This window comes from Homalodisca vitripennis, chromosome 5 (assembly GCF_021130785.1).
Source record: "Homalodisca vitripennis isolate AUS2020 chromosome 5, UT_GWSS_2.1, whole genome shotgun sequence".
Taxonomy (NCBI): Eukaryota; Metazoa; Arthropoda; class Insecta; order Hemiptera; family Cicadellidae; genus Homalodisca; species Homalodisca vitripennis.
Genome location: NC_060211.1, coordinates 9,899,847 through 9,954,213, shown reverse-complemented (window position 1 = coordinate 9,954,213; position 54,367 = coordinate 9,899,847). Strand labels below are relative to the sequence as shown.

General features: G+C 31.7%; 1 protein-coding gene across 1 annotated transcript; it reads right to left on the bottom strand.

The window, feature by feature from the left end:
• Nucleotides 1–1,758: 1,758 nt before the first annotated feature.
• LOC124361787 (choline transporter-like protein 1) lies at nucleotides 1,759–53,547 on the bottom strand. The gene is made up of 16 exons (XM_046815763.1): nucleotides 53,390–53,547; nucleotides 34,252–34,371; nucleotides 31,168–31,316; nucleotides 30,642–30,734; nucleotides 26,842–26,932; nucleotides 25,474–25,537; nucleotides 24,557–24,665; nucleotides 23,373–23,475; nucleotides 22,206–22,325; nucleotides 19,934–20,062; nucleotides 16,157–16,263; nucleotides 14,957–15,213; nucleotides 13,820–13,986; nucleotides 12,755–12,847; nucleotides 9,889–9,981; nucleotides 1,759–3,139 (listed from the first exon to the last, which is right to left on the bottom strand). Exons 1-16 carry the CDS (start codon nucleotides 53,438–53,440, stop codon nucleotides 3,047–3,049), a joined length of 1,839 nt encoding a protein of 612 aa, XP_046671719.1. The 5' UTR covers nucleotides 53,441–53,547; the 3' UTR covers nucleotides 1,759–3,046.
• Nucleotides 53,548–54,367: the final 820 nt, after the last annotated feature.

Here is a 54,367-nt window from a genome sequence, read left to right as displayed (position 1 = left end):
TGTGCAGAATCTTAACTGAATAAAAAAACTCAAGTTTTTTTTGGAAACTACTGCACTTATAATATTCTGTGAAAATAAACCAAAGAATACCTCAAAGGTATCCTCGGGCCCTTACTTTTGCTTTTATGTATCAGCATTTGTTATGAAAGTTAGAAAAATTATATAGCGAGCAATGTAATACATTACGCAAACGTTTATGTTTATATTTTAACTGATAATAAAAACATATTGGATTGTATAAAATAAATAAGATATTATTACATAATTTACTAGAAATATTCTTAGTTTACTGGTTACTACATTAGAACAAATTGAACAAAAATAAATATGCTTGATAATTCATTTATTTAATAACTTCCAGAAAAAGTTTTGAGGTATAAATTTAAGGAAGTTTTAGAAAAATGTTTTAAATCGTCTTCAACAACAACTTGACTTGTGATAGTATCTCTTCTAGTTTTCAAAATTTACATTTTGTTATCACTGTTGTTATTTTGTGTAAAATTTTAACATTATAATTATACTGAAATATTTCTTTTACAACTGATATTTAATTTATTTACTTAGATATGACAGTATGTAGTCTTGAATACACATTTATATATGTACCGTACGAAAATTTTGTGATTGCCTATCATACTATGTGTAAAATATTGAAGATGGAGCTTGTATTGGCTACTATTGACTTAATTACATTTAAAATGCACAAAACCAATACATAAAAACTTGTTTCTGTGAGGCCTTTCGATAGGCTATCTTTGTCAGACACATGGGCTGTATGTTTTTTATTGATATTTAACATGACACACAATAGACTACAATTTAACCTATTGCTTGAACATGACGTAGCATGCACATTGAGGCATTGTGGTTGGCTAGTGCTAATTGCAAGCATTTTATTTAAAAACAAGCTTAATTAATTATATAATAAAAAATCACACTAAAATACTAGAATAGAACTAAAATTAAGGAAAATTAACTAACATGGAGTGATGTATAAATAAAAAGCAGACATATTTTAAAATGTTTTATCTTCTCAAGAATAACAGTATAAAAATATGCAAGTAAAAAATATAACTAATTCTATAAACTAAATATAAATTGGTGGATGGTGGGAAAAATATAAAATACTGTACATGTAGATCTTCTACAACAAGACATAAACTGTAAATGTGTGTTTAGTTGAGAGTTTTTTTGAGAAGGTATTGTTTACTGTTGATAGTGACACATTAAAAGTGATGCTAGAATAACAAAAATGGCAGTGTCTGACAGATTAAGTAAGTAAATTCAAAGAAAATTAACAATTAATATTCTTTTTACAATTTTTTCAAACTCTGAACTAATAACGAATATTAAAATTAATATATAACTTTTAAACAAGTAATATTTAGTTTTTAAATTACACTGATATTCTACGCTAATGAGCTGTATTACAGAATAAAAACGGTTACACTCAACAAAAACACGCATGTTGTAGAAGTATAGGACTGTAGCTAAGAGTGACACAAAGCTTATATATTCAAAATAATAAATTTGTAGGAACATTTCTGTTTAACTATAGAGGTTATATGTGATCCTACACAACAGAGAAATATAATGTTGTCAGGTTGGCTCTGAAAGTTAACTTCAACTGTTATGGTAACCCTAACTTAGTAAATAAACTTCCCTATGCGTGTTTTATGGCTTTCTTCTTTTCGGATACCAGTGAAAAAGAGAAATTCATCGAACAAACAAGAAAGGTGGAATTAAACATGATACAAGTACAATATAAAATGTAATTTATCTGTAAGGTTTTAAAAACAATAAACTTGTAAGACAAATTATAAAATAAAATAACTTTGGTTTTGTGTAAAAAGAGTTTACAAGTAGAATATTTTGTTTAGTTAGAACTGCCATTCCATCATACCTTCTGCACATCCCCTAACCGTTACTACGAGTACAACTAATACTTAGAACATTCTTTACTGATTTAGAACTTAATTCCTTACTAACACTGCAATGATATTTTAAACTCTTATTGACTAATTCAGAAGAGATTTTCTGTCAATATGTTGAATGTTTGTGATCAAAACAGTAAGACACACATGTAGACTGAAAATCACACATTATTAGACTCAATTTCAACCGATGTTTATATAAAAGAATCACTTAGACCGATAAAATGTTGCACTGTTATGTATTTTACTAGAATCAACTACTGAAACTAATGAATTATTTTCAAGGTCACTTTGGTATTTTATTTGTGAGCTACAATATTGTCTCTGCCACAAAATAGTTAAATTAAATGTCTCAGTCTTAACAAACATTGAAGAGAAAAAGAAAATTATGTTTAACTAATTGTAGTCTATCTATAATAATACTGAAGTGTTTTTAGGTGATAAGAATATAAAATGTCAATACTTAAAATGAACTTATTTAAAAAAAAGATGATATGAAACATTGTACACTAATGGAGTAGATACAATAAAGCAGTGTAGGGGCGTGACCAGGAATTTATTTGTGGGGATCTAGGGGTTTTACAAGCGTATATACAATATTATACTAAGAATTGAAAAAATTAATGAAGAATATTCCTGATGTATATACATGGTTGTGTTGAAACATGATTAGAATTTATAATGGTTTTAACTGATTGTACTAAAAATATTCATAACTTAAAACAGAATTTTGGGTGGGAGGGAATTTATTTTCCATATTCTCTCTGAGTACAGCTCTGAAGCAGTAATAAAACTATTTGTGATTTAGCAAACTTTCAGACCGCTTTAGACAGACGTAGAAATTCTAGTTCTACAAAGTTGAAGTACTACAATCTCTAAATTCCATACTGTTTTATAAAAAATATAAAAATTAAGAAACCATACATACAGCACATTAAGACATTCAGATAATACAATAAAACATGGAAAAACCATAAGACTAACTTAATGTCAAGCTATAAATATTATATACAAAAATACTTGTCAAACTAAATGCATAAACCTAATTGAGGGACGGTTGCATGAACAGTTTTCCCATCCAATTATCTTGTCAAGTTTGCACAACCATCTCTTTAGGAGTTGACGGCTCTGTCAGTCGAACCACTCCAGTCACGGTTTGTACCATCTCCCACTGCTAACACCTTTTTGCTGTTTTCAACGTATTCCTGAAAAATATATTTTTTGTGATACATACGTTTAAATATTGTTTATTTGTTCTATTTATTCGTACAGTATATTTATTTTTTATTTTTATATTTTCCTGTGTACATTACCTAAGAGAAAATAAAGTGATGACACAGAAAATCAATTTTGCGATTTTAGTAGAAATATCCATTTTGGAATTTGATGAGTTGGAACAAATATTTGTTTTTGTCTATTCGTGTGTGTTCCATCCGTGATTACTTTCAGAGGCCATATATGTCATTTGATGCCATAAAATACACATAGAACATACACATAACTTTTTAAAATATTCTATCCATTTTTCAATTTTAAAAGTTTAACATTTTGAATTTGTCTCTATCACCATATTAATAAAAATATTAGTAAAAGAACGTACAACTTGTAAACAATATTGTTATTATGATTTTTATTAATTTCTACCGTTTATAGCTTGTTTGACGCTAACAGAATGCAACACATCTCATCTATAGAAAAACTTCCTACAGAAGGTATAACAAATAATATTTCAATTTTAGGATAAAGCTACAATTTAAACCACAAAACAAGATGTATGATTTTGGTTAGGTTTACCATACCTTTCAAACATCTCCTGACTACTTTTTCATAGTTTATTGCTTTATATTTTTAACTTGAATTCGTTATATAATATCCAACCAAAACTTACAGAAGACTTAAAATTCAATTATTTTACAACCCAAAACAGAACATTCTATCACAGACAATGGATACGTTTCTATACAGACATTTGGACTTTAGTTTCAGCGAGCTAGGTTCAGCGCCGTGTGGAGCGCTAGGTGTACCGCCACGAGTTCTCTTGTCCCACTGTTGCTAATTCAACGGCGCGGCGCGGCTCGCATCCCCTCCACTCACCCGCTGTGAACCAGACACACTCCTACTGATCACGTTCTACTGCTGGCGCGGCTCACTTCACTTCCCCACCTCTCACCCGCTCTGTACTGATACCCTCCCACTGACTCAAGTTCTGCTACTGCGTTGTATTTGTTAAGTTGAAAATGTCGGGTACTAGGTGTTCGTACAAAAACTGTTCTAACAGTAGGTTTAAAGTGAAAGGGTTAAAGATGTTTAGGTTTCCACGAGAAAATAGTGATATATGGATTCAGAAAACAGGTAAGAATTAAATTGTTATAACAGGATATTAGTCATTTATAATATATGCTTACACTATATTTGTGTGAACACGTGTGATGTTCAGTTAGTTATATTTGTTAGTTGAAAATGTCGGGTACTAGGTGTTCGTACAAAAACTGTTCTAACACTAGGTTTAAAGTGAAAGGGTTAAAGATGTTTAGGTTTCCACGAGAAAATAGTGATATATGGATTCAGAAAACAGGTAAGAATTAAATTGTTATAACAGGATATTAGTCATTTATAATATATGCTTACACTATATTTGTGTGAACACGTGTGATGTTCAGTTAGTTATATTTGTTAGTTGAAAATGTCGGGTACTAGGTGTTCGTACAAAAACTGTTCTAACACTAGGTTTAAAGTGAAAGGGTTAAAGATGTTTAGGTTTCCACGAGAAAATAGTGATATATGGATTCAGAAAACAGGTAAGAATTAAATTGTTATAACAGGATATTAGTCATTTATAATATATGCTTACACTATATTTGTGTGAACACGTGTGATGTTCAGAAGTTTAATTTTTCCATTAAGCGCCGGCTTTTATTCACAGATGAAATGAACACTGGAATTCCTTGACCTAACATCAAATTATAAGATTTATATTAAAAATTAATTTATTCTAGGAAATCCAGATCTTATTGGACTGTCGCCGTTATCGATGAAGAAGAAGCTGCTATGTGAGAGGCATTTCCGACAAGGTGACATTCTACCTAGTGGTCGACTCGTCCATAATGCTGTACCTATACAGTATTCTTCAGAGGAAAAAGAGCCAACTCCAGGTCCTTCACATCAAACTTCTCCTTCTCCTCGTGTGAAACGTACTGCAGAGTCACCTAGAAGATATCTCGGAAGGTCTCTAACAGAACATCCATCTCCGACCGTGAGCACCTCTTCAGCCAGCTTCAGTGTTGAAACTGTTTCGCCGTCTGTTCATGGATGGATAGAAAGTGCATCACCTGCAAGACAATGTCTTTCTAAGATTAAGAGAGCCTTATTTCAGTCACCAACTAAAAACAAGCTTCTGTCTAAAATAAACTCACAAACTAAAAACTTGGCATCTAAAAGAGCCAAGATTTCAAGATTAAAATGCCAATTATTAAAGTTCAGCAGGCTTGGAGGTTTGAAATTCAAATCCAAAGAAGCCGAAATATTGTTTAGAATGCAAATTCATAAAAAGAACATGCATTGGAGTTCCGACGAAAAAAAATTTGCTACCGCTTTGTTCCTGAGATCTCCATCTACGTATACCTATTTACGAAAGTGTTTGATTTTGCCAGCAGAATCAACAATAAGGATATGGATATCGACAAAAAAATGCTTCATGACAGGATTTAATAGAACACTAATGGAACAAATTAAATTAAAATCAAACAGTATGAATACTTTGGAAAAAGCATGTGTTTTGATGTTCGACGAAATGTCTATAAAGAAATGTTTAGAATATTCACCACAATACGACCTAATTGAAGGCTATGAAGACATAGGTAGTCTTGGTCGACACAAAAGGATTGCAAAGGAAGCAACTGTTTTTATGGTTAGGGGATTGTTTTATCAATGGAAACTCCCAATTGGTTACTTTGTTTCCGATAAAGGCCTGATGGGTAGTCAGACAAGGCTTATAATCGAAGAATGCATCAATAACATAACAGATGCAGGCCTCAATGTTAAAGCTATGGTATGTGACCAGTCAACAACAAATGTCAAAGCCTACAAGACTTTAGGTGTATTTGTTGACAAACCATATTTTTATACAAGTCGTGGACAAAAAGTTGTTGCACTTTTTGATCCACCTCATCTTTTGAAGTCCCTTAGGAACAATCTGTTGACCCACGACTTTGTCTATGATGGTCGGACCATTTCATTTTCCGATATAAGACAATTATTTGATATTGATAGCAAAAGTGAAAGTACAAGAGCAGCTCCTCAACTAACACCAGCACATATCTGGCCAAACCCCTTTCAAAAACTCTCTGTTTCTCTTGCAACTCAGATATTCAGCCACACGACAGCAGCGGCATTAAAAACTGTTACCGAAATTGGCCAGCTAAAAAGCGATACGGCTTTGGATACGTCCTCTTTTCTGAATCAAATAAATTCTTTATTTGATGCAATGAACAGCAGAACACACCATTCTAAAAATCCAGACTCTTGTGCATTAAGCTCAAGTAACAGCCATATAAATGCCCTTTTTGCCAACGCCTTGGACCTGTTTACCAACCTTAAGAAATTAAGTCCCAAAGTTTCAAGACCACCCTGTTTCGATGGCTTCATACTAACAATCCGCGCATACACTGAACTTTTATCATCAGAAGGCTGTAAATACATACTTACATCAAGACTAAACCAAGACCCACTTGAAAATTTATTTTCTTCAATCAGACAAAGGGGTGGGTGGAATCGAAATCCAAGTGTCCGAGTACTTAGAGGTACAATGCGTATACTCACTATTCAGCAATTCCTAGAACCACCCAAAACCACATCATATAATCCTGACTATGATGCACTTCTAGACCTAGGCAACAGGTGGGAAGACGTCACAGTCCAGAGTAAGGAAGCAACACCGCTTTCAGATTCATCAAATTCGTCTGAAGAAGACGAAGCATCAGCAAATGATTTCCAAAGTCAAATGATCCTCAATTCGGACGATTTCAGTATTGTTACCTTAGAAGAATGTTCTACAGTATATTTTGCAGGTTATTTGGCCCACACATATCATAGAAAGTTTAAATGTGAACAGTGTTTAAGCAAAATGTGCGACAAACAATCTAAGCTGTCAAATCACAAAGAACTTCTAATTCTGAACAGAACTTTTTCAAACGTGAAAGTGAGTGACTCAAGTGGACTTTTAGCTCCCTCAGTCAACTTAATGTATGTTGTTGAGATTGCCATCAAAACCTACAAAAAGTTATTTAAGAAAGTGGCTCATAAAGCAAATGTTGTGAAAAGACTCATGAAAGCAACTGACAAAGTCATCTCATGCGATGCCATTTCATGCGTACAGTGTAAAGAAAACTCAACATTTGTGCTTAAACATTTGTTCAAAGTTTTGCTGCATAAACAGTGTAAATGGATTTCAAGTCAAATGAAAAAAACTACTGAAGGAAAAATTAAAATCCTCGGACACGAGTAAAAATTATGTATGGGTGAAATGTGATTAAATACTGGTAGATAAAAAGGTTTCAGTGTTTTAAGACACACTATGAACACCTATGCCTTTTCTTGTCCCTTCCTTGCTTAAAAAGTGCAATTTAGTGTTACGTAATAATTAATTAATATATGTTATTAATTTAACAAGAATATTGTGCACTGTGATATCCGACTAAACCTGCTCTTGCTCGGACAGCTTAATTGCAATTAAGATACGTTCTGTTTTTTACATGTTGTAAATATTATTTTTGTTTCAAAAAAATTGTTTATTTATAGAATGAAATTTGTATCGATGTAAATACAGTGTAGTAATAACTTGTATCAGCTTTTGTAACTCAGGGTTTATTCCATTGTGTATTGTATGTCAGATTGCTCTACACTACAATTTATGGTTTATGTATTTTATAAATATTAATTACGAACTTGGTCTGCGTGTATTTAGAAATATAAAGTTTGTATTTTCTCAAAGTAAACATTTGTACTTAAGATAAATAAGGGATTTTTGCTGATCATTTTCACTTAATATTTGAGTGATTCATCAGATCTCATGTGAATGTAAGTCCTGCAGGGGCTTTACTGAAGAATATTTAATTTAATCTAGTATTTTTAACATTGTGTGCTACATAAATGATAAATTCTGCTTTTTAATTGTTTTCGTATTTCAGTGCTGATACTTATCTTTTGTTTAATTCTTAGAATAATATTTTCATCAATATATTTTAATGTACTGTTACTTATTATTGTTCAGCTGAAAATTATTTTAGAAGATTTGTTCTAAATAAAACTTTTCATTTTATTTCCACAATATTTGTTTTCTTTTTGCTCTAGTTGAATTTATTGTCATGATTAGAACTTAACGTCATCTGATTAACCTGATTTTTAAAATACAGACATTCGATTTTAGCATTCTAGTTACATTTAATATTTCTATGATTTTACTAACTGAGCAAAAAGTTAGGCTGATTGATTCATGTAGTATCATGGTTAGGATTTCATAAGATGCACGTATAAGGCTTTTTATACAATGAAGCTTATTTGATTGGTGTTTTTGTTGTTGTTGTTGTTGTTAATATCCTATATTATTGGAATATAACCTAATTAACAAGCTTAACGTTGTATAAGATTTCTCAATTTCAAAAATACAAGTTACATTGCGTACAGTATTGGGATTAAGACGTAGGTACTGTATAGTCTATAGACAAAACATGATTCAATGCATAGTTCAATTCAACGATTCAATATATATAATTTTATTAGTTACAAAATAAAAGAAATATTTATTTCTGTGTTTAGTAACGGGAACAACATTTTTAAAGAATTACTTTTAATACCTTTATGTTGTTTAACTTAATTTGCAATAGAGGAAAGATGGGAATTGAACGAGATTTTCCTGACCGCAGAATTATATTTTGAGGTATTGAAAACACTCAGGCAAAGACAGGAGTGTGTACTGTACGAGGCAGCAAGACTACTGAGCGAGCACTGAGCAAGAGCAGCGGTGAGGTGACGAGGAAGTGTATCTGCCGCGCCGCGCCAGTGCCAGCGCGTGTGTTTACTGCTGTTGCTATTGGCAACGGGAGTGAGGCCTAGCGCGACACTAGTGCTCTCTGATGCTGTCATCCACTAACTAAATTTTGCGCACGGTCGCTAACTGTCTGTATAGAAACGTATCCATTGTCTGTGATTCTATTGTAACCTCAAAACATAAAAAAACCTGTGTAAATGTTCATATTCAGTCTAAAAAATAAAATAGTATGAAAAACTTAACTTTTTTATTAAAAAACACAAACACAGCTCTTTCATTTTCTTGTTTTCTGTATATCAGAAATATTTACTGCCTCTATCAAATTGTTAAGTATTATTCAGGATTTTGGACTACTCTTCTTTAGATATTTGGGTAAGTAAAAAACAGTCAAATGTGTATTCAAATTATGTTGAGAGACATCTTCTTCAAACAAGGGGGACATTGTTAAAATTACTACTTATTTCGTAGAATTGAATTTGACTGGTTGTCATGTCAAATTATCATTATTTAGAAACAGAAAATGACATGACTTACTGTTTATTTCGATATACTGTGTTTTTGACCTACTTCAATCCAGAGGGTAATCATAATTATGTTATGACAACAATTATTGAATTTTAACAATGATACATAAGAATCACACTTAGTACGTTAAGGACTTTTAAGACGTTGAGGATTTAAATTTACACTTTTCGTCAGGCGTAAAGAAAACGAATACATACAATTTCTTTATACCTGATGAAGAGGGTAGATTTCAATCCTCGAAATGAAGTGTTACACATTTTGTAACATACAACAATGGCAAATGTCTAAAATCTCATTATTCTTTCAAACCTTCCATCGTTAATAACAACTTTAAACAAAGAATCACATTCACTAGATATAATTTATAGATACTTATTTACTCACCATTAAACCTTTGCTCATAAAGTAAGGTTTACTGATTCCATCGTTGAGTTCACAATCCTCACAGAAACATATAAATATTGTGTCTATCACCATCTGAAATCACACATCACACAGTCAATGTACTGCAAGTCAATAACATGAGGTCAATTCTTATCTATGGAACTTACAATAATTCCAAATCATTTTTTCACCATTATCAGTATAGTTAACACCTATATACACTCCCAAAAAACTTTTTAAAAACTACCTAAAATAAAAACTTATACAATATGGTATGTATCTTGAGTGAAAAAGTACAGGATAAAATATTAATTCTCACAGAGGAACAAAGTTACTTTCAGTTAGGGGCTGGGCCATGGAAACCAAAAACTAGATACCCTTGGCAAAATAGGTACAGAAACCCTTATAGTAGGGCCAGAGCCAGGCTGTGAAGTAGCTTTCTCTTACAACAAAGCTCTAGTAAAAGATAGGGAAAAGAGGATTAGATCCTTAAACTGGAGAAGAGCCTTGGAACTAAGACAATCTCAAAGGTTTATCTCATGCTAAAGGATGGTCAGCTCTCTTAGAACAAAGTAAGGAGGACATACAACTGGAATTAGGGATATTGAATCTAAAATGTTTATCTCTACTCATGCTAAAGGATGGTCAGCTCTCCTAGAACAAAGTAAGGATGTCATACAACTGGAATTAGGGATGTTGAAAGGACATCGTCTCCTTAGGAAGTATCTGAGGAAGGTGGGTCTTAGCCAGACTGGTGATGCACTCTGCAGAGAAACAGAAGAATCAGCAGAACACATGTTGCTAAACTGTCCTGTCATATGTAAAATTAAGACAAAATTCTTAGGGGCATATCTCCTCGGTCCCAAGAATATCAGAGAATAGCAGCCCTCAAATCTGATTGGCTTCTGTAAAAGTCGATTCTGAGGACCTAAACATGAAGTAAGTGAGGCGCAAAGGTCCTTTTATACTATTTATATAATTCCTAGTCTGAACCATGAAATATAGGATAGTATAAGATTTAATAGAATAAATAGTATTGAGATTTAAGTTTGTCATTGTGGAGAGAAGCCCAAGGTCGTTTCACTATAATCGCCTCTTACAACAGCTATTCTTATATGCCATAACAAGTGAATACAGAATTGCACTTTTAAACACACGTGTTTTTGTATGCATAAATACAGTCTTAAACACAATTCTAGTATTGACAGCTTTTTTTATCTAATTCAAAAAAATAAACCAACAGACGCTTACCATACTTTATGTTTATTTATAAAAACAAGATGGTGTTATAAAATCTTATAAACTTACTAGCTGTTTCCCGCGGCTTCGCACGCTTTTCGTAAGTTTTGCCCGCGTATGAGCATTTCTGGTTGAAGTAAATTATATTTCCAACCCCGATGTAGATTTTACCTTGATGTCACGATCAAGAAAATATGTCAAAAATGTATTGTACATGCATAATGTATTTTATTACAAAGTGGTCTACCACTCAACCTTTAAGTTCAACCAAAAATTTAGTTTAGACAATTATACATCATAACTTAGCGCCTTCAAATAGTGTTTCACTGTTTAACGTATCTATCTCGTAATTGCAGGTTATAATGTGCAGGCGCTTTGAAAACTTTTCTTCATTTTATTCGTTTATATTCATGACATAAGCGAATAATTCAGATAATAACTATCCTATCTTCTAAGTTAGACTAAATTACGGATACATGTGAAATTTGATTGAAATTGGTTCAGTCGTTTTGGAGTTTATTGGCAACATACATCGTGACTCAAGATTTTTATATATATAAGATAACAATAAAACTTCCCATTATAATATGTCTGTTGTTTTCACCTTTTTACCACTTATACCCTAGTTCTAAAATTATTGTTCTTAAACCTGAAATGCTTCCCTCATACTGAATTCTTTCTCTTAAAATTCCCTTCAGTGTTGGTTGGTCTTTCTTTTTCAGTGATTTGTAATTCATTTATTACTCTTCTGACAAGACATTTATTGAAATCATTAAGGTCAGTTTTTACCTTTTTCCACAGACTTTTATGTGGAGTGTTAAATCTTTTAACTTCCCTGGGAATCTTTACATTTTTTTATAAATCTTTAAACAGTATTTAGCGACTTTCCACAAGCTTCTGCTATTCCAAACTGGAGTTGTCAGCCGTGCTGGGGTACTGGTTTTCCATATATCTGTACACATTACATATTATTTCCTGTGCCTAGTCAGGCATAGTCATGTAGAACTGGTTTCTTGACAGATGTCACAGCCGAAACACCAGGGTTGTCTATTTTTAAGCTTTTCAGCAGTATTGCACAACGACAATGATGCGAGGTTGTTGTTTTTTGTGCACTAGTAGCAGTCTGGCCAGCACACAGTTAACCAAGAGACAGAAAAGCGGAGCGAGGCCGCGTCTGTACACTACAGCGTTTGTCCACTGCACATCCTGGCTACCGATTTACCGTAATGTAATTAAAATATAGTTTAAAATTTTCAATAATCAAACATAGAATCCTACTGAATGTGTTGTAATATATAAAGTGCCTCTACTACCCCCAGCCACCTCCCTGCGTGATCAGTTTCATGTCTTATAAATTACACTACCTTGTACTGTACGAACTTTGAACTGGTACCTGCATGAGAACCACTAAATAAATCCAGTTCTCACAGAACCATGACCTAGGAAATAATTCATGCCTCCTCAAAACACAATATCACAGATTCAACATCAAAGAAAAGATAAGTTATGAAGGAATTTGTTACGACTTTCTGAATATCACTGAAACCAGTCAGTGTTTTTCATTGAAGAGTTATGAATTTTGGAGAAGGCATTAACATTAAGATGATAAACGAGATGGATGACTTACCTCATACACAGTAATAAAACAATGGGAGACAAGTGCTGCGAACAAAGCTACCGCAGCTAGGGGCACCCACACATGTTGAAGACCCTGCTTGTGCTGTAAAAAATAAACAAATGACAGAACCTATATTCTTAAATATTACACTAATGTTCAAGCAAATTTTATCAGCCTAGAATTTTGATTGCTGAACCTCTTGTCATGTTTAATAAACTGGTCCGACAGAACGGGAAACAGGGAGTTCCAAAGAAATAAATCATTCTGAAGGATCTTTTCCAGTTCTTTGGACACATTTCTACATGGTTGTTAAAAATACTAAGTTTACAAATTTATAGAATAAATTGCACTTTTTGTAGAACTCTTAAAAATACTGAATTTTGAGTTTAGCTCCAGTTCACCTTCCTCTTATTGCAGCGTCTGGTATCTGACACTGTCTCAGACTTGATTCCTGGAATTTGGAGTAATATTCACCTGAAGAGATCTGAAGAAAGTCGACAATGACAAAGCTCAAAACGACATCAATTTCCTTTGGATCTTTTCAGACGAACGTGACTGCAGATTCCAGGAGTCAAGTCTGAGACAGTGTCAGACATCAGATGCTGCAATAAAAGCAAAGTGAACTGGAGCTAAACTCAAAATTCAATTGAATCAACCCTTCCTACCATGGTTACGTTTTGAAAATAGTCGCAGCATTGAAAGGGTTAAATTTTATATCAATAGTTTTCTACCAACATGATACCTTTTTACAGTGTTTCAAACATTATTAAGAAAATATTATGTATCCATTATAGATATTGTTGAATATACATTATCACTACATGATGTAGACAAGATTGTCATCTATTTTCAAATTACAAAATTCAATGGATTTAGTAAAAATAAATGAAAGTGAAACAAATATTGATCTGGTTATTTCCTAACACCAAAATGTTTTATTACTAACTCATTTTCATCCTTAAAAACTATTCAATATCTGATTTGAAGGCATACTATTCAATTTGGGACCAATTTCACTTTTCACGCATTTCTAGTAAAAATAAAATCAGAGCAGGGCTTTAGAATGGTACAAACCTCAAACATCTTTGTTCCAATGAGAACAGTGGTCAGAACTACAAAAACCTTTCCAAGAAACAAGACAAAGTCGCCAACTGAGTTGATTGCTGCCACTCTAAGTGCGTTATTTGACAACATTTTAAAAGCTTGCTGTCCACTTCTGCAGAAGTTCTCTCCGTAAATTGCTGAAAAATTAAAATCTTGTTATTTTAATATTCATTAATGGTCCTAAAGTTAACAGTAGGAATAGAATAGCAAGACTCTAGGTTCTTGGGGTAGATTCACTTTTTATTTCTCTAATTAAAACTGCAACTTACAACTAGAATTGACTGACATACATTTACTCAAAATAGTACCTACACGATTTATTTTTAATAAAATTTACTATTTATTTTAATATAATTTAAGTAAAGCAAACCCAAATAGAAACCTTTTTGGATGAACAGCCTAGTTTTGTGGCCGTAATTTCAATTTTTTATGTCATCTTTGCGTTATAATGTAATAAAACGATATCTGAATAGTACTACATATTTGAATTCTTGGCAGCGATGAAAACATGTACTGTAGTATTAAACATGGAGATAGAATCACAGAAAGTGAAGTCGCTTCAATATTTTAAACTACCATAAAAACTTTTAAAACCCATATTACAAGAATTGAATGGAAGGATGATTACAAATTATTTTCACTACATCTATAACCCCAATTTAACTTATCACATGGCTCTAAGTTACAGGAAATCTGAAGCTTATGACAAAATAAGACAGCAAATTAATGTTATCTCACACTATTTAATGAGGACAATTTAGCAATTCTTTTAGTTTTATTACAATATAAAGCTCTAAACTACAATTGTTTATACAGCCATTTTATTATTAGCCACATTGTGAGGAAGTTGTCCTTACGGTGAACATTAATAAAAGAAATATTAAATAAATTCCTGTCACGATCATTCAGTTTTGTTGTCTTGTACTCTTTAAAAATGTTAAAAACTAAAATTTTAAACTTCCTGAAAAAGTTGCTGCAAGTACACATAAATTTACATTTGGTACATTCAAGTATTGAACAAAACAGATGTCTTTTGCTTCATAATATATATGCAGTAACAACTAACTGATATCTCAGCCAAACAAGATCGTAAATAAAAAAACTTGCCAACTTCAATGAAAGCATTGCGCGTCAGGTAAGCCAAGAACTTCTCGAAGCAGTAGAGGCAGCATTGGCAAGCCCTGAAGATACACTGAGCTACATCACCCTGAGCATTCTTCAGCTGATTCTGGAGGAACTTGAGGACAATTCGGGCGAGTTGAACCAGAGCGATGAGTAGAGAGCCGAGAGCCACTGAGCCCAAGTGGTAAAATACCAGATTACTGAAGCTTGTCCCTATTGGAGACCCCAGCTGAGATTTGTTCCTGCAAAATATATCAGTTTTTGGAGACAGTTTGTTAAATTACATCACTGGTAGAGTTGATTCACTTTCATAATAATAGATCATGTTTAGATAAGTTTTCATTGTGATTGTATTTATGAATTTCCACTGATATAAGTCTAAACAGTATAGACTTTAAGGGACTCTCATATTCAAAATGTCTCTATATTCACCTTAAAAAATGGTACATCCTGCTAAGCATAAAACAAAAAGGCAACACTATCAATTGGACTAAAAAAAACATTATTAATGTAAATAACTGACAGCAATAATAAACTAAGAAGCCTTGGAGTACCATTGAAGTTTTAAAGCCAATGGAATCAAATCCACAAGTAGCATTCATGAACAGGTTCAATAGTTTGCAAGATCTCTACTTCAAAGTTAACAGTTTTATTTTAACAAAACTGACACATGTATTATTTATTATAAGTTCAATATGTATCAACCTTTTACTGTATCGACTCTTCTCCTTGTTCTGTTTGATAAAATCCCTCGCACAGGCCACTGGCCCATGAGGATAGAGAATAAGGCTTAAAAGGTGATCAGCCTCTCCTTTACAAAAATAATAATAATAAAAAGAAAAAGAATATTTTAAAAAGATGTTACATGTACACACGTTTTACACTCACTTCAGAATGAATTAGGTACCAATATTTCAGAATTCGGTTCACAGGATATAATAAGCAAAACAAACAGATAACCTAAAATGGTTTGTTTTCCATCAATCCATCAAATAATTTACAGAAAGAATTTTTTTCAGAAAGAATCTACAGCAGCAAACTTTGGTATATTATGTTATTTATAGTTTCAAAATGCAAACATTATCAACTTTCAATACCTTTTACATGGAAAAATATATTGAAAATCCAGACACAACTACTAGTTGGCTTTTTATGTATATATTATTTTTAAATAAAAATGAATACCTGGTAAAAAACCATGTTGCAACAGCTCCGGCAATAACCATTTGCTGACAACCAATACAGAACTGAGTGAACCACAACATGGCTAGCAGGTTGTACACACGGGCAGTCTGAAATCATAGTTAAAATGTCATAAGCTACAATAATCAGTAATTTTACCCTCCAAATCAAGAATCAAGAATCAAGAATCAAGAAGTTTATTAGCCATTGGTCACAACAATATGAAATAGGCATCGTCAAAATATACAGCACTGATATTTACAACAACAAAATTAGTTATTACAATATTGTACTATAATTATACTAATTTTATGACCAAGTAACAGGTTTAATATAATCTATGAACCAGAGTGTGCACATGGTTTGTTAATTACGTTATAGCTAATGCAGTATAGAAAAATCAGAAATCTACAAATCAAACTAATCAAAAAATGATATTTATGTCAGAATCTAAAAATTCTTTTAAAGAGTAGAATGGATTGCATATGAGCCAGTTACTTATCTTTAGTTTAAAAATATTGAAAGGAGTCATTGTAGCAGATGCAGGCAGCTTATTATAAAAAGTTATGCAATTGAATTTAAAAGAGTTGCCGGTTTTGACTAGCCTGTGCTGAGGGAGATCTAATTTGTTTTTACCCCTGGTATTGTGTTGATGAAAATCTTGTCTGGTATTGAAATCTGTAATTTGTAATTTTGTATAGACTAGTATATGAAAAATGTAAAGGTTAATAACTGTCATGAATTTGAGATTGATAAAAAGTGGTTTGCAATGTTCTAGAGAGCTGCTTCCACTGATGGTTCTAACTACTTTTTTTTGAATGAGAAGAATATCATTCACAGCATTGGAGTGACCCCACAAAACAATGCCATAGGAAATGTGTGATTGAAAAAAGGCAAAATATGCCACTCTCAAATATTCACAGCTAACAAAATCCCTCAGTTTCCACATTAGATACAAGACTCTAGATATTTTTCTACATACATGGTCAATGTGTGATTTCCAATTAAGCTTGCTGTCAAGATGAAAACCCAACAATTTTACAGATTGATCTTCATAATTTTCAGATAAGCTGAGAAGCAGATTTTGCGTTTTCTCCTGGTTACATATCAGTCTATTAGAAGTGAACCAATTTAAAGCCAAGCTGTGAGATGCATCCATGTTTTCTTTCAGAGTATTCAACTGCTTATTAGATGAAAAAAGAGTGGTGTCATCAGCATAAATAACAATGTTAGACAACACATTAGAGGGCAGATCATTTATAAAAATGATGAATAAGAATGGTCCTAAAACTGAACCCTGTGGTACACCTGTGGCCACAGAAAGAGTGGTAGACTGCTGATTGTACTCTATTCGATAGATATGACTGCAATATATTAATGGAATTTTCTGATATACCATAGATCTTAAGTTTGTCGAGGAGGATGCCATGATTCACGCAATCGAACGCCTTACTTAAATCAATGAGTGTTAAAGCAACTGACTCCTTTTGTTCAAAAGCATGAAGTGCTTTAACGACTATTTCTGTAACGGCAGAAGTTGTAGATTTATTGGTACGAAAGCCATGTTGGTTATTACTGATTATATTATTGGACTCAAAATGTTGATTAAGTTGATGATACATTATAGATTCAAAAACTTTTGATAAGATGGGGACTATAGAAATTGGGCGATAGCTTTGGGGCAGAGATCTGTCCCCTTTTTTGTAGACTGGCAATACCTTGGAAATTTTTAGAAGATCAGGAAAATATCCATGTAATAAGCATTGATTGAAGATGAAAGCTAATGGTGAACTGATGTGTTTTATTGTGTTCTTGACAATATAATTAGATATACCATAAAAGTCGGAAGTTTTAGAGTTTGACAATTTAGCAGCTACCTTAGTTACATCAGTTGGGGTGATTAATGACCAAGTAAATTGAGGTACACAGTTAGTTAAAGTGTTAGCCAGTAGGTTGGTTGCCAATATGTCAGTGTTATCAATGTTAGTTTGAATGTCTGCCACCGACTGTATGTAATACTGGTTAGTTAGGTGTGGATCAAGTGTTGTTGGTGTCACACCTGTGTTGTTTTGTGTTTCTGAGGAAATTACCTCCCAGGCAGCCTTACATTTATTACTAGCTCCCTCTATATGATTTTCAAAACAAGCCCTTTTTGCTAGGTTGAGCTTTTTTCTATACTCTTTTTTGAAGAATTTATAAAGGTTATATGCGGCTTCCATATGCTGAGACCCAGTTTTTCTAAGATTCTTAAAAACATCAAAATAACCTAGCATTATTTCTCTACCTCTTTTTAAATCTTCATTGTACCACAAAAGTTTCTTTGTCTGCTTGCTTTTAACACCAATTTTAACTAATGGAGATGATACATACCAAATATTTTTATATGTTTTTAGAAAACTGTTAAATAAAGTTTCAATGTCAATCTCTTTTCTTTTATAGGTATCAATTATTTCCCACCTTTCACTCTCCAAACTTTCTGCAAACAATTTAATTTGTGTCTCATTTTGCTTACGCATACATTTTTTTGAGGATGTGACTGTCTCATTTGGTCTACATGATCTATCAAGTTTTAGATTTAATAGAAGAGGATTATGATCGGAAATGCAGTCATTCAAAACTTTTAATTCATAACAATCCCTTGAAAAATTTACGAGGATGTTATCGAGACACGAATCATTTCTTGTAGGAGCCTTATTTATAGCTACCAAGTTAAGAGAGCGTAAGATGTTTACAAAGGTGGTTGTAACTGTGTCAGTGGTTTTATGGAATGGTATGTTGAAGTCACCTCCAATGACTAACTTAGAGGTATGTTGCAAAACCTTTTTAATAGCTTGTTCAAAGTTATCAAAAAATAAGTCCATATTACCACAAGGTGATCTATACAGAGAAACTATTGCTACTTCTAAATTGGCCAATTTTATTCCTGAAATTTCTAAATTTTGCTCCAGATTAAATTTGCTTAGGTCTAGTTCACTATATTCAAGCGAATCTCTTATAAAAATACAGAAATGAACAATAAGAACGTTAAACTCTTTAAGTTATAGGTGTGAAAGTGTGGTGTCTCCAGACTCATCAAGATCTGAAAGATAACTAACTAATCTGATACTCAAAGGGTTATGTTTTAGAGACAGTAAACACGCAGATCTGGGTTGCCATGTATTGATATGGAATAATACTGCAAAAATCCGTTAAATAGTTAAACCACAGTGAATGTGAAAACTGCATTTTAAATAAAGAAGATTAAGTTGTTCCCTTTTATATTATTTTTATTTACAGCTAAATATACTAAAATAATAACAACAAACTGAAAAATACAACCCATTACATGTATAAACGGTAATGTTTAGTATAAAACGCCCATACTGAAAACTGACACTACTTTGCTGCACTGCAGTATATACGCTACGCGCTGACAACGAATCACCTTCCCTTGTCAAATTCTGCACTCACACTGATAGATTTTGTTTGAATAGTAAAGGAAGTCAACTGTGATTGCTAAGCACTCTGAGTGCTATTCAGTCTGATGGAACTCGATCAATGAAAAAGTTAAATGGCAAAACTACTGCCTCCCCTGAGTGTTAACTGAAGAAATTCAAAATTTCACTTGAAATGTTCTATAAACACTTATAATCAATATCAACTGATAAAATTTTAAGCAGCTGAAATAACAATATCCTGTCACTCGAAATCTTCTTAATAAAGCTTAAAAATGGTAAATAAGGCAGTTTTGTGAACTTTCTGAATATAAATATTAGTTATCTGGTCACAACCAGCTATTACCTTCATTGCTGCATCTTTCTTGTAGTAGAGGTTGTCACTGTCAAGCACCTTCCTCAAGTATCCAGAGCTCTCTATCCAAAGTTCAAAAACCAGCCACATAGTGACAACTATCGCCAAAGTGCAAAACGTCTGAAACACATCAAATTCAAGATATCATAAATAAATGTCTTTATACATAAAAAAAGATAATAGTTTTTTCAATAATACATACAAGTGATCAAAAATTATTTCAAGATTCTGAGTTACTAAAATAGTTACCTTGTTATTTAAATATAGCTGTAGATAATAAACGTACTGAGTAAAAACATGTTATACCACTTTTTGCACTTCTATATCTATTTACATAATACAAAGTTGGGTTAGTTAAACCATTTACAATTCAAGAATTGTACCGATTATGATGATCTTTAATTTATTGGATTCGTTTCTGCTATGAATAGCAAAATAACTATTAAAATATCATAAAATTTGACGGAAAAACATCAGGAAGGTAGAAAAAGAAAAAGATTTTTGTATAATAGTATAGATTGAAAATGCCTGATAAATGTAATGAACTGTGTAAACACTGTTTTAGGACAGCACAACCATAGGTTTATTTAATTTAACCAATATTTCCAATTTGTTTACATTTATAGTTTTGAAATCATAGAGTAAGCTTGATAGTAACAACACTTTCTTATTTCAAACTTTTCTGCAAGCACTGTTGAGCACAGAGTAAGAAAATATCCAGATAAGAAAGTTAAAAGTGTTAGTAAACATATACTTTCAGCTATACATGGTAGCACTATTAAGTATGCATTGCTTTATCAGTACTGTAGTGCAGATATAAAGACAAAGTTACTATCTAACATTTACTTCAAATTTAAAAACTGTTGTGAAACCCATCTTAATTGTCTTTTGACAGAAGTAGTCTTCTCAGACCTGTGTATTTATACATACTTCCTTGATGAGGGAAACAACTCGACATTGGCGTCGGAAATATAATTCAGACAAACCAGAAGCGCTTACACATGTGCAAAGCCTACAAAATTGTGTGCGTGCTGCGGGTAGCTGCTAGTACTATATACTTCATGATAAGGCAGATTTGATGACTGCATGAATGCACCCAGTTTATAAATTAAGATCGGATTAACATTTTTCATGGTCCTTATCTTAACACAATTATGAATGTTTAATCTATTATTTGGTAAAAAGCCATTGTGGGACAGTAGCTCAGAACCTGAAAGCAAATGGGAGATATCTACTCTCCCTCATTGCCTGATGGCTTTCAGAGCCCATTTTGCATAACTATCTTCCAGATAATAGGATTTCAGACATTTGTCATCATTATACAGGGTATTCATTGAATAAAATAGTACAAAATGTACCCTATACGTTTTGAGGATTGAAATCTATACTGTATGTCAGGTGAAAAGACAATTATTACATATACTTGTACTTAAGAGCTAAAACGGTTGGCAGTAGAATGCCACTAAAAAAGAAAGAAAAGAAATTAAACATATCGAAAAAATGCTTGGAGTCCAAACAGGAGAAAATGAGTCCAAGTGTTATCGCTGCATAGAATGCAAGTCATAAGCACAAGTCACAGACGTGAGAAGTTAAGAGCACAAAAATACGTCACACCACCAAAAGTGGGACACTAACAAGAAAATCAATATCGGCATTTCCTGTGGCATTGCAACATGTCATCTGAAGGCCTCTAACCTTAATGTCATGGTGTGTGTACAAAATTTTTTGGTTGAGGTTTGATAGTTAAAATCTTTTAAGATTTCGTGGTTGGTTCTTTTGGCAAATATCCAAAATCCTATTATTCATTCAAAGCTTCCATTGTCAATAACAAACTATAAATGAAGAAGTGTCCTCCAGGTGTCACATCTTCCCTTCAATGTTACCTGAGCAAAGTGTCATGAACAAGGATTCTCAATCTATTGATTGTTTGCCACCAATAGTTTGGATTATTTGTAGTTGACACACAAATTCTAGTTACAATTATGTAGTGATTTCTTGATTATAGTTTGGCAGAAAGGAGAAGTGACAGATTGGATGCAGCGAAGTTTCCTTAATGTCCTGTATTGTATCAGCCACAGAGCAATACTCATGATCTCAGGATAAGAGGGTTTTATATATGAAGGAATTGTGATACTTTATATATATATATTCCTCTTTGTTTATCCAAAAACGCACACATAAAACCCTTGTTTGCACTGTTACTTATATTTATTTAGTCAATTGATATATCTTAGGTTTATTTTCATAAACAAGTAGTACCAACCAACACTGGTGTAGATAGGAGCAATGGCATTGCACTGACGGCTTTTCCAGCTTCTTGGAAGAGTTGGACGACCAATTGTATCCTTTTCCTCATCACCCAGACCAATAACAGCACGATGATCTACAAAACATTTGTTCTTTTATTGTGAAAATGCCCACTGTTTTTGAAATCTGAGTGAGTAAAAATATATTAAGTTTATGGATTACAGCCTAGAAGACAGTGAGAGAACTTTGAATCAACCCAGCTGTCTTATAACAGTGAGTAATTGTATATTAACTGCTAAAAATCATCCAAAGATTAAAATAAAGTTGGCTGAATTAATTTAATAGATAGTTTAAAATGGCATTTCATTAATTTCTAATTGTAAAGGAAAAAGATAGGAGACACATTAGTGTTCTGTAAACCATCATTCAACTTTCATCATTATTGGTTGAAAATTAAAAATTTGGTGCCATAACCATTTTTTTAAAGAAGTAGAGAGATGAAATCCACAAGTTTACAACATAATATACAAAACATTAAATCTGTCACTACAAACTATGCTGGTACCAAAAATTGGGCTAGGCACACATAAAATTTGGTATATATGCATTCTTTATTTGGAAGAAGAAGCTCTTTAGGCCAAATTTTTTAAATTGAATTTTTAATAAAAAAAATTTTAAATACAACATAACATTACTTTTGAAATAGTTAATAGGCATACATTCTTTCATTTAAATACATGAACTTTCAACCTGCGGATTCATTTTAACCTTAAATATAGAGGTTCTAGAATTTTTTCAATGTTCATTGAGCTCTTCACTTCAACCACCTGCCAGAACAGCTTAGGAAGGAACCAGCAAAGCACATCAAAAGTCTGGTAATGACACAGTCGCAAGACCAAACATTTTATACAGAAAAATAATTCTGTGACAACAAATTCTACTATAAATCAAAGGAATCTTGTAACATTATTACTCTGTAGTATATTTCATATTGTAAAACACAAGTCTCAACTGTGTCAATAAAGATTATTGCCTATTGGCTTTACAACATATTTCTCACAAAGAAGTTAATACCACAAAAGGTGTTTAAAAGTCAGTAGTTATTAGTTATAGATATTTGGAATTTATAAATAAACATTAAAGAGTAATACAAAGAAAGCAAAATAAGACTGTATAATATTACCGTGATTATAGTTGAAATGATTGCATAGGTAAAGTAACTGCTCTCTTTTCTTTGTTCAAGCTCTCCTCCGTATATCAGATCGTGTTTCTGCCTCCACATGATCCTGTAAAAAATGTATTTTAAAATGTATTGATACGTAAAACATTTATGAAAAAATTTAAATAATATTAATTTTGAATAATAATTATAATTTGTACCACATTAATTTACGAATCAATTTATTCTGAAGAAAATTATTTTTGCAACTCTAATTGGTGATAAACAAGATATTATTAATCAAAAGTAAGCAAGGTGATATAATCGCTAAAGAAGGTATGAGTAAAATTCAAATTTACATGTTCTTGGCCATCAAAACAGCTAATTTAAATATTAAACACGTGTCTGCAATAGATGGAAATTAGAAACAAAAATTATAATTTAAGTATTATATGTGATGTTTGTGTTTTCTATTGACTCCAAAAAGGGTAATAACAAATAAATTACAAGACTGTAATTGCAGGACTGCCTAGCAGTTATCTGTCAAATGTGTACAATTAATTGTTAATCTCTACATTAAATAAATTATGTAACTTATATGATAAAAATATTATGAGCTAAAAACTTACAGAACATTCATAATAGACGGAAAAATAAAATGCATGTTATTGCATATAAACAGTAACTGCTGGGCAGTCAAATGTGCATCGTGTACCACATAGTCAACACAATTCGTGTACCACATAGTCAACACAATTCGTGTACCACATAGTCAACCCAATTCGTGTACCAAATAGTCAACACAATTCGTGTAGTATCAGATGATTTTTTTATTGGAAAATAATTGTAAATTAAAAATATTTCATAAAGATGTGTGAACCAAAGCGGTTAACCACTGAGACTGATGTAAAAAAACTTAACAACAAATGTGACAAGTTTTAGGTCTGCACAATCTTTGCCAATACATTACAATTTATTTTTATAATTACAATTTTGTTTTAAGTTCAAGCACTTTCTATATCCAGAAACTATTGTTATATTACAAATGGTATGCCATACATATAAAAATGGCTTGTATTGTTTTGTAATATATGGGATTTTACATGGTATTGTACTAACATTTGATATTTGCTATATGTATTTAGCAAGAATAAAATTTAATTATTGTTTGAAAAATAATTGGTAGTGTGTTACAAAAAGGTGGTTACCAAAGATAAATAGTTGCACATATGCTTGTAACGATGGCAGCAATGAGGACCAACCACACAACGACACCAGCAACGTAACGGAACAGGAAGAGCAGGACTAGTGACATGACTGAAACATATTTAACAATATCTTAAATTTTGCTACATATATGTTTCTGATTTTTGTTGGAAAAACAAACGTATTTACGAACTAATATTTAAATTTTAATTGATTTAAAATCAAAATAGAATTTGCCATTTGTTATTCTTAAAATCAGGTAAGGTCATGTATAACTCTCAGAAAATTATATAAGTAAATTTTTTATAGTGAATAAAATACAAGATTGTGTTCATAATTTGCATAACATTAACCAACAAAAATCATTGACCACAGCTGAAAATAACTTTATAATATCATGCAAAATTTGATAGTGTGGTTAAATAACTGATCAATATATATTTGTAAATGTACAAAAATCCCAATAAATATTTAATAAATTTAATAATTTTACTAAATTTAATTTTAAATATTTAATAAACGTTCAAGCTTCAGTAATTCTATAATATCTGCTCGATAACATGTATTTGATACTGTCACTTTTCTCAAAACATCCTCATTATTTTGAATATTCACTAAAAAACTCACTATGTAAACAAAAACGTAGCCAGGAAAAAATTTGGGAGGGGGTCCAGACAACTGACATTTTCCTGTAGTGAACAGAGCGGAAGGCCACAGTTTGTTCCTTAAAAAGTTCTTGACCCGTTTCTTTGTTGAGAACAATCTTTCAGCAGTACATGTCAATAATACTGAATTATTTAAATAATAATTGTGGTTAAAAATCTGGAGGGGGTCTAGACCCATTGTACCACCTCACTGGTTACATCCTTGTATGTAAACCTACTTGATCTGCATAGTATTACAAAGAAAACATACTCACCAAAAGCTATGAGGCAAAGAATTAAAATTTCCCTCCAACACAAGTGTAGATCTTGTGAAACTTCCTGGAACAATTAGAAGCTTTAATGTTATAACAGTTTTGATTTGATTTTAGTTATAAAAACAATTGTTGAGAATGTGTATCCATTTCAGAGTCAGAATATAAGTGCTTCTGAAATGGATTTAAAATAAAAAAGTATGTGTAAGATTATTTACATTTTTTTAAATATAATAGCATGAAACAGTCTGTAATGTGTTAACTTTAACTTCTTAATTTTTCTTTTACATTAAACTGTAAAATTCTCTTTTTTTCATGAATGTCTGTCTGTCTGTGGATATGTAAAGAATGAAATTAATGATAAAAAGACAAAAGTTAGGATTCAAATGGATGTAAAAATCTCTCTTTTGCATGATTATTTCTATGTCTATATGTCTGTGGATATGTCAGGAATGAAATTAGTGACATAAAGACTTAAAGGTTAGTACTCAAACGACGTAGTAATCTCTTTCTGCATGATTGTCTCTATGTCAATCTGTCTGCGGATATGTCAAGAATGAAATTAATGACATAAAGACTTAAAAGTTAGGACTCAATATTGATGTAGTAATCTCTTTCTGCATGGTTGTCTCTATGTCAATCTGCCTGCGGATATGTCATGAATGAAATTAATGACATAAAGACTTAAAAGTTAGGACTCAATATTGACGTAGTAATCTCTTTCTGCATGGTTGTCTCTATGTCAATCTGCCTGCAGATATGTCATGAATGAAATTAATGACATAAAGACCTAAAAGTTAGAACTCAATATTGACGTAGTAATCTCTTTCTGCATGATTGTCTCTATGTCAATCTGTCTGGGGATATGTCAAGAATGAAATTAATGATGTAAAGACTTGAAAGTTTGGATTTAAATGGATATAAAAATCTCTCTTTTGCATGATTTTCTCTATATCTATCTGCCTGCGGTCATGAACGAAATTAATGACATAAAGAATTGAAAGTTTGCATGCAATCTCAGCTAAATCGGTTCAAGTAAAAAGGAAATGTTCAAGCCATACGCATACTTACAAAACTTACAAAAGATCATCAGCACCTAACTAAATGACTAAATAAATACTATTTTATAATAAAAAATAGTGTACGATGAGTTTGAAATCTGATGCTATGTTCAAAAAACAAAATTAATAGCAGGTGTCTTTAAATGGAAACTGTTCATGTGCCTACCGAATTAAGTGATAATGCTATTATTAATCTAGAATAATATTATCTACTACTACCTTTCAATACCTACAAGTATGAATGGCTGTGTGCCTAAAGGAATATTTTTTAATAAATTCAGTAATTTGAGCATTTATTCTAGAATTTTACCTGGAAAAATTCTCCAACTCCACTTTTAGAGAAGAAGTTCTTCACAGATGAGTCATTCTTGTTTGGAACGCATCGATTCAATACCCGAACACTGAAAAATCATAATAAAAAATTATTAACATACTATGGCCTGTTTGAATTAATAATAAATATAACTTTATTTATTTACATAAAGTTTGGGTAAACAATTACTCTTTCCCACCTAACCACTAGAACAATAATTTTGCTGTAGTCATGAATAACAACTATAGATAATGATAATAATTTATAGAAAAGACTCTCTTATTTATTTATATTTCTCTCATTCTTTATGTAGCACCAATCCAATTATGTAGTAACTCCACAATCCATTATAAGATTGTTTCAGTTCCACCATAAACCTTGTATGATTGTAATTGTACATGATATTGTCATGGAATTGAAAGAAGATACACAGACAAAATAAACTATTTATTGAAAGCACTTGTTCTTTATTGTGCTGTATAGAAATTAAAGAGATCACACAAGAGGTTAAAAAATCAGATAAGCAGGATGATATGATTTTTGGGTTATATTTAATTGAGATCTGCTAAATTAAATATAACTTCTTAGGTGATAAAAGTATCATTTATTGTTTTTTTGTCATTGTATCTGTTATATAAATTGTTTGTATTGTATTGTTATGTAGATTGTATTTATCTATTTGTGCCTAGTTTGAGTTTTAAAAAGACAAATTGTTATTTAAGACTGCACTGATTATACCACTATTTAATTCTGATGACAGCAGGTTGTGCTATTAAATATGAAGGAACCTCATAACAGGCTTGCCTTTGAGGCCCTATTGTTTTCCCTTTGTGTGGGTAAATTTTTTGTATAAAATGGAATTATTGTAAGCTTTGTATTGTTTATACCTACATTTGAGGAAAATAAATTATTCTTGATTCTTGATATAAAGATAACACAAAGTATTGTAGTTTGGCTGGTCCATTTAGTTAAAAATCATTGATTCTAGTAAAAAAACTATTTCAAAATGTGATTTCAAATGCATACTTTGTAATTTGTAGGAGGAAAAATGGAATAAACTGTTTATGTTTCATTCAAATAAAGTACCACGTACAAATAGGTAGTTGGGCAGCTATACAAAAATACCAAGTAATCAAAATTTGGATTAAATCTTCTAGATAAACCAAAAGGTGAACCGTATTACAAAGTTGGAGAATTAATGGTCAAAGTAGCAGTGGGACTAGAACATTGATTTTACAGGATTTACTTTCAATGCATATTTGATTCACGTTTGATTGATTCATCATTATGTCTTCTTAGAAATGCACTGCGCCTTAAGACCACACTGAATTGTGTCCTTATTCTGTTTGATTCTGTCCTGTCACAGGCCACTGGAGAAGGGCAAACATGGCTTCCTACAACGCTAGAAAATCGTACTTCTACAACATTAAAATCTAAAATCTATTAAGACTTAGGAATTATAAAGCAACTTAAAATGAAGGAAATAGGATTTTTCCAAACTTTTGCCACCATTCAGTGATACAAAAAATCAGTAACACTGGTTACGTTTTGAGGTATGCAATCTGCTTTCTTCTTCAGGTAATGAATCAACTGAAGAAGAGATCAGATTGCAGATCTCGAAATGTAGTGTTACTGATTTTTTGTTTCACTGAATGGTGGCAAATGTCCGGAAAAATCCTTTTTCCTTCACAATTCTTTTATCATCAAACAAAGAATTTACAATGTGTAAAAAATGAATCCCTCGTTATTTTAAAAAATATTTACAGATTTCAATTTTTATAAAAAAATATTTTTTTTAGTTAAAGTTCTGTTACTTGTGAACACTTTGCAAATTTATAACTGACACGCTCCATGTTTTAATTAAAGCTAAGGATTGAATATGTGTTATTGCAGAAAATATGAATTATCTACAGATTTTGCATCACTGCAAATTTTAGTGGTACTGACAATCCAATTACTATAATTGATTGACCTAGTGCAGCACAGGTAAATCACACTGGTTAATCCTAGGTTTTTTTCTCACTTAGAACAAGAAGTTGAAAGAAAATCTCTCATTCCTCTAAGTCCTAAAAGGATCTTTGCACTTGCGGAGTGACAGGAATTTTAGGACAGGTAAAGTTGTATGTAAAGGCTGCCATCTGTCGAGGTCCCTTTAAAGTAATATGGGGCTCAATATTCAGTCATGACAACTTAGAGGAAGGCTAACTCTGTTCCAGCCTCTGCTAGTCAAAGCGGATACGGAAGGATTATCTTCCCTCATGTGTAGGGTAGCAACAGCCTTTAACACTTAGGGAACTCCATCCACTCCAGACAACATCCTCTGCAGTAAAATAAACCTATCGATCAACTTTTTACCCAATATATTGACATTAGCGGTTAGTGATAAGCCCTCTCGGATATCTATGACGTTTCTCAGGAATAAGCGACACATTGATTTCTGCTGTACCCAGTGTATGTTTAACTAGAAGGTATTAACCAGTCAGAAGTGAGCCATGCTGGTGATCTGCTCTGTGTTACAAACATAAGCGAGATGCAGGGAGGGGGAGGAAAATTTGAAATATTTCTAAAATCTGCTCTCGTATGAAGAGGTTTACAGGACATGCCATCGGTCCGAGGCCTCCTTGCAACCGAAAGAGAGCTGTCACCCATCCTTTATCAACTTATCAATACTACCAGTTGTGGCTCTGTATATTCTGGAGGCGGTAATATTTGTTCATGAGAGTGGACTATCCAGAGGTTCCAGCATCCATCACTACAACACTCGAGGTGCAGTAAACTTCCGACTCCCTGTGCACCAACTAGCTCTGTTCAAGGAGAAGCCCTCATATATAGGAATAAAGCTATGGAATCACTTAATAGAAGAACTCAACAAGCGTAAAGCAAATCGCTTGAAGAGTGAAGTAAAAAAGTGGTCGCTACAAAATCCATTGTACACAATTGAAGATTATTTTGGAAGAGATTTTGTATGATATTATGAAAACTGAAGAACAATACAAAACTGATAAATAAATAAACTCAACTTAACTAACTCAACCTAATATTTAACTCGACTTTCTAAATATAAATTTTTATTACTAGTTTAATGACACTGTAACAAATTTCAATGCAAGGACGTAGCCAGGGGGTCCAAGGGGTCCAGACCCCCCCAAGCATTTTCAGTGACTTATTTAGTAAATTATTATTATTTAAATAATTCAGTATTACTGTCATGTACTACTGAAAGATCGTTCTCAACAAAGAAACGGATCAAGAACTTTTTAAGGAACGAAATGGGGCCTTACTCTATGTACACTACGTAAAAATATCAGTTGTCTGGAACCCTCCTTCCCCAAATTTCTTCCTGGCTACATTCTAGACTTCATGAATTCGTAAATAAATAATATTTTCTATTGTGAAAGAAGATGCTCTCTTAGAGTAATGTAAAGCGATTTTGAGAGAGGGAGTGATGCCTGGACTGGTATTACCAAAAGGTTAGAGTCCCTTACTTATTCAGAGCTTGACGACGCATTAGCATTTGCTCTATCATTTAAAATGGCTTGAGAGGCAGGTAATAAAGATAAAATTGACAAATTTGTGTCCTATTACACCAAAAAACAGCATTGCATTCAATGGGCTCGCTGGCTTGCTTCCATATTGTTTTTAATTGGCTTCTGCCAATCCGTCTGGCAGAATTTCGTAATTATTGTAAATTAAATGCATGCATACTGTACAGATCTTCAAATCTAACTACTGTTAGACAACAATTAGAATTAGAATTAATAATTCTTAATTAATGAGATGCAACAAAGATAACTCACAATCCAGGTTCAGTGTTGCAGTTAACCACACACTTTCTGACTGTGTGTTTGGGATCAACAATTGCCTTCACAGAACCACTGATCTGCACAAACCTGCAAACATAACAAACAGGTTTATACAATTATTATAATTTAAAGTTACTTGTAAAACATAAAACCCAGATTGTATTTAAGTAATTTAACTGTACATGTTTTAAACTTGTAACAAGTAAAATTCAAGTATTGCTCTAGTAAATAATAAATTTTAATTGTGTATGTATTACCACCAAAACAACGAGTATTTAAAAAGGAGAATGATTATGACCTGTTAGGTAGTAAGACAACGGTAACGATAATCATGTAAATAATTAAATTAAACCTAGCCTACAGTATGAAATGAATCTTCACAGAAAATATCATGTACACTAGCTCGGGAATAAAACTTTAAATAACCGTTAAAACCTTTTATTGCTGATATAACATCTGAACTCTAGACTACCTAAAATAATGTAATATGAAAATATATGTATTAATACGATTCACTTACTTTTTATCAGTCATGTCCTTCCCAAAACACTGAAGAGCTGGATCGGACAATGGTTCATTCTTCCGTCCACAGATGTTTCCGCAGTTGTCGTAGCCGTTTACTATCCTGAATACGTCCCCGTTAACCACACAGTACCCCACAAGCACAAACTGTAACAAAAAAAAAAATTATGGTTGCCTGTAAAGTCGGTTTTACGGGCGAAGATTTTACGTGACAACGTCTTTTTCTCGGTAGAATATTTATTGATATGAATATTATTAAATTGCACAATAGGAACAAGGAATTGAATGAAAATAAGAATTGCACAAATTTTAACTATAGAAATATATTTTGTTTACTAAAACATTGTACATAATTTGAAATTAATTAAAATTTGTTATTGTAAATGGTAAAGTTGAATAAAACATTTACTAAAATTGGAATTTGAAATTCTTGCTAAACACAGTTAAATTCTAACTCCGCGCGTGGTGATTGGTCGGTTTAGTTCGTTTGTTTGGTCGCACTGTTATGACAGGTTAGAGGTTATAATTTGTTATTTTAAATGTTTGACTAGCAATACGCGCTGTTTCTTCTCAATCGACTGAATTACGATTGATTGCAGAGTGATTTAAACTAATAATTTACTTAACACTATCAACATTTGTCAATAGTATGACATAACCTATAAACTCAGTTTCTCAACTTTTGTGTCAATCTAACAATTAATCAATCAATCATAGTTTACGATAATGAAATATCAGTGTACAATTATTTACCTTTATTGTTGTAGTTGTTGTAAATGACGAATCTAAGCACTCCACATTTTCACGAATAAACATAGTTATCTGCTTTATCCCGTGCGGCGGACCCACAGTTATCTGCTTTATCCCGTGCGGATCCCGTGCGGCGGACCCATTGGACGGGCATCGTAACGTTACCGGGCGTTACACTTTTTCATGAGTGACTCCGAGCCGCAACCTAATTTAAGACGTTGTCACGTCAACAAATTTATACATAAATGTTCTTCATAATACTTGTATATCTGAAGGGTGGCTTTAATGCCAAGGACCAGAGAAACAAAAGAAACATCCTCCTATAATTGTATGAGAACTGTCTGTAACTATGAGTTGCTACAAACGGAGAGATAAAAGTATTAGTGCATACTACTTATGGACTGAAGGAATTGGCGATAATTTTCAGCTGTACTGAATTATTAATGTGACTTTATACGAGTTGAATCATGCAAGTCAAGTAATATCCTAAAGTTGAATCGTGCTTATACCTTAAATATAAGCAATCTTTTTATTCAGTAGAATCACCAGAATTATTGTTATAAACCTTGGTGCCCTGTTTGTAAACTTCGTACAGGTTGTTCATTTTGATATAAATTAGGTGTCAAGTTTGTATTTTCTTTAACAAAAAAGAAAACCGACGAAGTTATCAAAAAAACATTAAATTCTGTCATTGAGTGATTATAAGTGCTCATAAACAAAAATTCATTTACAATAAATAATTAAATTATGGTACAATATTACAATTTTTACTGGATTTCAATTCTATAAAGAGAAAATTCTATACTTGTCTAATTAAAAATCAGCCATTGCAATACATTTGCTTCCTGATTATTTTTTATAGCATTATGGGTGGTAACAGGAGGTAGCAGAATACTATAGACAGTACTTTATAACTAGGCAGGCCCATACTCAGACTGGTTTTTTCGAACAATTTTACTTGCGGGCCTCTCCGCTGCACATCTATTTGATATTCTAACTTAACATGGCATAAAACCACTTGACTTTTACAAAAACTAATAGCAAATAAAAGAATAACACTAAGGAAAAAGAATAATAACTGTCACCACCATATGTTTTTACTTTGCAACTCATGTCTTGAGTTATCAGTCAAAGTTATTGCGGTTAAAAACTATTATTAACACATTTTTTACAATTTTAAAGAACGGTACATAATGTTCTTTTCATCACATCTACCACCACCTCTAAAATTCTGGTTAAATACATTGTTTATCAATTATGTATCAATTAAACACCACATGAACGGTATGGCTTACAATGTTAGCTTTCACAAAATATTAATTTCATTTCATTTCAAACAAATAAACACCTCATACAAGATTTAATTTTCTGCATGACATCTGTGTACATTCTACCATGTCATAAATAGCAGTAAAAGAATGTGAGAGGGGTGGAGTTCACATTGTTAAACATTTGTTGGAGAATACAGTTAGTCATAGAAGGTTCCCACAGAAGACCCACAGACTTAAGCCCATGGGGGGGGGGGGGTCTTCTTGTGCAATGGCCTTTATTGTAATGTATATAAAATCTCAAGGACGAAGCCAAGAAAAAATTTTGGGGACTCCAGACTCTCGAACTCTCGCTGGCTAAGTCCTTGTAAAATGTATGATATAGATAAAGAATTTAAATTTGAACTTGAATCAGTAACAATGTAGTGTTTAATGTAGGTTATTTAATGTGTCTGTTATAGTGGTCAAAGTGTTGTTAACATGTTTGTTATAATAACAATTTAATTAAAAGTTTTGGATAGTTAAAATGTTTTTAATTTTAGACCAAATACTGTACATGGTTCATGAGGAAAACACTAACAAATAAAATTTAAAAATACATATAAACTTATTTAGGTATAAACTATAAACACCTGTAACGTAAATTTGGTCAAAATTAATCAATATTTATTCATATGTATGGATAATAAAAAAAAATAGGTCTTTAATCAGGAATCCCAAAAGGTTTCCACTGAAAAATAATGTACAATGCTTTTATCATCATAATACTCCTACTGCACTATATACTGTATGAGGGATAAAGGAAAACATTAGTGAGATGTGAACAACACATGAGAAATGTATCTATGAAACAGAGTTATCACTCCTTGATTGTTTGGTCCACTCCTGGCATGAAAAATGTCAACAATATGATTTGAATTAGCTTTTTCTTTGAAAAAAAATTCCATTTCCAACAAAGTAGACTACCTAGATTGTGTAGTAAACTAAGCAGACTTGTTAATTTGTTAACTAATAAGAGTGAAACTGCTTGTTTGTGATTACCTATGTAGAGATAATATACTTACGAGACCAATAATGAAGCCTATAAACAGTACAAGGAAGAAAGCGTCGGTACAGCCTCGTCGCTTGGTGGGTCCGTCAAACTCGTCTGTCTTTCCATTGTAGGAACTGCCTGTCGTGTCCATCTGGAAAGTATATACTGTGGTTAAACGTCTATAGATAAAACTTGATTGGGGACAGTTTAAAGTTGCTGATGTTAAAAAGGACATCAATCGGTGTTTTAACATGTTTTATTGTCTTCCTTACTCCTAAATGGATATTGTATGTTTCAGTTTAGCTTAACCGGTCGACGTCATGGCCATATTTTCACAATTGGCGTTGCTAACACAATTTATTTCTCACAAGAAAATTATTTACAATCTTGAAATATTTTAGTCTCACTTCGGGAGCCGTCATTAATTCGCATTTTTTCATTATTGTACTCTATTATTAATACGGATTCACCAAAATATTAATCTAAAAACTTTCAGTTTTTGGCGGGGAGTGGCGCAAAAAGTCTCAGAATTCCAATACACATAACCACAACCTATAACCGATCCTTCACCGTTACCGCCTGTAGATTATGGAACTGCTTACCAGATCATGTCAAACAAATTGAGAGCCGGGAACGGTTTGGGGCGGAGCTGAGACGAAGATACCTGGACCGGATGATCGTGGCGGGCGGCGGGGCTACTCTTTGAATCGTGACTGTGTGAATGGAAGAGTGTATGGAATATTGTGTTAGTAAGTTTTAGTTAATAAACCTTATTTTGTACTATTAAGATTAATTTTGTTTAAGAGGTTAAATGTAAGAAAGGACCATACGGTCCTAATTCGCCTCAATAAAGAAGTGTTTTTATTCTATTAATAAAGTTGAGCAATGTAATCATATTGTATACGAGTTAAAAATGTTTCGAGGTTTGTCTCCACTACCGGTAACGTCTCGGCAGAAACCTTGGTGGTGACAACGCTGCGAAGCGAGGAGACAAGGAATGTCGTTTTTGCGTTGTCCCACGTTGTCCTTCGCGTGAAACGTGAAGAGGGTCGCCTGACTGGCCCTAAGGCTCCCGGTCAGGTAGCACGGCTCTGTTAAGGTCCAAGACATGCGGTCTGGCGGGGGCATGAAGTAATCCTTAAAAAAGTTTCCCAGTAATAATGGAAGAATACAGCCCAAGTGTTAATATATTCGAATGCCTCAATACTATCGAAATGTATACAGTTTCTCTGGAAGAATCGTATTCAAACCTTAAGTATTTATTTGTTTGGACTAACAGTATTCAAATAAAATATTCAAGATCTGTATTCGTATTCATATACAAGTATCCTTTGGAGGGTCTAGAGGATTTAATATTTTTTATGGTTTTCTATATATATATATAAGTAGATAGTAATATGGGGTTCCTGGCGCACTTTCGGAGCCGACCGAAAAGCAATGTAAAATACTGTTCAATGTACCATAAAGGAAGCTGAGAAATAACACAGCAAATCTCAATGAAAAATTAACCGAATCTACAGTCGTTCGTCTCCGGTACATTACTATCTACTCTGTGGAATGAAAAATTAACCAAATCTGAGCTTCTACTTTCTTAAGCTGTGCTTTGTAAAATGTTGTCAAATCTGCTACGAATAAAGGATTTATCTTAATAAAATAAAAACATTTTTACTAAAAACATACTTTAATAAAAAACTTTTCTACTAAATAGTCACCAAACAACATGAACTCACCAAAGTCTCTACAATTTCTAGCATTAAAACAGTGCAACAAAGATGAATTCAGTGAATTGCCGGTTTATTCTCAACAACAGTTGATACCGTCTTTAAATGAAACAGAATTAAAAGAACTTGTAGAGTCTTTTGCAGAAAGAACGAAAACTGCACACGTGTACACACAAAAAACGAAAAAAATAAGGGATTATATATTTAATATAATTACGAAAGATATTGAAAAGAAAGTAAAAAATAAACAAACAGAGAGTTTTCATCGTTTTTTATGACATTTTTCCCATATTATACGTCCTTTCAAGATAATCAAGACTTAATTGATGAATTTCTTAGGAATTTTTGTCCACATTTTGTGTGAAACAAAAGGTATTACTGTAGATAATATTCCATGTGATTCCTATGAAGAAAGACACCAACTATGGTTATCAAAACAGTACTATGACGTGGGGAGGGACTGCAAGTTTTAGAGTTAAGACTTTATTCTACAAAGTTAATTGTTATAATTTCTTTATCTTTTATAGTCTTCTTTCCAGTAACAACCAAGTGTAATTTTTCATTTTTGTTTAATTCTTTAATCTTTTTTTCATCCAAAACAGTCAAAAATCTGTTCGGTAAGTGTACTTTACAATCTTCCAACTCGGCAATTATTGTAAACCCGAATTTATCTTTCATTTTCTCCAAATTCAAGATTTTGTACTTCTTCCTTTCTTCCAATTCATTTAACTTCTTATACTCTTTAAACTTACATTCTCCAATATCATTTAACTCTTTCAAGAACTCCATTTAAATAGAAAAAATTTAAAGACGGAAAAAATGAAATTTGCTAACAATCACTCGAGAAGTCGGGGAGAATGTGAGTAAAACCGCATTCTTTTCAAGAGGTTCTTCGTTTAATTTCTCCAAATGTACTATAAAATCATCGAGGATTTCTGGTTCAAAATCATAAACAAATTCAACATCCAGATAATGAAAAAATACAGGTAATATCTTTTCATAATAAACGTGTGTATCGATACCTACAAACCTAATGTATTCTTTGAAAAGGAAAATAATTTTGTCAATGGTTCCAAGAGATAAGTAAAAATTTTTATTCTGTTTTCTAAATTCTGTAACAAATTTTGTTTGCTTCTTGTCTCCATATTGCAATTTTGTAAGCAGGTTATTCAAATGTGTTAATTTATTTCGAAATTTCTTAGGTTTAGGTCTTTCTAACAAAATTAAATTACAACCTCTACAAACTAAATATCTTTTATCGATAATTTCTCCTCTATTAGAACACTTGTAACAGTTGGCATTATACTCTTCCATTTAAACAAAAAGATTTTTTTATAAATGGAGATTATGGAACTAAGTCTGCCGAGATATAAATTTTTCAGCGCAAATGTTTGTGTTTACATTTCTACAACAGAGATAAATAGAAATAATTTCATTCTATTGTACAACTATTTAGGATATTATGTGTACGATTACAAAGATTATTCCGGAAGAAATCGAGATTTTTCATCAGCGAAAGAGTATATTTTTGAAGTTTTAGAAGGAATGAAAGAGAATAATATGAACATCATCAATTATTGTAAAAGACAAAATGAATGATTGTGTCTTTGGTGTAGTGTTGTTAGTGTGCGTGTTTGCGCTATGGGGAATCACATCACATTCAACTTCTACGGTGTCTATTGTTTAGAGACTTGGCCCTGCACTGCTACTGTCCAACCAAGTTAATGGCTAGGAGCTGTAATTCGGGTCTTAGACTCTGGAATTTTTTTGTTCCCAAGTCTCATTTTTTCTTTGGTAACTACTGTGTAGAAGTTGATGGAGAGATACAATTAGGGAATTTGTGTCGGGTGTTTTGTAAGTGTAATGTTGTATTAATGAATGATGTGAATGATGAATGTAATGAACGAATTAAGGAAGAGAAGGAATGTACGAATTAAGGAAGAGAAGGAATTAAGGAATGAAGTGGAAAGGTGAGGAAGCAAATGGCGCGCCAACCACAGTTGTCATTACTCGGCTTGTTCTATAGTCATTACACTATGGCCACTCGTGTAAAGACTTGTCCCCAACCACTGAACGACAACCATGTCTTCCTCAATAAAAAGCGCGCCTGAAGCTCTGGGATTTGAACCCAGAACCTCAGGCTTTGAAGGCAAGCGTCTTACCAACTGAGCTACGGAGAGTCTCGAAAGATATAAGCTATATCTCTGCTATATAAGTTGTTCAATTAGGAGTGCTAGTTTACAAGTTTATTAATAATTTTATATTTCAAAAACCACTCAACCGATTTTAATGAAATTTGGTACACATATAGTAAATACTTAACTCTTTCGACTTAACTTATCCATAAGGGTGAAATCATCCCCTATTTCTTAATATTCATAAAAAAATAAAAAAAATTATCAGAAAAATCTGAAACTTCAAAAACAAGCGAGTTCAACTTAAAATTTCATGAAAATAACAAAATTTTCAAAAACTACCCCAATCATCCCTTATCTTAAAACTCTTATATCTCGAGAACTATTGGAGCTTTTTTGCTGAAATTTGGTATATAGGATCAGTAAATATTAAAGTATTTTTTAAAATCATAACTTCCGGTCCAACCCTTAAGATGACCTTGGAATAGTTTTTTGTTAATATCACCCCCATTTTTTAAGATATTCATTTGAAATTAAAAATGAATACTTATATCAATGTCTTTAACAATTCTGTAAAGTTTTAAAATTATCCGATGAATAATAGTGAAAATAACGCGATTTTTACTGAATTTCTCTAATATCGTTCTTAATCACATCATAGGCTAAAAATTTCTCAGAAACCACAACAACATAACAAATCGCGTTTGTAACAGCTTTTTGAAAATCCATATTGATAATTATATCGTTCTTTGAACCAGAAATATTTGTCATACTCTTTGTTGTATCAATGACATAAATAGGTCTATTCGCTAAAAATTCTTTAGGATTGTAATACATTTCCTTATTATTACAGTAAACTTTCTTAAAATCTTGATACATCTGATACATGATTCTGAAAAGACCTCCGGAAATGTTTAAATTTTGTAATTCATCTGGATAATAAGAACCGTTCAATTTTACTCTGATATTTTTTACATCCAAACTATCAAACTTTGAAGGATTTTTTTCTTGATTATTCTGTCTATCTGTTTGAAAACCTATGATAACGAACTTGGGATTGAAGATATTTCTATAAATATTTGTGATATCGAACGAATAAGTTGTTCCGGAAATACCTTTTTGTTCAATACATTGCCAATCTAGAAAATTAAACATAATGTTTTGACTTTTTGTAATTTCATCAATCAACCTTATTTTACTCGTGATTTTATAATCAATCATTGGAACTCTAATAAAAAAATCTGTAATTGTTATTTTTCCATCAACAGGCATAACATTTCCAGTTGCAGTCTTCAGAATCACATCATCGTCTTCTGCTCTTATAAAACTTAGATAAAATCCTCCTTTATAGATCGGAATAGTAACATTTTCAAAAAATCCTAATCCAAAATGAGATAAATTTCCAGCTGCTTCAAAAACACCAAATTTAAAATCTGATTCAAAGCCATTAGAAGTTTGAGAAATAACATCACTTTTTGAATACGAAATAGTTCCTTTAATTGTGCTTAATTGGCCACAGTTTTCGACTTCTTCTATCAATTTATTGTGTTTTCTTACTTCAATCTTAGAAAATAAAAACGGTATAAAATTATCGATTAATCTTACATTATCAGTTCCAAGATATGCTTGACCATCTTGTTTTGTTAAAGTTCCAGAAATATAAAACTGGAAGTTAGACGAGCAAAAGTTATCTCCAAAATCAATATTAAACTCAGTTCTTTTATTCGGTTCATTCAAATGTTGTTTACTAATTGGATAGAAATTTTTAAACTCCGCCCTTTCAATATCACTAGCATATTTTCTGTAGTCCGCCATTTAATAAGAGAAAATTTAGAAATTTTAAACATCGTGTATCATTTTTTCATCGATCTAATGTACGTTTTTATAAGAAAAGATATAAATTTTAGTAAAATAATTAAAAAGATTAGAGTCATTTTTAATGATCTACTTCGTCATATTCAGGATTCTCTTCCTTAAATTTTGCGATCTCGGTCACATATTTCAATAAAATCTGCACAGGATAGTAACCGCTATCTATAATATTGTTCCAATCAACTGTATCTTTATTTTCATCCAAAAACTTTATACTCAAGTGTTGATAGAGACAAAGAACAGACATATGATCTTTTAATTGATAATGTATATTTTCTTGAATGAACTCTGATGATAAAGTTTGATATTTAGCAATGTTATACCAATTCAATTTGTTTACGTATAATCTCATCATATCTTCGGATAATTCATATTTTTGAGAAATATCATCCCAATGTTCTTTTTTCAAATCTCTTTCGTGTTGCATGATAAAAAGATCGAAAGCACTGTAATGTCCCGCCATCTCTATTTATTAAGAAAAAATTTCAAAATCAAGTTTTTATAAATTGACTCTTTTTTGAGTTACATTCAGCACATTTTCCCGAAATTCTTTTAACTCCGTTAATGTTTGCATAGTATTTTATATCGTTTGTTGCAGTTTTTTCTTTACATCTCACACAATATATGAGCGCCATTTATATAAGGAAAATTAGTCATCGTAACCACCTAATCCATTAAATCTGTTATCAATATTTTCAAAAGTTTTATTAACATCTTCTTTAAATTTATTAAAGTTTTCTTCTAGTTTATTTACTTTATCGAGATATAAAGAGTATCGATCATCTATACTTTTAAGTAATTCATTATTATGTGTTATTTGCTCATTTAAACGTGTACCAAAATCTTCAAAAAAGTTTATTTTCTCATTGAAATGTGTATCAAAATCTTCCAGAATTTTGTTAATTACTTCACCAACTAATACATTAACACTATTTTTATATGTATTAAAGTTTTCTTCTAGTTTATTTACTTTATCAAGTAATTCACCAACATCGTCTACTGATCTTCTATTTCTGGCTTCTAACTTGTCATAGACTTCTGTTGTAAAATCTTTAACATGCTGTTTATGATTCTCGTAATTTTTGTTTAGTTCATTAAACATTTTAATATGATCTTCTAATTGAATCATTACAACAACATCAAATGGATTAATTCCTTTACTAACACCGCTAATTCTTTTTCCTTTAAAATCTAAGGCATTTTTAACATTCGGATCATGTAAATCAACAATATCGATGTTTTCTGATAATTTTAGAGGTTTTAAAATTTGTTCTTTAACAACAACATCATGTTTGTCAATACCAGGTCGAACACCGACAATTCTTTTCTTATTAGCCAAACTAACATAATTCTTTTCAACTTTGATCGCTTCAGTAATTTCATCAGCTTTTTCGATATGAGACATTAAATTGGTAAATAATTTTTTTACACCATCATCAACTTCTTTTTCCAATGTTTTTATTTTATCAGCAACTTCATTTGAACTCATGAAATTTGCAAGTTTGTTATCATATTCTGCTTTAAAATCTTCAATCTCGACAGCAAACATATCTGAATCTGGAAGGTTTTGTAATACATTTTCTAACTTGTTATCAAACTCATTTCTCAAACTATCAAAATTCAAACTATTATCTACATTTTGAATAATTTGTGTACCAAATACGTCAAAAATATTTTGTGAATCCATATTTATTAAGCAATAATTTGTTAACAACTTCTTTAAAATCTTTACCATTACTCAGTTCATTCAAAACAAAAACACATAAATGACCACAAATTGGGGGATCTTTATAGTCTTGAATCTGAGAATCATTGTAGTAGACGCTTGATTTTTTCAAATATTTAATCAATTCTATAGGTGGTTTGTCCTCAATTCTTCCATACGAATCAAAATAACATGCATTCTTATCATTTTTATAATAACAAATCCAATGCGTTCCACTTCCCATAATCGAGTCTAAATTCACAATTCCACATTCAAATTTCTTAACTTTTTCAGGTAATGTATCTCTCATGAAGATTCCTCTAAAATGTTTAATATTTTTGCAGATTTCTTCCAATTCCCCGAATGTTAAAGGTTTAAATTTTTTTTTCAATGTTTGATTTCACGTAATTCAAAGTTTTTTCATCTAATCCAGATCCTGTAACATCTTCCAGCTCTTTATCTAACCAATTTAAAATGTTTCGAACAATAGGAATCACATCCTTTTTAACGATTGGAGCAGCTTTACGAACATAAGGAACAACATTTTTAACAACTGGAATATTTTCTCCAAAATCTAATAAATCTTTCAAAAGTCCACCATTTTTAAGTTCTTTCAACTGATTATAAGAAAATTCTATTCTGGTTCCTTTATTGTTTTTCTTATGTTTTTCGAGTTTATTGTATTGTCTATTTGTTAAAAATATCTTATCTTCGCCATTTTTTAGTTGATCTATTTTAAATTGAATACTAACGGGTATTTTCTTCTTAAAAGCGGATTTTATTTTTTCTTTCTGATTTTTGCTGAAGTTTACGTTCACCTCCATTTATATAGTTAAAATTTCAAGTTCTCTTCGATTCCCATTCCTAGTTTTCTCTTCAAAAACATTGCTCCAGCTGTTGGAAGCGCAACAAATCTTTCACCTAAACTAGCATCTTTTGATAAAAATCTATCCATTGCCTTATCTTGCAAAACTTTATCTGCGATATGTCTGGAATTTGTGTCTCTATGTTTTGCATAAAAAATATCGTGTTCCATAGCAGCTTGATCTAATTTATTTATACCAGGATCTCCTCTTTTCAATCTTTTTTCAAGTTTTGTGCCAGGTCCCAGATATTCATAGCCTGGTACGTGTAATTCAAAAGGTAAATTGTTGATAAAATCATTCAAAAGTCCGCTACCTTCAATCATAGATGAACTTATTGCCGGCAAAACTCGTTTTAAATATTTAATTCCATCAGGTTTTTCAATCATTTCATCAAGTTTGTTCGAAATAAAATCTTTAATTGCTTTCTTTTCATTCAAAAAATTGTTATTTCCAGCCTTCTCTTGAGCATAAATATAATTTATAATTCCATCGAGTTTTGTCAAATCGTCGATATATCTGTATTCAATCTTATTATCACTGTATTTTCTCACACCTGATCCTTCGATTCTTTTTTCCCAAATCGGTTTAATCAAATTGAGATATTTTTTACCTTTACTTGACTTTGGTTTCTTAGTTGATGGATCATTATTTTTGTAAATTGAATCAGATTTCCATAAAATTTCTGTATACTTTTTCAAGTCTTCTTCAGAATATAAACCGTCTTTTGGAACATCAGTGCCTGTTAATAATCTCCATAAACCTTGAGTTCCTTCATATGTTTTATCTTCAATAATTATATCATTATGCTCAAAATTCACGGGCAAATTTCCAATCATAAAACTTTTCTTTTTTCTGTCCCAATACAAACCAAATTTATCATCCTTTGCTCTAGGAAGAAATTTTTTACCAATTTCACCAATTATTATATCCGTTGTTCCAGGACTTATTGGTTCAACTATGGTAGAGTCTTCAATGATTCGAGGTCTAAATGGTGTTGAAGATGGTAATTTTGGCAATTCAAACTCAGATTCTGGTATCGAAATATCAGCAAATTGTCGTACAACTGGAACCAAATTCATCAAATTTTTATTATCGCTTAAAACATTTTCAATTTTGCCCTCAACATTTTTTATTGCAGATGTTACAGGTTGATTAATTTTTTGAATAAATTCTTGTTCTTTTTCATCAATTCGAATCTGTTCTTTAAATTCTTTGATTAATTTCTTTTCTATTTGATCAAGTTTTTTTGCTTCTTCTGAAGTTACGTTCGCCATTTATTTAGGAAAATTTTGAAACGTAGAACGTGAACGTGGAACGTGAACACGAAACGTGAAACGTGAACACAAAACGTGAACACGAAACGTAAAACATGAACGTGAAACACGAACGTGAAACGTAAACACGAACGTAAAACATGAACGTGAAACGCGAACGTGAAACATGAACGTGAACGTGGAACGTGAACGTGGAACGTGAACAGATTTACCGTTTTTCAGTTGTTTTCATAATGTAAATAAAAAGTAAAGATAATGTAAAAATAATTGTAACAAATATTTTATCGAGACCACTGAGCAGCATTTATATTAGAAAATTTATTCAAATATTTACCATTTTTAGGCTTCAAAGTTAGATTAATAGTTAAAAATCCATAGTCTTCTTTCCAAATTTTATCACATAATTCATTAAAGTGGTTAAAACTCATATCAGAACCAACATAATTGTTGTAAATCTTTCTCGAATAGTGATCGTCTTGCTTAAAAATACACAACATATTCAGGTTATTTCTTATAACTTGTCTATCAACCTTTGAAAAGCATTGAGAAAGATAGATACAAGATATGTTTTTGTGACGGGACATTACGAAATATTCCTTAATAACGTCTTGATTTTCTAAAATACAATCATCAAAAACGATTAACGAATTGGGTTTACATTCGCTTAACGGAACTATGTCCTCAGAAGCATTATAAAAATGTGATATTTTTTTGTTTAAGTTTTTCTCAATATTTTCAAATCTTTCTTGTAATTTTTTATAGGCGTCTTGTTCTAAAGATTTACTAAAAACATACAAATTGGAATAAGGAATCAACCTATTGTAGATAAAATTCAATAATAAAGTTGTTTTTCCACATCCACTTGAACCAACAATTAACAATCTGATTGGTTGATCTTTCTTATTTTCTTCAAACGTTTGAAGTTTTATCTGATCTTTTTGCTTTAAAAATTTCTCCATTTAAATAGAAGATTTTCATCTTGAAGCAACGCTTGCGAAAATGAAGCTGTTCAAGTTGACTTCAGAAAGCTCTAAATTAGTTTTAAACTTGGAACATCCTATACACTTAGAGGAAGAATCAAATTATTTTATCGGTTTAAGCGGTTTTTATTCTGACAATTTTGTAATAAATATTAGTGAAAGTTCTCCTTATTGCATAGGATTTAGTGAGAAGAACATAACAAAATACTATGGTTTAAACAAAGGATATTATACTTTCGATCAAATAAAAAATTCCCTTAAAAATTATCTGAAAACATTCAAACAATCAGATAAATCTTTAAACTTTGACGAAAACAAGTTTGAAATGCAAAAAAATTATCTCTCTAATAAAATTCAAATAAAATCACCAGTAAGAATAATGTTTTCAGCAATTATTGTAGAATTGTTAGGGTTTGTTCAAGAAACTATTGAGCCAAATCAGGTATATTTAGGAAATAAAACGCCAAAATTTAGACCGTTTGATGTAATTGAAGTGCACTGCAATCTCGTTGAACCTAGTTTTGAAAATCATACCGAACATTTACACAAAGAATCTGAAATTTTGTACACTTTTTTCCCAAATGTTGCTTATGGATCAAAAATCAGTGAAAAACCAAATGAAATCGATTATATTCCAATTAGAAAAAATATTAAAAGAATTCAAAAAATCGTTCTGACTATTCAAGACTCTGAAGGAAATCTATTAAATAATGAGAGTAAAACAACAATATATTTAAGATTGTCGAAAGAATGATGAATCAAGGGGGGGAACGAATCGTTCTTACCTTCAAATTTTCAAGAAAACAACTTTTGAATGTATAAATTACAAGAGTCTATCCCATAGACCCCTTAACAATCTTCATCCTGACCCTGTTTTTATCAATGAATCTGGACTTTATACTGAAATAAAAATTACTAGTTAAATTTTATTTCTATCTAAATGGAGTCAGTTGTAGACCTACTCAATAATCAACTAAAATTCAATAACAAACATATCTTTACGATTGTTGACGAAAACAATGTGATCTGGTTTAAGGCTAAAGACGTAGCAAAAATTCTAGAATATGAAAATACTATGCAAACGATCAGAATAAACGTTGACGAAGATGATAAAAACTTCTATTTTAATCTAAATATAAGGGGGCTATAAATAGCTTACCTTCAAACTTCCAAAATAACACTGTTTTCGTTAATGAATCTGGACTTTATTCTTTAATTTTGAGATCGCATAAACCAGAAGCGAAATTGTTTAAAAATTGGGTTACGAAAGAAGTATTACCTTCTTTAGAAAATATGGTGAGTACAAACTCAAAAACGAAAATAAGCAGTTAAAAGATGAAATAAAACAGTTACAAATTTCAGGTCAAATGAAATCCTTGAAAATAGAGAATCAAGAATTGCGAATGGAATTAATGAAGAGAGATATGGTATGTAAAGATTTTGATAAGAAAAAACACCATGTTTTTGTGTTAATTAAGAAGAATCACATGTGGGAATGGCCTTATTACGTTATCAGAGCTCAGAAACGAGAAATACCAAACCGATTAAAACATCTAAAAATAAATTATCCTGAATTAGAGATTTTGTTCATTGATGACGAACCAAATTCTATCAATCTGTATAACCAAATGAAAGAATCTTTGAATATTTTATACAACGGAAATCATTTTACTACAAATATGGCAGAATCTCGACTGATTTATAGAATATCTAAATGTTAAACATTCGAATTATGATAGTTTGTTTGTAAATGTCTTTTAAGACTATAGAAATGTTGAATTTCTCTTCCGCATACGCAAAGAACTGGTCTAGCAAAGATTTGTTTAGCACAATCTTTACAATATGCTTGTTTGTTGTCTTTACTATAATGGAGATTATAAAATTCTGAAATATTCTTAACCTTTTTACACCGTGTGCACTCTTTCTCTTCTAAAGTTAATTTTTCCATTTTATCATATAATTCTTTTCTATATTTCTTATTACAATCCTTACAATAATAGCATAATCCATCTGTTCTAGTCTTATCTTGAAAAAACTTCGACAAATCTTTAAATTCTTGACACTTTATACATTTCTTTTGGGCCTCCATTTATATAGAAAAAATTACAGCTTTGACTTTTTCAATTCATATTCGTAAAAACTTCCGGTTATTTCTCAATTTTCAAAGTTTCCAAGTTTATTTAATTCGTCTAATATATCAGATTTTGCTTCATTTTTATAGCCATACGGTACTGTATCGATCTTATTTTCTAGGACAATTCTCTTATCATCTTTAGCGTTCAGTGCCAGCTTGTTTATGGTAACAGTGTACAACTCATGTTTATAACTTTTGATGACTGTCATCTCCCTAAATTCTTCTTTATCTTCGAACAAACATCTCTTCAAGTTTTCGATATTTATTGTTTTATTTACAACGCTTCTCTTAATTCCTTTACACCTAACTGGGTTTTTATCTAGATATTTGTACGAGTACATCTTAGACCTTAAACCACAAAATTCTTCTAAAACTTCGCTATTTAACTCATCTTTGAATTTCCCTATTACCTTCTTATTTTTAGTAGTGAAACATTCATGATCTTTTGGATAATCACTTGTATCAAAGTCATCTATATTTTCTTTAATAATTTTAAAAGGATCTCGTTTCAATTCTAGAAAATAACTGTCTGTATCCATGTAACACAGATTCAAATCTGGATCAAACTTCTTTAATTTGTTGTAATAAAACTCGTACATTAGCAATTTTGAGAGGTCGAGAACTGAAAATCCTATGTAAATCGGTTTGTTAAATTTTACCTTTTGTTTGTACATGTGACTCGCTATACAGTTGTCGTCAAAGATGTTAAAGCATTTGAAATTTGTTTTCTTAGCTTGTTTCATTGAAAATTCTTCATTTCCAAGCTTAATATCACATCTGTTTCTCACATTTTCCATAGATTTTCCAAAAACTGAGTTGTTCATCAGCTTATAAAAGTCCTTTTCAAAGTCGCTTGTAGCTTTGGTTCTCATGTTTGTGTTAAAATCAATGTATTCTTTCATAAAAGGCTTCTGATCGAATGTGATAACTCTATTCACATGTTTTAACACCATTCCTTGTTCCAGATAGAATTTCAAATTTCTCGAATGAACAACGTATTCAGTTTTATCCAGTAGAGTTGTGCAAAGTTTGTTTTTAAAATGTTCTGGAGCAAGAGGTAAATCCTTGTGATGTTCATGTAAATTTGTTGGATATTCTAGATCGACTTCAAGAATATAGCCATAATCTTCGTCGCCAGTGAGTTCCAAAATTGTTTCTTTCCATTCTGCTGTTGTATACGTTTTAGGATCCATCCACTTGATTTCGTTATATGGTAAATTTTGCATAAGACCATACCCATAAAGGTTGTTTGCATCGACGTACAACAGATAGTTTTCAGGTTTTGTCTTATCAAAATCTTTCAAATATTTGTTATTTGCTTTAACATATCGTTTAATACATTGAGAAATGCCTCCGCGAATACCTTTTTCGATCATCAAATACATATTATAATCACTATTTAACTGTAATTCTATCTTCGTTAATTTTAACATAGCGTCCCATGCAAGACTGGGAGCTGTTAGATAGTGTGCCGGATCGAGTTTATAACATTTTAAGCAAATGTTTCTGAAATTTTCGAATATATCAGCAAGCAATAAAACATCTTGGATGTTATAGAGATCAGAGTAATTTCCTAGATTTTTCTCTTTTAATTTGTTCCATACATTTAAGTAGTGTTGAAAATCTTTCTCAGATATGCTCTCGTCTGTCAAAAGTGAATAGAAATCTTGAATTCTCAATTCTTCTGTGTAATCAAGTTTTTCAATACTGTCGATAAATTCGTAAGGAAATATGCCTTTTCCAGATAGAATTTTAAAGATTTCTTCTTCGTCATTTGGTTGTCTATCTAGAATTGCGTTCAGACCATCTTGTATAAAATGATTTGTATGTTTGAAGTCTTCTCTCTTTAGATTTTTAGCTAACTTTTCTATAGACGAGGCCATGAATCTGAACGTGTCTACAAACGAAAACTTGATGAATTTTCTTGGCTTATCACCTTCGAATTCATAGCCATATCCAGAATTTACAGAATAATTTATATATTTTTCATCGGTGTTTGCAATCAAATCAACATTTCCATATTGTTTAGCCAATTCTTTTATGTACAAATGAGTATCGTAATTTGACATATTGTGGCAGAAAACTGGAATGTTTTGTGGAAATTTCAAATTCAGATTGCAACATGCATGAGCTGCGCCTCGAAACTTGCCGGTTAAATGACAATGATCTCTTACTTTATTATAACTCTTATCTTTCCAACTATCAGGAGTAAAACCATACTGAATTGACTCAACATCATAAGCAGACCATTCGCAAATATGACAAACGTTTGCATTTTGGTATGAAATTTCTTCTTCTTCAGTTAATTTCATAGGTTTTTTGTTCTTAGAATTATATTTTGTAGCTATGTATTTCGATAATTTATTGAGTTCTTCAAACAATTTTGCAGGAACATTTGGCAAATCTTCTTCATTTTTTGCTCGATAACATATCGGCTTGTACATACGATTGGTCACATTTGACACTAAATATAGAGTAAAACCATAAGGAATGTGCTTCTGAATCTTGGTTGTAGTCGATCTTTGTGGATTGTTCTTGCATGTCGGAATTTTTTCTAATATGCTCTCAAAATCCATATAAATAACGTACGGATGGCTAAACTTCTTTTGATAATTAGTAAATTTAGTTGTTTGACCTGGAAATGGCATAATAGGTTTGCATACTTCATGTTGCTTGCAAATTTCTAAATGATCTGCTAAATCTCCAGATTTGTAGAAATGGCTTAAACATCTTCTACATAGAAAATTTTTATGTCCATGTTTGGATGTTTGAGAACTCACTAACCTACTTAAATCCGTGATCAAAACATAATGAGATTTGTCTTCTTGTTTAACATACAATAAATCGATTTCTAACTCGGCATCATATTTTTCAGAAATTTGTAACGGAACAACCTTAATATTTTCATCAAAACTGTAGACATTGATAGACATTTTAGGATACTTATACTTGGAATTGTAACTTCGTTTTTCAAATGATTGTATATCTTTTAAGGACATTGGATACTCGAAACCTGAAAATATCTCGTCATTTACAAATTTTTCATATTGTTTTGCTCTGTCTACATGAGTTTCTGGTTTTTCAATAGCACATCGGATAGAATAAATAAAACAGAAATCATCTTTATTTTTGATATTTATACAAGCTTTTTTATCTTTGATTTTCTTTGGTAAATCGATATATGATCCTGCGTTCATCATTTCGTGTTTATTAATGCTCAAAACTAGTTGTTTGCAGCTTTTAAATGTCCATCCAGAACCCTTATTTGGATGATTTGTTTGTTCACGATGTGTTAATTTATTAAATTGTTTGGTGATAAAATCATTTACATCGAAGATTTCATCTGCTTTTATAGTAAAGTACATTGGACACGTTTGTGTTTCACCGTTCACTAAAGTTCTTTCATATTCACATTCCAACGAGAGATAACCCTTCATATTTTTAACATTCTCTTGAAATTTTTCTATTAAACTTTTAATTTCTGGCCTCATAATTGATAGATATTTGTAAATTGACATGGAATTGTCGTTCAAGTTTGTTAAAATGTATTGCTTGAAAAGACCGTGTATTGAGGATAAAACTTCTACATCTATGATATTTTCAGGTTTTTCGTTAAGAGTTTTATCAATTTCTTCGATCATTTCAGACTTAGTTTTATCGTTTGTTTCTATGGACAATTTTTCAGCGATTGATTGAATTTTTTCATCATTAAATAGATTGAGATCTTTTTTATCTTCCTTAAAGCTTTTCTTTAATTCACGCAATTTTTCTATATTGTACATCTTTTCGTGACCATCGATTTGATTCTCTTTAGCCCAAGTCCTCAAATAATTTAGTTCTTTATTATAAATTTCTTTGTTCTTCAAATGATTTTTCGAATTGTAATGACGAGTATAGTGATGTTCAAAAATGTCTTTTTTGCAGTATGGGCACTCTATCTTTTTCCGCTCCATATTTAAAGAGCAAAAATTTGTAAACTAAAATTTTGAGAAGTGGTGATTTTTGTGACAACTTGACTTAAAGCACAATTTCTGGTCAAATGTTTTCAGATTGTTCTATTTATTATAGAAAAATCTTTTAACTAAGTTCTCCTGTGTGCCGCGCAGTGCTACCAACATTTCTCGCTCAACGGTAATGCCAACATATTCTAAATTCAACATTCGAGTATTATAAATTCCACAATTTATGTTGTCATACTGTCATGAAAAATTGCTTGAATACAGTTTACCATAGTTTATTTAAGTAAATTGTATTGTGAATTGTTTTTACATATTTATGGTGTATTGAACAGTATTTGTATTGATTTTTGGGTTGTCCCAAAAGTGGTCCAGAACCGCCATATTATTATCTTGTTTTTACATATTTATGGTGTATTGAACAGTATTTGTATTGATTTTTGGGATGTCCCAAAAGTGGTCCAGAACCGCCACATTATTATCTTGTTTTTACATATTTATGGTGTATTGAACAGTATTTGTATTGATTTTTGGGCTGTCCCAAAAGTGGTCCAGAACCGCCATATTCATATCTTGAAATATTGCTTGAATACAGTTTACCATAGTTTATTTAAGTAAATTGTATTGTGAATTGTTTTTACATATTTATGGTGTATTGAACAGTATTTTGTATGGAATTTCTGTCTGTCCCAAAAGTGAGCTAGAACCGCCTTACTGTTTGATTTTACAGATTCGTTTATTGTCCTTTAAACAGTATTTTCCCTTGATTTTCTGTCTGTCCCAAAAGTGGTCCAGAACCGCCATACTGTTTGATTTTACAGATTCGTTTATTGTCCTTTAAACAGTATTTTCCCTTGATTTTCTGTCTGTCCCAAAAGTGGTCTAGAATCGGCATATTCATATCTACTTATATATATATATATATATATATATATATATATATATATATTATATATATATAATATTTTTAATATATAATACGATGACATTATACCATCGTATAATGTCACCGTAATAGGTGACATAATACGATATCACCTATTACGATAATTTACGGACTAAGTATTATAACACCTATTTTTATTATAAAACTTTTACTAACCATCTTCGGCGTTCTTATATTTTTGTGTTATCTGTTCATCTGTATTGTATTGGTGTTATTATTTTAGCACTGGTGTGTTCCTTTTTAGTTATGTATTAGCGAAGGCAATTTCAGTAATGTAATATCTAACGTTTTAAAATGGAACCTCTAAACTGGCTTAGCCTTCAGAGGTCCTATATTTTCTCGCCAGTAATTAAGAACTCAATTGTCCTTAAATATCCTGTATTTTATTTGGAAAAGGCAATATTTTTTTGTTTAAATGGTACTCGCTCATAGTACTGAGTATTATTTAATTTTAATGTCTTTAAGTAATGATTGTTTTTGTAGCAATAAGTTTTATATATCATATGTCCTTCTATTTATTTGAAAAAATATATTTTTATATGTTAGATAAAATAAATATTGTTACTCTTCTGTCTGTCTGTACGGTACCGTGTCATAACTCTTGAGAGAAAGGTCCTACAGACTTGAAATTTTTATATACAGGTTCCTCTTGTCTTAACGAAGAACTGTATTGATTGTGGAGTCAAGAGGACATAATTAAAGATAAAACAAGATTGTAATATTCGTAAACTGACCTGGGTAACTACGATTGTAGTAGGGACATCGCAGAAACACACTGAGTACAATCACATGCAACGTCATCATGTGACACGTGTGATGACGTTATTTTGTTGGATAGGTTGGCAAGACTTACGTTACGATCTGGCGGTAACTGCGATAGTCAGTTGTATGGGTTTATTAAAACAATGTATTGTGTTTTAGAACAATAAGGCGATTTAAGTGGTAATCGGGACAAAAAACAAGTTTTACAGAACACTACAATGAATAAGATTTTTACAACTTTTTTGTTTGCACAACATGACTGTAACCCTCAAAATTCTCGGTTTTAATCTTATTTCCGTAGACATGCATTGAGAAACGTCAGCAGCACACTATTGTAAATTTAATATAAAAATACATGTATGTTAAATATTTGTATGAAGGTTAAAAAACAATAAGAAATTAAACTTACATTAAATAATATAATACAAATGAGTTTAGGCTAGATACTTCCCAACAGAGTAAAAACCCCTCTATCAGCCCAACTCTTTTAGTTGGTTTTTTAAATAGTGTCTCCTTTTATATTTTTTAATGATTGGGAGTTTTCAAAAAAACCTAGCCCCTGAGTTTTGAGGCAGTCCACCAGCCAGAGCCGAGCGATGTTGGGTTCGCGTATAGCAGCTCCATCTACTACATTTGCACCATGAAACCTCGTAGATATACAAAGATGGGACAGTCAAAATGCTGTGCTCTTTAAATGAATTTGTAAGTGAGCTTCTGCGAGAAATGCCAACCATAACTCGCACACTGCGTTACTGTAATGCGAAAACCCTCTTTAACAATAATTACTTAAATACACACCTTGGAGATGTTTCACTTACCTCTTCACCAGCTATTGGTTCCACTTTGTCCTGGCTAAAACAGCTTCCCATTGCCACCTGCAAACAAAAAGTTGTTTACTACAAATTATTTGTTACATTATTTTTGCCATGGCAAAAACGACACGATAGCGTGCCCACAGTATTATAGTGTGAAACATATCATTGCAAGATTTGGTTATGGCAAAAACCGTTGTTTAATATCTTTATGCCCGAGTTTACCGGGTGTTAAAGTTAACCGGAGGGTTAAAATAATGCAGTTAATAAATCTGTAGTGGACAAAGTTATGTCAGAAGTCGACCAAATTTGGGTGTGAGATAATTAAGAAGGGAACGAGGCAACATCAGGCAACATCGCCTTGTAGGCAGTTGTACAGGCAACTATCTTTATTTTAGCTCTATAGGAACAATATTAAACATCAAATGCTCATACATGGACATGCACGTTTGTTCATTTGTACAATTATGAACAATTTCTCATTTAGGCTATGGTATATTATTTTAATCAAAAACTTCTAAGACTTATTTGTAGTGTAAAAAGTTTTGAATTCTTTTATAGTTAAAATTGTTAAATATTCAAAATGCCTTATATATACTTTCAAAGAAAAGCTTGAAATATTTAATTAATATAGCCCACAGAGATAATACAATAGGTACCTTAATTACGTACTTGCTTCGCATTGAGAACAACTATTTTCCGTACGTAAGATTTGTAGCTTAACGGTGAGTCACCGATTCTGGTAGCCTATTTCCGACAGCGGACGAGCTAAAATTAGACGCGGTCCAACCGGTTGGTTACTCATGCGGTCTGCTGTACAAGACGTGGCGTGACTCTCTTGACCTTGAGATGATCTGACTCTGGCTTCCCCAACTGTGAGAAAGGAAGCTTCCAAGGTCTCTAGAGTGGCTGGTGGCCACAAGTATTTTTCAGCTTTCAGACATACCATGACTCTGAGATAGAATTTGTTTTTATCACTACCAT

Excerpts from the sequence above, each read along its gene's own strand:
- LOC124361787 (XM_046815763.1), bottom strand. The coding sequence starts at position 53,440 with ATGGGAAGCTGTTTTAGCCAGGACAAAGTGGAACCAATAGCTGGTGAA. Across the intron at positions 16,264-19,933 it reads AGAAAGATGCAGCAATGAAG|ACTGCCCGTGTGTACAACCT; the intron begins GTAATAGCTGGT and ends CTATGATTTCAG. Across the intron at positions 3,140-9,888 it reads TTATGAGCAAAGGTTTAATG|GAATACGTTGAAAACAGCAA; the intron begins GTGAGTAAATAA and ends TATATTTTTCAG.